Raw genomic sequence first — 70,811 nt, 5'->3', positions numbered from 1 at the left:
TGTTGAATATTAACTCTGATACTGTCCTAGATAGTGAGTTTCTCAACCTCAGCACTATTGACACTTAGGTTGGGTAATTCTTTGTTGTTAGGGGCTGTCCTGTGTGCTGTGGGATGCTTAGCAGCAATGATCGCTTCTGCCCACTGAATGCCAACCCAACCCTTCTCTCCCAGTGTGACAACCAAAAATGTTTCTGGACATGCCCAAATGTCTCTTGGGGGGCAAAACTGAATCCATTTGGGAACCACTACTCTGATCAAGGGGAAAATTCATTTATTAGATGTTTTTATTCCACTTAAAAGAGAGCTAGCACGAAGTCAGAATGCTTTTCTGAACATAGAGTAAAATAAATAAAATTAATGATGTATTTCCATCCACATGATGGAACATTAAACAATCACTTAAAAACATGTTTGTTAAGACACTATAGGCATGAGAAAAGAGCAGAACATGGAACTATATGTGCCCTATGTGTACGATATACAGATTTGAAGCTGTATAACGTATTTTAAAAGGAAAAACACAAAAATGAAAACCATAGCTCTCTGTGGGTGGTAGGACTATGCTGTCTATATTTTCTTATTTAAATTTTTCTGTTTCCCCTATCATCTACCACGAGCACGTATTTTTATAATCTCAAAATCAGAAACTGAAAAAGGACAAAGAATGTTGTGTTACACAGCACATGAACAAGAAAGCTGCAACACGCTGCTGCTATCCTCTGTTCCTGATTCAATTTCCTCCCACACCCTGAAGGAAGCAAAGCAATTCCTTTCCTACTCATCTGATCCTTTTCCCCATTAAACCCTCGCATCTGCTTCCCTCTGCAGTCTTCACTGTCTAAGGCCAGGATTCATGACATTGTTTATTTTATTTTATACCTTGCTTCTCAACCTGGGTGGACTCATGCATCCTTTCATTCATTCAGTTCTCTGGTACTGTACAAGGTACTGGGAATTCAGTGGGGGGAAGAAGGCAGGTTGAGCCCCTACTCCAATGGAAGACAGACAGTGAATTAGTACACTAACACACAGACGACATCATTCTAGTCATTTTAGAGAGTAGTAGGAGCTATGAAGGCAATAAAGAGACTGTGGGAGAAAAAAAGAGAGAGACTATGAGAGACAGCACTACTTTAGCCTGGGTGGTCAGGGAAGGCCCCTCTGAGGAGGTGACATTTGAGCTGAGAACTAAAGAACAAAAGGAAGCTGGGTGCAATGGCTCATGCCTGTAAATCCCACATCTGGGGGGCCGAGGCAGGCTGATAGCTTGAGCCCAGGAGTTGGAGACCAGCCTGGTGAAACTCCATCTCTACAGAAAATACAAAAATTAACCAGGGGTGATGGTGTGTGCCTGTAGTCCTACCTACTTGGGAGGCTGAGATATGAGGATCGCTTGAGCCTAGGAGGTTGAGGCTGGAGTGAGCCGAGCCGTCATTGCATCACTGTATGCAAGCCTGGATAACAGAACAAGACCTTATCTCAGAAAAGAGAGAGAGAGAGAGAGAGAGAGAGAGAGAGAGAGAGAGAGAGAGAGAGGAAATCATGAGGAAACTGAGAAGATCTGGGGGCAGTTTTCCACGTTTGATTTTTTTAAGTTCAAATGTACAGAACAAGCATGGCACAGTCAGCAAGGAGAAGAAAGGCCATCAAAGCTGGAGATTTGCAAGAAAAGCTGGGGGCATCTTCCCAGGTTGGGAAGATGCATGGTCCTGATGCCGCCAGGCTCAGGTCTACCCACATAGGGAGGTGGCAGCAGCGAATCAGAACCCTTAGGGCCGAGGCCCTGGAATTTGCATTTTACAACAAGCTTCCAAGGTAATATTGATGCACTGGAAATTTAGAGAACCATAGTTCCAGAGTATTCCCTTACTCCAACATTCTGGGGGTGGCTGGAACAGAGGTGATGGGTGAGCTAACTCTGTGGTCCACATATCAGCAGTGGCAGCGGCAGCAACAGCAGCACCCGGGAGCCTGTCAAAATGCAGAATCACAGGCCCCACCCCAGATCTACTGGATAAGAATCTGCATTTCGACAATAGCATTCTACATCATTTAAATACATGTGAAAATCTGACAAGCGTTGATTTAGACCAGCACGATTTATCATACTAAAGCTTTGACAGAGAAGAAAATGGAAGCTGTATGATTTTTTGTGATAAGTGATCAGAGAGTAACAAAATACCTGCTCATATTATGATTTTTGCTCTGTGATTAGGAGGCCACAGGTTATGCCTATGTTTAGCCTTTCTGGGTGAACTCTAGTGCCTGAATTGAAACCTTTTGGCTCTAGAAAGGTTTACTCAAGTGGGGAATAGATCCTGAAATTTATTTTACCATTTAGATTATTTTTAAAAGACAGGAAACGTTCTTTATTAATGCAACTAAACATACAAATTTACTATGTTGTATAGTATTTCATATTTAAAAAAAAAAAAAAAAAACAGAGAAATGCAAACACAGTGGAATCAGTAGAGACTTCTTTCACTAACCCTTAACAATCATGAATCTTGCCGGGCGTGGTGGCTCAAGCCTGTAATCCCAGCACTTTGGGAGGCCGAGGCGGGTGGATCACAAGGTCGAGAGATGGAGACCATCCTGGTCAACATGGTGAAACCCCGTCTCTACTAAAAATACAAAAAATTAGCTGGGCATGGTGGTGCGTGCCTGTAATCCCAGCTACTCAGGAGGCTGAGGCAGGAGAATTGCCTGAACCCAGGAGGTGGAGGTTGCGGTGAGCCGAGATCGTGCCATTGCACTCCAGCCTGTGTAACAAGAGCAAAACTCTGTCTCAAAAAAGAAAAAAAAAAAAAAAAAAAAATCATGAATCTTAATCATGGCCTTTTCCTTCTTCCCCATCATGCTCTGCAACACTTTACACATCTCCTTGGCGTGGTTGTATATGTGATCTTCCTTTACTCTGTAAAATGTCTCTCTTTCTCTAATTAACATGGTTTTGTTTTTTTTTTTCTCTCAGTGGTTGGAAAAAGACCACGTTTATCCAAGCCCTGTGCGTATTCTGTAGCTCTCTAATCAAGAAATGTTTCTTTCAACTGACCAAGGCTCCTAACTTTATCTCTCTGTCCTTTGAAGCCAATAGCTATTATTTCTAACGACCATCACTAATTCGAGAATAAACACTCTGTTTTCTCCCAAATTGCTACATTCTGTTAAAGAGAACTAGAATTAAAGTACCAATTTCTATCAGCACTCTGTTTTATGAAAGGGTACTAAAGTAGGATGCCACAGGGCTTCAGGGCAGAGGCAAGCGTGACTTCTTCTCCGTGCTCCCTGAGTGGCCCCTTTTCCCACGGTGACGGTCAAGTCCACCTACTGACGGGCGTTCTCTATCGGATGAATTTACTCTATGGGATGAATGAGGACTCATAGATAAGGACCGCTATCTTTCTTTGTTCTTTTTCTTTGTTTATTTAGGGGCATGGACTGCTACTGTTTTTTTTTATTATTATTATTATTATTCCCCTGTATCATCATAAAGACATTTATTGTGGAAAGGATTTGATCTTTGCCCCTTATCTGGTTGGAGGTAATTTAGACAAAAGGGGAACTTGCCTGGGGAGGACCAACCCTGGAACTGTGATGGGGGATGCTTTTTTCAGGTTTTGGATGCAGCCTGTGACTGTCTTGGTTATGCTCTTGTGAAAAGGATTCTTCCTGTGTCTAGAACTTCTACAGCAGTAGGGCTTTCTGGTCCTCCAGACTTCCAGAAGCAGTAGCCCCAGGAAATGAGATCACTTATTTAGCCTGCTCATGGCAATTGGTGGTTTGGTCTACATCTTACCACACCGGATGTTGGCTGGCTTTGTGCCCTAATAATCCGGAAGGTAAATATCTCTACAGCAGTTATTGCTGTTATGAGGATCTATTATTGCCCTTGGGCAATGCAACAGCTTTTAGAAAAGGATCTGCCTAAAGCCATGTGAAGTACTCTTACAGCCATTTTGCAAGAGCATAAGCAACGTGTGGGCAGATATTTATTTTCCTTTGGGCACCGATGAACCTCAGCACCTAGAACAATGCCCAGTGCAGAGTAGATGCTCACTAAGTGTTTGCTGAATGAATGAATGAATGCCAGTTGGCCAGCCAGGCATATTCCCAGGGCCCGAGAAGGTCTTCTTGGGCCCCTTTCCCTTTCTGTCACTTCGCTTTAGTGTTCTGTGTGTCTAGAACACTTTGGGGCACTCCGTAAGCTTGCATGGTGATCAGCACTGCTTTGTGGGCACCAGAGGGCAACCCTGGTGCTTACCAAACTGCCTGGCAGTTAGGAGGTGTTTAATAGTTTACTATTTGATGAAGGAAGGAAGCGGGAGAGGGCAGAGGGAAGGTGGGAGGGAGGGTTTGGGTAAGTGGTTAATTGAGATTGTTCTCTTTGGATAACTCAGTCTCTTCTGGGGGAAGCTAGCCTTTTTAGCTTTTGTTGTGACCAGGCCTGAATTGAACCTTTAAACACAAAGGAAGTAGAGCCTTGTGGCCAGAGAGCAAATACAACTTTCAAAATAGTGTTGGCCAGGTGCAGTGGCTCATGCTTGTAACCCCAGCAATTTGGGAGGCTGTGTGGGGAAGAGAGCTTGAGTCTAGGAGTTCCAGATCAGCCTGAGCAACATAGCTTGTCTCTACAAAAAAAAAAAAAAAAAAAAAAATTAAATTAACAGGGCCTAGTGGTGCATGCCTGTAGTCCTCACTGCTCAAGAGGCTGAGGTGAGAGGTTGGCTTAAGCCTGGAATTTGAAGTTGCGGTGAGCTATGACTGTGCCACTGTACTCCAGTCCAGCCTAGGCAACTGAGCAAGATCCTACCTCAAAAAAAAAATAAATAAATAAATAAAAAAAAGAAGGTGTTTCCTTGGAAAGAGCATGGGCTTACACCGAGACCTCCTGACTTTACTAGTTCCCTATCACATACTATCAAACCCCAGAGAGGTCACAGCAAATCCTCCAGACCCCTATTTCCTCACCTGTAAAGAAGGAATGGTGGTGCCATCTGCTCTGCACTGTACAGTCAATAAAAACAGAGAATGTGAAAGTCCCTCTAAAGCACAAAGCCTCAGCATGCAGAGGATCATCAGCAAAACTCCCTCTCCTCCCATCGGGCTCAGCTTCCAGCCCTTGTGTTCTTTCTCCCTTTCTCTGTCTGGCATCTCCTGCAAGAAATTCTGCAGGAAATCCAGGGTCCTGTCTGAACCCAAAGGTTGGCTTTCCTTCTCTTGAAAATACCTGTAGGCTGCGCATGACCTTCTTTAGTGTCTTTGTTCGTTTACCTTGAAGGTGTCTGAGTTGGGCCATTCCACCCCAGCCTGCCCCTGCTGGACTCATCTGTGATTGCACTCATCACAAAAGCAAGGACCTTCTATCTCTCGGTCTTCCTGTCCTCCCTTGCAAGAAGTCAAACCTGACAGAGGCCGGCAGGTGGGTAGATGAGTGAGCTAGCTGGGTGGGAGCGAAAAAAAGATGAAGAGCAGATTTATTCCCTCCAAAGGTGATAGCCACGCCTTTGTGCCAGCCCATTGTTGAAATGTGGAAAGTCAAGAACACTAGATCATCTGTCATTTGAAAAAAAAAAAATCTGGAAATTTGAACTTTTGTAGGAGACCTCCTGACTTTTAAATATTGGCAATGCTTTCAAATTTGTTAACTATACTGCCTGAGCCAACTAAAACACATCTGTGAGCCCAACTCAGTCTGTGAGTCTCCAATTTGTGACCTGAGGGCTACTGGCACCTTTTTAGCTCTGAGAGCCATGGCCTTTCTGAACTGTGAACTCAGCTACAAAAAAAAAAAAAAAAAAAAAAAAAAAAAAAAAGCTCCTTCCACACTTCCTTATCTTCTTAGATCCTCATGGTGTCTCACCTGAGCTATTAAGACAGCTTCTCTCTAACCTGGTAGGAATCGGATTTGGAAATAGGGTCTTTGCAGATGAAATCAAGATAAGATGAAGTCCGTGGAATGGACACTAATTAAGTACGGCTGATATCCTTCTAAGAAGAGAAGAGACACAGAGACAGGCATAGACACACAGGGAGATGATGTGGAGATTGTCATGCAATGGTGAGGACAGAGACTGAGGTGGCATGTCTACAAATCAAGGAGTACCAAGGACTGCCAGTGACACCAGAAACTAAAAGAAAGGCATCAGGCTTCAGAGAGAACACTGCTCTACCAGCACCTTAATTGCAGACTTCTCACTTCTCGACAGCGAGAGAATACATTTCTATTGCTTTACTGGTCACAGCAGCCCTAGGAAACTAACACATTGGCCAATCAGGCAATGAACATCTGGAGAAGAAGGAAGCTCACCCTACCCATCTTCCCACCCCTCTCACTTCTCCCACGGTACATTCAGACTATGAAAATCTGACCTTCCTCTCAAATTTCCTAAGTTTCCCCAAATTCTAACAACTTCTCTAAACATTTCCTTGATTTTCCAGGAATTTTCAAATCTAGCTTTGTGCAAACAAGAAAACATGAATTGCATTGATCGTCTTCATATGGAGACAAGAAGATGCCAGCTGCTCATGCCTGCCAACTATTTCTTCACAGCGATATTTTTCCTCCTTGGTTGGTGAAAGACAGCATGACTTGCAGTTTGTGAGAAGGAAAAGGAAAAACAGCTGATTCGTTTTCCCACGAGAGGAAAAAAGAAGAAGGGGATACAAGCCCACACACTATTAGGTGGGTGGATCATTTTCTCCATGGAAAAGATATGCAAATAATTGATCTGTAAGCATTAGCAAGGTCTTTGTAGGGTATGTAGGGATAATCACATGCATGGAGCTTCCACTGCTCGCTGAAGGAAGAAGATCTTGGAATGAGTGCATGGATCCACAGTTCGTGTAGATCCTGCTATTTCTGTCTACACCGCATGCTGAGCATGAGGGAGTCTGGGCAGGAGGGCTTCTCTTGCAGAAGGAGGGGTTTAGAGAGCAGATCTGTTGCCTGTGAATCCCTGAGGATTCTTCTTCTGGAGACCTACACATAAAGTAGAGAAAGTTAAGAAGTTGAGAGTGGGGAAGGTGTAGGGTAAGATATATTTCTTTTAGAATTCCAGACCTGAGGTTTAGTTAGGAAGGGAGTGTTAGCAGGTTTCTTGGGAAAACTTGGGATAGGGCAAAATAGTAGCATAGTGATGAAGAACCAGCATGTGTGCTCTGTAGCCAGGTGATCTGGGTTCACATTTCTGTTGCTTACCAGGTGTGTGACCTTAGACATTTCACTTAACCTCGCTGCGCCTTAGTTTTCTTATCCATAGAATGGGGTCAGTGATAACACCTACCTCTTGTGGTGGTTACAGGGATTAAATGAGCTAATTCAAATAAAGCATCTAAAACCATTTCTGACACTTTGTCATGGCTAAGTGCATCTTACTGAAATGGTTAACTGGCCCCATGATGCTAAATAAGGAATCACTCCCAAGCTGGTGGCTTAAAACAAACACCGTTTATTTCTTCAGAACTGTGGGTGGGCTCTGTGCAGCTGGGTTCACTCTGGTACATTTAGGTTGGGATTGGCTGGGGATGGCTCTGGTCCACAGGGCTTCTACTCTTTTCCTGAGACCAGCCAGCATGTGCTTCTCAGAGGTGCAAGGGCACAAGTAGAAACATGCAGGCTTCTTGAGGCGTAGCTCAGAGCCGGACACCATAGCATCGACCTCACTTTCCTGACCAATGCAAGTCACACAGTCAAACCCAAAGAGGCAGGGAAGTGTGGAAGGACTGTAAGTTGCCTGGCAAAGGGCACGGATCAAAGAAGCTGAAGAGACGATGCCAATAAAGGAACTACCAGGGTGGCTCTTTTTATTATCATTTAAACCGGAAGTACTGAACTGAGACGCAAGAATGAGATACTGCATCTTGATCTTCAACTCACAAGTTAAACTTGGGCAAGTCACTTCTGCTCCCAGATTGAGAGGGATAATTCTAAATAAGCCAGGCTTCAACTCAGACCAACCTCTATACATCCAAGGAAGTTTCTCCCTGGCCACTCCTAGCTCTGGACATTTAGGTAAATACGTGTGTGTGTGTGTGTGTGTGTGTGTGTGTGTGTGTGTGTGTGTGTGTAGAGGGAGAGAGAGAGAGAGAGTTGGAATCTTATCTTTGTTGAAGTTCTCAGACAGCCTCCCTATTAGAGCAGCATTTCTAAAAGGACTCTTTTAAGAATGATTTCTTAAGACTTTATACCATTAGGCTATTAAACCCCACAGTTATACAGTGACTAAGGATGCCTAGAAATGGCAGGATTTGGGAGGGATGTTATCTTAGTTACCCAAGAGCTGGGCCCAATTACCAGTGGGGGAGGGATCTTAAAGAGACAGTGCTGCTTGGGCAGTCATTAAGCTTTCCTGCTCGTGGTTTTTGTTTCCCCTTCTGCACTCATGTGTGTGTTTAAGGAGAAATCCCCTTGACGACGAAATGCTATTAAAATCCTCCATGTGGAAGCAGCCTATGAGGGGCAAACACACACAAGCCAGCACCAGGAGCCAGCGCTGGCCTCTCTTTTCTCGCAGAAGCAGCCGCTAGAAAACTCTGCATAGTAGATGAATGACGGCAAAGAGATTCGGGAATCTACTTCGTCTTCCTGTGCCTTCATCCCTTCTCTGTCCATCCTCAAAAACCTCAGTGCCAGCCCCCTCTCTGAGGATTCTGGTTCTGTGTTTCAGCTGAGAAACAGAGAAGATAATCATGTTTCAGAGTCTTTGTCAATAACTTTCAAACTTTTTTAAACCAAGAATTAATATTACGATAGCTTTTAGTCTTTAAATGATCAGTAATAATTGTATATATGGGGTATATAGTGATGTTTTGATACATACGATGATAGCAATCAGAAAGGGGTAATTAGCATAGCCATCATCTCAAACATGTCTCATTCTTTATGTTTCAAACTTTGGTTTTATTAAAATTTTTTTGAGACAGGGTCTTGCTCTGTCACGAAGGCTAGAGTGCAGTGGTGTGATCTCAGCCCACTGCAACTCCATCGCCTGGATTCTATGGATCCTCCCACCTCAGCCTCCTGAGTAGCTGGGACTACAGCACATGCCACCACACCTGGTTAATTTTTGTAATTTTTGTAGAGACAGGGTTTCGCCATGTTGTCCAGGCTTGTCTCAAACTCCTGGACCCAGGCAATCTGCCCACATTGGCTTCCCAAAGTGCTGGGATTACAGGCATAAGCCACTGCACTTCGTCCGTTTCAAACTTTTTTTTTTTTTTTTTTTTTTTTTTTTTTTTTTGTGATGGAGTCTTGCTCTTATCACCCAGGCTGGAGTGTAATGGCACGATCTTGGCTCACTGCAACCTCTCCCTTCTAGGTCCAAGTGATTCTCTTGTCTCAGCCTCTTGAGTAGCTGGGATTACAGGCATCCACCACCACACCCAGCTAACTTTTGTATTTTTAGAAGAGATAAGGTTTGACCACATTGGCCAGGCTGGTCTTGAACTCCTGACCTCAGGTGATCCACCAGCCTCAGCCTTCCAAAGTGCTGGGATTACAGGCCTCAACCACTGCACCCGGCCCAAACTTTTTTGATGGCAACTCATGCTAAAAATGACACCATGTCCAATGCACACATATATAAAACTGAAACAAACTTCACAAGATACCACTTACCCTTACTACATGTGATATACTCCGATATTTTCTGTTCTATTACGTTAAAAAAATAGTCCTAGTGATGATATATTCTACTGATTTCATAATGTACTATTGGGCCACATCCTGCAGTTTGGAAAACTTTGGGCCAGGTCAAAGATGTGTATTGACGGGTTAGGGCATGGGGAGATGGGGCTTAAATAAAACTCTTTAAGACCCACAGACCTCACACTTGTCTGAAATAAAAGATAGCTGGTTAGAAGAGAACCCAGAAAGGGTGTCATTGAGTGAAGCGGCAGGATTTGTTCAGATTACTTTGAATTTGGGTACATCACCAGTGGAAACCCATTCTGCCCTCTAAGGGTTTCTCTTGCACAGGATTAGAAAGACTACTGGAGATAAATGAATTTAGTATTTCCCATTCCTTTTAAGATAAATATACTTAAGTTTTAAAAAGGAAGTGTGCTTAAATTATTAAATAACTAAAAGTAAAGGTGGTATTCCACTAATGTGGTTATAAACATGACAAGAGTTTGAAGGAAGCTACTGGAGACTATTGATGGAAGTTTAACCTCTTGCGGCATAGTTTGGGGAATGGTACCATGGATCAGGCAATGATCACCAAATGACCAAAGTTGGCATTCAGGCTCCAGGTCTCCTGGTGTCCAAATGTTCCTTCTCTGCTCTCAGGGTCTTAGTTTTGTCATCTGTTAAATGGATTGTTATGAATCACAAGCAAGGTAAGACAGAGAGAATTCCAGCTTCTGAATACGGAAGCAGGTCTGCAGGCTGGTTAGTATACAGTTATGTTTTGTCTGCCTCTAACATCAGGAGTGGGGGTCTACCATGTTTACCCATCTTTCCAGGTGACTTCCAGGACTTCATCCTGAATGTCGCTGTGACAAGATGATGTGGCCTCCTGGTCTCCGGGCATCCATGACCTAACAGACTGCACCGTGTCAGGATTCAGCTGTGCCTGGTGCAGCTGGACTAGGTCCCACTCTGGGTCTTGTAAGGAAGGATCGACTTGTATGTGGCCACCAATGCAGTTTCACTTGTCTTCAAACCCTCCACAGAATGTAAGCAAAAAGCCTATCCTGGAATTGCCCTTGGCAAAGTGAACAGGCAGGGGCCACACACAGAAAATGGTCTGCTCCTGGCTGCCTTCAGAAAGGCCGATCACACTCCCCATCCCTGTCGTCATCGTCCCTGGCTTCCGAAAGCACTGGAGCCGGGTTGACACGCGGCCCACAAGTCTTTGTTCAACTTGAGCTCAAATGGACACAGAAACACAAGAGGAGCCAAGTCGTATGTTTAAACAGTTAAGAGGAAGCCAGGCTCAGTAAGGAACTACAACCCTGGGATTTAGCCTGGGCGAATTTTCCTTCTCTGGGATTTCCTGTCCGTTTTTGTAGATGTTTCTACCTATCGAATGTTCCCTGGCCGTTGGTTGAAGGCCATCAAGTTGGTGGTGAAAGAAAGCCTTACCAAGTACTTACACAGTCTTTCAGCTTAGCTGCGAAAATATCAACGAGCTGACGGATGGTGTGTACCCAAAGCTAGGCTGATGGGACATAGAAGCCAGGCCTCTGTTCATCTGCCCTTCACAGTGGAGAGCCCAAACTTTAAGACTGGGCTTAAACAAAGCATCCACACAAGAAAGTCCAGCCTGGGGGGCAGGCCACACTTGGGCTGGTGGAGGACAGAAAACGAGTAGGTCTTTAAGAAATGCAAAAGAAGTGAACCCCATAGGCCTCCTGCAATGTCCTCAGACTGCAGTTAAAATTTAACCAATTTTTAATGTAAATCATCTGGCATACTCAATTGCATGGGGTGCACAAGATGAGTGGGGGCGAGGGGTGGCGGCAGGGAGGGAACAATGGCTAGGATTAGATAATTTACTTAGTGCTAAAATTCCAGGAAGTTTGTGTTGATCTGGGCCTGGATCTTGTTACTTTTTAGCTCAAATCTAAATCTTTATCTTCCTCTAAGGGTTGAGAGGACATTTTTTACTTTGTCATTTTTACAGTTGTAATTTTTACCCCCTTTCACCAAATAAAGCTGGTGAGATTAGCAGCTCTTAGCACCGAGATGAAAATATTGGTAGGGCGCAATGGGTCCTGTTTTGTTTATTCTAACAGAGCAGGCTTTGATCTAGACATATTTCCTGGGGTCTGGACGAGATGACCTAATTCCTGTCTTATCCGTCTCTACTTTTCTGTGAATCTCAGATTGCGCTTTACTGTGGAGCCCTTTGAAATTCACTTTACGCTTTTTTCCACTTTGTTACCCCCTCTGACATTTGTTTCACTTGGGGTGGAGTGTGTAACTCGTAGTAAAGAATCCATTGCTTTATTTTTTTAACAGGACTGCTAAGTTTTAACAGAGTGGGAGATTTTCCTCCTTCTTCCTCTTCTTCTTCTTCTTCTTCTTCTTCTTCTTCTTCTTCTTCTTCTTCTTCTTCTTCTTCTTCTTTTTAAGTTCTCTCATTCTTGACATTCACGACATGCCAAAAACAATAAGCAAATAATCTACTGCTAGAAATTTATGTCAACTGCAAATTATTTAGAATTTTGTTTGAAGATTTTTTTTCTTCTAATTAAAAAAAAAGAAAAGAAAATTATCCTCCCTCCACTCCCTAAAAAGCCATTTGAATAGACCTAGCCTGTGAAGATTGGGATGTGAAAACTCTAAGCCTAAAGTCACCTTCAGGCATCTCCAGCTGATCTTCAGGAATCCTCCCCTGAGCTACCCACCCTTCCCCCACCCAGACCCCGCAGGGAGGATCCTCTCGGGCAGCTTGAGTCAGTATTGTTTCTCTCTCTCTCTCTCTCTCTCTCTCTCTCTCTCTCTCTCTCTCTCTCCTCTCTCTCTCTCTCCCTCCTCAGGTCCCTGTCAATTACCAAACTGCTCTTTCAAGTATATTTTCCAGAAAGAAGGAAGCCCATGAGGGTGGGTGGAAAAGGAGAAGTAGTGGAGTTGGAGGGGGAAGGAAAAAGAAAAAGCACGAAGGAACACAAGGAAGAAAAGACAGAGAAGAGAATGAGAGAATGATAGCTACCCAGGCAGAGAGGAAGAACAGGAAACGTAGCTCCTGGGGAGGGGTGGAGGAAAAAACAAACTCGAATAAACTACAAGTTCCTAACTTTTGTAAATTTTGAGTGATACGCACAAAGCGTTTCTTAAATTCTTCTCTGTGCTGTTCTGTATTTTTTAAATTCCCATTTAAAAAAAAAAAAGCTGGGGAAACTGTCACCAAACTGAGTATTTTTAGTTAAAAATTCTGTGAACTTAGTTGCAGCAACAATCCTTCCTTAATTCAGTGAACTCGGTTTTCCGCGATTCCAATATCACCAAGGGGCACCTCCAGTGGGGCGAGGGTGGGGGAGTAGGTGAGGAGGGGGTGCGTGCCCTTCGGCTGCCTTCACCTCAACCCTGTTGCTTTATAAATGTAAATCTACTTCTGTTTTGCGGGCCGAGTCCAAAGGCTGAGTGTGTTTTCCACACTGGGAGGAGAAGCAGGGCAGAGGGCGATTTCTTATTTTAGAAATGGATGGAAAGGGGAATGAATGGGCAGGTAATGATCAATAGATTAGAACGATAGTCAATCAATAAATGGATAGGCAGGGACAAAAGCGGGGAGGGAGGGAGGGACAGAGGGAGGGAGAGGGAGGGAGAGAGAGAGAGAGCCGGGGGAGAAAGAGACAGTGGGACCCTCAGACCTTTTCCTAAACGCTTTTGACACCTCGCGAAAGAAAAGTGACTTTTGCTCTCGCAACTCACTTTCAGAAACCACTGAAGGGTAGGAGGTTGGCGATGAGAGGAAGAGGGAACACGGTGCCCGGGCTCCCCTCTCTCCACCGCCTGCCTCTTGGAAATGGACGCGCAGCCCGAGGTGGTGCTGGGCGGTGACCTTCGCGCCAGGCCCTGCGTGCGGGAGCCCCGGGGACCCGGCGGCGGCGACCTTTGGAGAGAGGGATCCAGCTGCAGTCCGACGCTTGGTGGATGGCGTCGCGGGGCAGCCACCTGGGCCCTTTGGAGAGGGCGGGCGAGGAGCCTGGCGTGTGCGCCAGGGGGGCACTGTCGAAGCCTGCCCCTCTCGGTGGCCAGCAGACCCTCGGACCACTTTCCTCGGAGGTCCCCAGGCCCTGTCCCTCGGTGCACGGTCCGCCCACGGGACAAGGGCCTGGGTACAAAGTGCGTGCAGCCCGGGGCAGCCCCTCCTCGCCACGCCCAGCGATGAGAAGGTGTGGACTTGGTCTACGCAGCGGAAACCGCTCCATCTGGCCCGCGCAGAACAAGAGCTTCTGGCTGGAATTCCGGCCTTCAATCCGTGTCCCCACTCTTGAGGAAAATGTCACTCCTGGGGCGGAGGGGAGGGGACGGGAGAGGCGAGACCGAGAAATCTGTCCCTCTAAATATTCGGGTGCCGAGACTCCGGGGTGATTCTCAGCATCACTCATTACGTGGCGCACCCCCCACGCCCACCCCGCCGCCTCCCTCTCTGCCTCTGGGGCTCCCACCCCTTCCTCTGCACTGTCCCGGTCCAGGTCAGCGCCCACCTTCCCGAACGCGGGGCCTGGGCCGGGAGGCGGAGCACGGGCTGAGGGCGCCCGCTCCGCACCGAGGTCTAACGGCAGGGTCTAGGAGAGCGGCCCCGGGTGGCACGAGCCCTGGTGGAAACTTCTGCAGGAAGCGGCCCGAGACTTTCTACCTTACCTGGACACAACCGCCGGCTGCTGCGGTTCACCACCTCCCCGAAACATAAAAACAAAAAAATAAAAATAAAATCGGCGACCCCTCTGGACACAGCTTCCATTTAGTCAGTGATCAGGAGGAAGAAACCCTGTTTCCCCCTTCCGCCCCAGAATAGCAGGGAGAGGGGAAGAATCCCATTGAATTTGCATGATGAAGTATTCAAGCTGATTCTACATAACCTTTCCAATAGACTTTTTCTTTCAAATATGCATGTGCGTTTAAATGCCTGAAAGACCAATTAAATAAAGAACATGTTGACCTCTCTGGGTTGAGGCCCAGTTTGAGTTAGGTTATATAACCCCGCAGCATCAGGAACTCCCCAGCAATGTGGCTCTCAGCTGCCTGAAAAAAACGTGACTGTATTAAGAGAAATAAAACCAAAATAATAAAAGTGAAATCTAAATCGGCATAAATATCTGGCTTAAAAGAAACTTACCTGTTGGGATAAAACCTCCGACAACATCTTTTTATGTCATTTCATTTTTTCATTTTTCCTGGGGGTGGGGAGCAAGTGGAGTCTATAAAATTCATTCCTAAATGAGTCATGGATACTGGGAAAATATCTAGGGCCTCCTCCAAATTTAAAAATAAAAGAAAACGCAGGCCCATGCAAACTCGTTTCTGTTTTGCCTTTTACAATTCCTCATTTAAAGAGAGTTACACACTCACATACACAATTTACCGCTACCTGGGGAATAGTGAAAATGCATTTAGGGGCCTAGCTAAATAGAAATGCACTCTAAAAACACAGACACATTATTTTGTTTTATCTGTTCCAAAAAAAAAAATGTATTTGATTACTTGAGTAAAATTACAGTATCTCTGCTGTTAGTAAGTATTAAATGTTAAAGAAATTGGACCCCCCTCCCCCGCTTTCCTTTCAACTTTCCAAGAAAGTGCATGTAACAGTCCAATTTTTTTCTTCCATACCTAATACAAAATAAACAAACACTATACCTGCTCTCTTGATCAAGAAGAAGCATTTGCTCTTGTAAGGAACATATGTACATTTTAATGAAAGTGATATTTCTTATTGTATATACAAGAGCATCTACATTTTCTCCACTGAAGGTTGTTCAAGATGCTATACTTAGCAGCATTGTGAAATTCCAGCACACATTTTCTATTGTGAATATACCTACAAGGCAAAATGTTACGTCTCAGTTTCAACTACCAAAACAACACTTGTTTTCTTTTTCTCTAAAGAATTCTGCGTGCTTATTACTGTACAGAAACTTATTGACATTGAAGACGACTCAAGTAAAAAGCACAAGACAAATAGCAGTTCCAAATGGAAATGGTTAAATCTACAAAACAAAACAAAACAGGTTGAATTTTAGAATAAAAATTAAAAAACCAAACCTTTCAAAGAACCACACTGTTCAGTCTGTACTTTCAGTCCTTTCCTTAAATCTGTTTTGAAAGATTAGACAATGTGTTTGCTGATAAAATTTTCCAGCAGGATCAAAGTGTACGTGTATATACAGACTTTATTAGAGATCTAATGCATCACCGAGGCATTGCATCAACACCAGATTCATATTAAACTGGATATAGAAAATAAGTTAATGCCAGATTACAACTGCCTAGCAGGGCAACTTGCAATTGCCATAAATGTTACAGCAAGTTTACAGCACTCTAGTCAATTAGTATTTAGTCCAAAATACAGAAGACCAAAGTTAACGCTTGCATTCTGTTTGCAAAGCAAGGTTATATCACTAATAAATAAGCTTTCTTAGAACTCTAAAGTTGAACAAGGTACAAAAGAATGTCTTCATAATGTTGTAGTTCATAGATCTGGGGAACAGAAGGAAGGGACACGTTGGGGGGGGGGTGTTGGGCAAGGAGTAGGAGGCCACCATAGGTCGCATTCTGAACAGGAATGAATGCTATGTCTCCAGCCCAGCTGCTTTAACTTGTGACGATCTCTTTGCTGTCCTCCACGAAGCGGGTGAAGCGGAAGTTGGTTCCGTTCTCACTGCCTGCCATTTTCTCCAGGCCAGCCAGGGGAGCACTGGGCTCTGAGTTCTGGAGCCTCTCCAGGTTTCCTGTCAGCCCACTAATAGGTGAGCTGTTCCCACTGCCGAGGCTTCCAGGAATTGGAGGGATGCCACCGTTCTGAATGACGGAGATCTCGTTGGCCTTCATCGCCAGCCCGTTGGAGAGCGCTGCTGCATACTGATTCCAGAAGCTGGAAGGATCTCCACTTCCTGTTCTTGCCGCCAAATCCTTCTGGAACATTTCTGGGAACTTGACGGGATTGCCTCCTAGAAATGTCATGGGGCCATCCACAGAGAGCCGCCGACCCCGTCGTGCAGGGGTGCTATTCCACATGTGAGTGCCCATGTGTACCTGAGATACGGGGAGGGCAGGCAGAGGTGGGGAGGAAAAGAGGAGGGGGAGAGAAGCTTAATAGCTGAATCTGTCTCGATTCATATCCCAAATGTCCACAAAGCAAGTGGCCTAAATGTCTATTCTCATCATGTGACAGACAGGGAAGGCAACAGGAACCATCCATTCCTTCTGTCTAGTAATAACGTGTTCACTCTCTGCAGCCCTAGGCTGTCTCCCCTCTTCCTGGGCAAAGATGCCTTACTTACTTCTTTTTTATTACCCATATTTAGCTTATAATGGCCTCAAGCAAGCCAGGCAGTGGCGGATAGCTCCTTTCAAGGTTAGAATTGTTATGTCCACTCTCATTGCAATGGTAAGTATTGTATCTGACACCCTTTACCCTATAAATGTCCTTTTCAGATGGGAAGAAGGTATCCCTCCCTGATTGCCCATTGGAGGGCCTGCATATGGAGAGAAAAGCCAGAAAGTAATTATTCATCTCACATTACTGGGAGCAATCTCCAGAGAAATACTCTGTCAACAGAAAAATGTACACACTAAGAGCACTCAACTGTTGCTCTAGAACTTAAGTATATTTGCTTTATTTCCATATCAGTAGGAAATGCTGTATAATCAATTATCATAATACCCATTAGCAGAGCAGTGACGTTATTATTTTTAGACAAACAAACCATGCTGGACTGCAGTTATGAAAAATAGATGCATACGCTGAGAGCCATAATTATTAAGTGATACGGGCAGCACACAGGCCACATGGAGGTCTTTAATCAATACCCCATGGCAACACCAGGCTGTCTTCCTTGGTAGGTAAAGCAATTCATTTGGTGCACTTAGCGAGACAACAGAGAGAGGCCGCTGCTTCGCTTAGGTACCAAATTATTCAATCTGCACTGACATTCAGTGCGCCGCAGTCTGCCCTTGTCCCTGCCATGATCCTGACCCCCCCAGGCACCCTTGTTTCTCCCCCATCCACCATGTGCAGCAGGTTCCCTTGCAAGAGCTCTCGCCCTGAATATCTGGGCTGATGACTCTGGGGGCATGCATTATAAATAACCAATGACAGTAGGACAGGGTTGAGGGAGCGGGTGGGGTGCAGACAGCGCAAGGTACCTTAAGATTGCCTTTAGTCGTGAAAGCTCTTCCACAAATAGTGCAAGCAAAGGGTTTCTCTCCAGTGTGAGTTCTCTCGTGAATCTGCAGGGCACTCGACGAGGAAAAGGTTTTGCCACACGTGTTGCAGTAGTGCTGCTTGGGAGTTCTCCTGGGCAGAGCCGGGAGCAGAACTGGGGATGTGGCAGAGGAAGACAGAGGCCCAGAAGGGACATGACTGGTGGGGGTGTCCTTACTGTCCTGAGGAGAAACATGCACGAAGCCGTTGACCTCTGTTTTGATGAGAGATGACAACGAGCTGGCGGGAATCACCGCCGAGTTCTGATTGGGGCCAAGGTTGGAACTGGGCTCAAAGAGCTGGGATGGCAGATCTCGCATCTGATGTGTCAACATGTGCTGCTTCAAATTACCCTTTGTGGAAAAGCCACGATTGCAAACTGTGCAAATAAATGGTCTCTCTTTGGTATGACTTCTATAGTGAATGTCCAAGGCACTCTGACAAGCAAATGTTTTGCCACAAATGTCGCAAGCAGTGTTTTTAAATTTACCCCGGTCTCTGAAAGGGAAGAGGATCCCCAAAGAATCTTCTTTGATGATTTTCTCTGCGTGACTCGACGTCAAATCCAAAGCCCCACCATTCACTGGGGTGGGAGACAGACCATTGGCAAACTCACTTGGGACCGCTCTCTGTGGTTTCTCCTCAACGCTGGGTGACTTGTGGAACTCCTGGGTGCTGTTGGACGGGGACAGAGCCTGCATGGAAGAGGTAGACTCTGAGATGGCTGGGCTGCCGGCACTTTGGCTCTCCATGTCACCACCCACTGAGGATGAATCATTGGTCAGCACATCCCCCTCGACGGACCCATTCTCCACCGACTTCAGGCTGGCCTGCAGCTGCTCTGCCAGGCCGGCATTGATCATCTTCATCTGATTTTCCAAAGCAGCGATGCTCGACATCTCTAGGGGCAAAGGCGAAGAAGATAAGCTGTCTTGGGAGGCGTCTGCAGACTTGGGCGTATCGGGGATGCTGCCCTCAGGACAGTCTTCCATGTTTTCATCAGAGAAGTTGTCTAGGTCATCAAAATTTTTCTCATCGAAGGAGCCTGTGTCAGACTCCATGGACTCGGGGTAGCTGTCGGGGACTGGGGTGTTGGGGATCTGGCCTCCCATATGCATTCGGATGTGCTGCTGTAGGACCACAGCATTCGTGAACTTCTTCTGGCAGATGGGGCAGGAATGCTGGACTCTGAGTGGGGGCATAGCACGATGGACACTGTAGTGGGTTTTAAGATTCCCTTTCGTGGTGAAAGCCCGGCCACAGATCTTACACTTAAAGGGCCTCTCCCCAGTGTGTGTCCTGTAGTGCATTTTCAAGGCGCTCTGGCAGCTGAGAACCCGGTGGCAGATGATGCACTCATTGGGGTCAGTGGCCTTCTTGTCAATGTTTTCTACCAGTTGCTGAAGCTTGGATGTCTCTGATGCCTGGGCTGAGTCCAGGAGTCCCCCAAAAGGAAACTTGGCCTTGAACTGCTCGGACATGAGCGGCAACAAAGGGTTGGTGAAGGTGGTGGCACTGCCCACAGGGCCGCAGTCTGCCACTGGGGAGCTCAGGGTGCTACTGCTCGCTGTTGGGACTGAGTTGGTGACCATGCCACTCTCTTCGTTTTTGCCACCGGACGGTGGCAGAGTGGACCCTTCGGTTTCCTCTGGGAGCCCACCTAGGTTTCTCGTGGCCGGCTCAGGAACCCCAGAGTCACTTTTGACTGAGCCTGGGGGGCTGGTGGCAGAATGGCTGATGGGGATGGGGGCTGGCTCTTCCGTCTTGATGAAGGGTATGAGGCTTGGGAGGGTTGGGGGCAACGGCAGGCCGACTGAAGTGGTCAGAGTAGGCAGGACTGGTTTGGTGTCTAGCCAGCTGGTGACTGGCTTCTCTGGAGGGATGGACATGCCGTATGGAATGCCGGTACTCGTAGGAATATTGTCCAAATGCTCAGGCACAGGATAGGGGTTCATCTGGATGTGAGGGTATTTCTCTTTGTGGCGCTGAAAGTGGACTTTCAGATTCCCCTTGGTGGAGAACCTGTTACCGCAGATGTTGCACTTGAACGGCCTCTCTCCGGTGTGGGAACGCAAGTGGATCTGCAAGGCACTGTCACTCCCAAAGACCTTCGCGCAGAACCTGCACTTGTGTTTGAAGAATGCCTCATCGGAAGTACTTTTTGCTTCGAAGGCAGTGACATTTGGTGGCTTGCTTTTTCTTTGCTGGGCCAAGGCAGACAAGGAGTTTAAATCCTCTGCAGTTGTTCCGATGTTGGGCAAAGGGCTGGGGAAAACCGAGTTAGCGGGGGCTGGCTGAGGTAGAAGTGGATTAGACGCAGGACTTAATAAACTGCTTATTGCAAAAGCTGGTGAGGACGAAGATGAGACCGCTGGGTTGCTGACGTGGGAGGCCCCAGCACTCGAAGCCACTTTTTCTGAGGACGGGGTGGTAACTGCCGCTGCCAATATGTTCATATTGGGAGAAGAGCCGCTGTTGGATGGAATGATGGTGTTGCCAGAACTGCTGTGAGGTAGCTGGATTGGGGGTAGCTGTTTCACACCACTAATGCTGGCAGATTGGCTGGCAAGGCTCTGTGCCAATCCAGCTGCTGCTGCCAGCTGCTGAGATAAATGGGAACTTAGCGTGGACAAGGGGTTAGCAGATGTTCGTAAAGTACCTTGAGAAGGACTAGAAGATGTTGGCAAGTCTGCGTTCTGAGAAGCCAACAGCAATATTTGGTGACGAATCTGTTCGATCAATTGCAGCTGGTGGATCTGCTGCTGCTGCAGAGCTAGGAGCTGTTCCATGAGGGCTGGGACTGCCAGCTTGCCCCCGGAGGCCCCGCCGCACCTCGCTTCTTGGGAGAACTGGGCTACCGCCACCTTGGTGCTCTGGAGGTTCTCGATGATGACATTGCTGTTGATCACGGAGAAGTTGCCCAGTGTTGTCAGGTCCCCGAGTTGAGGTAGAGAGGTTGTGATCGCTGAGGTACCTGTGGAGGAGCCGCTGCTGCTGCTGCTGCTGCTGCTGCTGCTGCTGCTGCTGCTGCTGCTGCTGCTGGTTGGGGCGGTACTGCTGTGGCTGCCGCTGGAAGTGCCGTTGCTGCTTTTGTTAGCAACTGGGGCCTCCACCTCCATGGACTCTTCCCTGTCAAGTCCGTTGTGTTCTGAAAGGTCGCTGCAGTCCACTTGATCTGTTTTGTTCACTGTGTCATTCATTTGTTCATCAGGATTATTGGGAGGGGGACTGGGGGAGAAGGTTTCGGGTGGGGAGGCTGGATTTTCATTTACAATTAAAACTAATTGATTTTTAGTACAGTTCTTCTTGTGGAGCAGAAGATCTGATAATTCAAAGAACTCGGCACAGCACCGGCCACAGACGTGGGCATCCTTGCTCTTAGTGGGGCGACTCGGTTGAACCTTTTCTGTGTCTCCTACAAACATCAAAAAGGTGCAGGGTTAGAAAAGGGGCCAGGACACACAATCACCTATGACTTAAAAAAAAAAAAAAAAAAAAGGCTAATCAATGGTTTTCTACCTGCAAACTGCAAAACTCAAAACGGTAGCCCTTGAAAACCAATCAATATTACCTAAGAACACCCATAATTAATTTTTGAGGGTATGGAGGAATTCCTATCCATCTGGTATCTCAGAGAGTCATGGACTTCAGATATTCCATCAAAATATAAAATACTAAAAATGGGAGACAGTGGTGCATGATGAAATTCCATAGCAAAATATTGATTTCCAATCTTTTATACACCTTATTGTCTACTCGTCCGGAGAGGGTCCACAAACCAATCTGAGGACTTATTAGGCTCTTGAGTTTCTGTCAACCTTATTCATTTTCAACCGACTCAAAGATATCTGTGACAGTTTGTTCTGTCACTAAACTAATTTGTAGTCATTCAGGTTCCAATCAGTTGTTGACAAGGGTTGGGGGGGAATGCATATCACCAAGCTGTAGACTGACAACTTGAAAATCACCTCAAGCCCCTACCTCGAACCTGCACTAAGTCTGATCCGTGACAAACACACTTTAGTCACATCAGTAACAAATCCTCCAGACGGCTCCTCAAAACTCACTTGAACACAAAAGGAAGGCAACACACACAGTGAAGAGAAACACAATGATCATAATCCGTTACAAGGCCTGCCTGGCACCTATATATCACCCGATGGCATGTTTATTTTTAAAATTAAAGATGCAACTCTGGCTACCATCCCACTAATCAAAGGCTATATGCCACTATGCTTCGAATGGCAACATTACGCCTCTAAATATTTCATCAAAAATACTCTCCTATGTCTATAAAAACTGGCACAAGATTTACATTTCTGATTAAACATCAACTTCAAGAAGGATGTGCAGTTGCGAAGTGCTCCCATCTCCTAAGAAATAATTCTTGGTTTAGAGTTTGGAAATGTTTTGCAGCTCTCCTTGTCTGAAAGTCTTTAAAAACAGTTTGCTCTTAACTGTTATCAATTGTTTAACAGATTGTCCTGAACCTTTTATTATAAAAATCCCTTTATTTCATGTTTGTTTCCACTGGTTGCTCAGATGTCTTCTCACTAAGATCCATTTGTAAATTAAACAGAAAAATCTCTAACTCCAAGCTAACATCCTATTCAAAGACAGGATGGCTTCCCATTGTTTGCCCAGCATGGGGAACACCAACTTCTGTTGTACAAATGGTGTGTGGTCATCTACGAAGGCTGTGAAAAAAAAAAAAAAAAAAAAAAAAAAAAAAACTGTTTAATTCAGGATTACCTCCCTGCATGCTTTTCTGCAGAACTGAATCAGATAATAGGTAGTTTCCATGACTTCCAAACTGAATCTCTCAGAAAACTTGCAGAAAACAAAGTAATTGCAGATATGGATAAATGTAAAATCAAAATGCTGCTTTTTTCGGTAAACTTAAAGTCCACTCGAAAGGGTCAGCTCTTTGCCTTTTTGTGGTAAACATTTTAAAAAGCCTGACTAGTTTGGCATTCCAGAAAATAAAATTAATACCTAAATACTAACTTCTGGAAATTCCTTAACTCTATTTGCCTTGAGTGATGCCGAAGTTGATTAGAACCCCTGGTGAAGTATGCCAAATGTACGCACACTTTATTCGCTGGGAGTGTTATTTGAGTAGCTAAGTTATACTTAACAAGCCAGCTCTCCTAATACCCATCTTTTAATCTCCACAAGGGTATAGTGCAAAATACATTAACACCACCAAACAAATCTTACTTGTAGCAGAAAATACCAGTAATGATTTGGTTCTAATTTAATGTTTAATCATCCTAATTGGCACTGGATTCCTATGCATATGGAAGGTGCTGTTTTAAGCACTTTCTGCCTCTCCCCCTGCCTTAAAATCATATAAACAAAATATTAGATGAAATTTACTAAAGTTATGTTGCTTAACTTGGGACAAAAATAATGTGACAAAAATTCCGTTTAAAGCTTCTTATTTTGACAACCAATTTTAAATGATGCATCCATTTCAGATGCTTATTTTAAACTAGGAAATGCAATTCCTAATATATTCAACAGAAATGTTATTTCTTTCTCTTTGCACATTTCCATATGTAATGGTTATGTTTCCATCTACTTTTACAGCCAATTATGAAGGAACAAAAGCTATTCTGTTTGTTCACACATTTTCAACAAAATGCATTAAAACTATTATGTCAGCATGTTCTATTAAGCTCTGCATTCAGTGGAAAATACTTTTCAACCAGCTCACATTTATCAAAACATAAAGCCACTTTAAAACACAGTTTTGCTTGGTCAGCTGGGCTTAGACAAATAATGACAGATTCAGAACTAAATAACTAGCAAGGGAAATCAGAAAACTGACTTCATCAATTGTACACATTACAATGTAGTTGCTTCAAATATTTAGCACATCTGTGCTCACGATTAAAAGACACTTTAATTCTTTATAACTTGCAAACATCTGATATTCTCATAATATAGAGAGAAAATAAAAGGAAGGTTACTTTACAGGGTTTAGCTGATGATTCCTTTCCTGCACTCGAATTCTGCATTTGTGCTGCCTCAAGACTCACTTGAGAATTTTCAAGTTTTTCAACCTGAACATTTTTATATTTAGGATTGTGCTAACTGGATGGAAAATATAGATGTTTAAAAATAAATGTCTGCTTGCTTTTAAGAGACTGTGTTAAAAACTTGCCCGTATTTTAGCTTAGGTTTTCACAACATTTTTAATAAGCTGACATTTGATCTCACTGTAGAGTCAACTAATTTAATTTCCTGATGTTTATGAACACCCCCACTCCCCCCAAAATACTGGTATCTATTTTGATTTATTTCAAAAGCAGGTGTCACTACCCTGTAATAATTCTTAACTTTAAATCTATCTGCATTTGGAACAAAATTCCAAGGAAACCACCTTTTATTATTTAAAAAAAAAAAAAAAAAGACAAAACATGAGGACTAGTTGGACTTTTTACCAAAGGGAGTATTTTAAGTTGTAGTAAGATTCTCTCTCTTTCTCTCTCTCTCTCTCTCTCTCTCTCTCTCTCTCTTCTCTCTCTCTCTCTCTCTCTCTCTCTCTCACACACACACACACACACACAGAGGAACATGTTCTAATTCATTTTTCTGATTGTCTGCTATCTTGTATCTCTCTCAGTAATCTGTTACACAGGATTGCAACTGGTGACCCCATTATAGTAAATACAGTTGCCTTGTTCCTTGTACTATGGTGAAAATAGCATTCCTGTTCCTTTTCTATGGATTTTGCATACAGATTAATTTTGTAATCAACCCTAGTCAGATAGGAAAATTTAAAAAGCAGTGGTTTTCTAAGTATGTACACACAAACAGATATTTGGAATTTTCTGGGCCTTCTTTTAGTGGGAGGGGAAGAGTGATCTTATATCTCCACCAAATTTATACTAAAATCCAAAATGTTTTAGTTTCTGATGTACTATTTAAGTACTTAATGCCTAATTCAAATTTGTCAGTTTTTCATCATCTGAACCAAACTGCAGAATTGGAAGGAGAAAATTGAAGTGTTCTAGGATATCTGTCTACTGAGAAAATAAAAATAAAACTATGCCCCACACAGAAAGGTTTAGCCAGCCAGGAAAGGAAAACCAAACAGAAAACAAACGCAACCACCTTACTCTACCAGATTGTTTTCTTTGTTGGAGCTCTTCAGAAAGACACCTCACTGTACTTCCCAGTATCTTAAGATTGCATTTACATTTCTTAATAGAACTTCTCAGGATAGTGGTTTTGGACTCCTTAATTTTAACAGCCTGTTCCTTTTCCTATCACAAACATATTTGATTGATTGATCTCTTATCTTTTTTTTTTTAATACCGACCTACGAAAAGTCTGAATCCAAATGTCCAACTTAAGACTCCAAAGAAATTTTAAACACTACAACATATGCTGTGCATATTTTCTGTGATGTCTAAAGTTTCCTCTATGTGACACACAACCAAATGACAAATTTCCTGGTACCCTTGAAGTTTACTCACTGTTCTGACTGGGATTAGCGTATTCTCTCATGGAAGAATACAAGTGAAATCTCTGATAAAATAACAACATGGACGAGACACTGCTTTTAAAATAGTGATCCAAGCCCACCTAATAGACACAATAAATGAAAGGGGAAAATGGCTTTCCCATGGATGAATCAAACTGAACACTAGATGGGGTTCCAGTTGCAAGGGTTTGTTCAAAAACTTCTTTGTGGCTTTCCTATTGCAGTGACGCGTAAAAAAGAGACTCCTTAAGGCGAGATCTAAACTTTGACTACATAAACATTGGCAAAGGCACAAGAAACTAAATCCCTGTTGTTTGAGGGTAAAACTGAGCTATGGGAACTACCTGTCAATCTTCCCCTTTGGGGGTCTGGCATCTGAGGGTGACAGGGGAATAAGGTTAGGAAAAGAAGCCAAGCTGATAAGGTGAAACTAAAATAAACTACTAACTTCCTGCTAAGTGACTAGCAGGATTCAATTTGGGGGTCACTGGGAAGATACTGAAGGACATATTATGATCTGGACCTTGTCACCTTTGCATGGGAGGAGGCTAGCAAAGGTTAAAACAGCTTGACACATCTAGGTTTTCTAAAGCCTGGCACACAAAGTTTTTTCTTTTTTGGGGGAGGGGTGTTAGTTCTTCGGTTAACTTTCCACCTCTTTCGCCAAACTACTTCAGTTTTAATAATCTAAGAATAGTTTTGGAATATTCTGGTGCTATCTGCACCAAGAAGTGTCTCAGAAAAACCTAGTTGAGGTTGTAGAAGGAATTTGTTCTGGTTCCTACAGAGAGCTCGGCTTTTAACGATTTCAGAAACGTAACCAGTCTGCCTATTTCTGTTCCTGTAAGACCTTCACCATAAAAATGTAGAGTTCTTCTATCTTCTAACAGGCTCTGTTGGTAAAGACAACTTGCTACCTCCAAAAGTATAAAGAAAAGGAATAAAGCCTCCAAAGAATCACCTATGCATTAGTACTTGTGCCAATGAACTCTAGGGGAAACTTGATGTAAAATAAACCACAAAACATTCAGTATCACATATTCACTTTCACACATACTACCCCATGCCCAACGACTTTGCTCGTGTGTGTGTGTGTGTGTGTGTGTGTGTGTGTGTGTTTGTTAACATTTTAGAAAGTATGTGTGGCCTGAAGCAAATCCACAAAAACAGTTTGCATTTTCTCATCCAGAATCTTCCATTATGACAAACTTAAAACGTCTATGATTAAACACGAATTCCTTCCAACTGCCTTATCTTGCAGGTGTTGGTTTTTCTTTTAAAAAAGCAAGCAATTATTTACAGTTCTCTCTAACCTTTTGGGCCCAGGGATCAATGTGTTGCTATTAAACTGCTCAAAATGAGCAAATTACTTTGGTATAGGATAGAATTTCATTATTAATATAAATAAGAGAAATTTTTATGATCCTTCATATGACTGTTAGTGTTTTATCTGCAATTCATGGTGTTTTATTTTTCTAATGTTATCTTTTTCTTGAAACAGCTGAGCATCAAAATTCTTTTTAAATAAATGAATGGAGTCTAAATGGGCCATCCACGTAGTAGTTTCAGGAATCTTAAAAACACCACTAAAGGAAGAAGAACCCCACACATACACATACACACGCACACACAATACATAAATGAAATCTCAATTTAGAGTAAAGAACTCACAAATAAAATCATTAGATTCTAATATTCCCTTTCCTCAGAATTATTTATCTTGGTAAACAATCTTTCCAGTAGCAGTCATCTTTCTGCAAGTAATTCGAGACTTGTTGAATATCATTTAAGAGACAAGTCATATTTGCCATAATCTTGGTTTCATAAAAAGCAGGAAAATCACCAAGTTTAGAGTGTTTCTGGCATTGCAGCTGCAGTAAAGTAGAATAAAATGTCAGCATCCTGAAATCGACCAAATACTCGGTTATTATTATTATTAATAGTTGCACTTGCTCCAGATGAAGCTATCTGTGCGGCTCCTTAGCATGGCCTGGGTTTTCTTTGTAAGCACACACACACTCAAACACACACAGGCAGTACACACAACAACACTAAGTAGCCCTAGCTGCTTTCAGCTTCGGGAGCCGCTTCTTCAGGGCTCTTGTAACTTGGGTCTACAAACTTTTCTAGGTCTCTGGGTAGAAGTCAGACCATTTGAGGTGCTGGTAAACAAGAAATGCATGAACTAGATTTAATTTGGTATGTTTCATATCTCATTTGTCATATTTTAAAGACTATCTCAGGACATAAGAAAAAGTAATCAGAATCCTTAAAAAGGGGCTTGCCTTCTAAAACTGTACCAACCTTTCTTTCTATGTGTAAATAACAAAACAAAACAGAAAATCCAGCTACTCCTACAAGTATGGGTTATATGTTGGGAGAAGAATGAGATTGCTGAATTCACTGCAGAAAAGGTGACTTTTAAAAGGTAACCTTGAGTTATGTCATGAACTTTCAATTCTATTTATCTCACAACTACTCCCAAATAAAAAGAACTGGAGTATACTATGCCTCCATTGGGGTGGATTACTTGTGTACTAATATTACAACACACTAAATCCTGAAACCCTATTACAAAATCTACCCTCTAGGCAACTTCTCCCAAACTTATTGTTCAACCATGTAAAAACAGTCATAACCTAAAACCATTACTACTGAAGAAAAAGAGGAGGGGGTGGGGAGAGGTGAGGAAAGACGGCTGGGAGGGGGTGTTTCCTAGGGAGCCCCTAACAGTTTACTGCTTCTTTTGGACAATGTACTAGCTTTGGGGAAGAAAAAAGAAAGGAAGGAAGAGAAAGAAATCAAAAGAAGGAGAGAAAAGAGAAAGGAAACTTGATTCAGTTAATTAACTAACTTACCTCAAAGCTCAAATAAACTAAAAAAAAAAAAAAAAAAAAAAAGTACTAATAAAGAATAATGGTTAAGAAGCAGTGAACTCCTTTAATACTATTGCTTTATGAGAAGACTTAACTATTAAAAATTCCTGATCCAGAAGGCTGAAGGCAAAGATCTAGCACGCATCATTTCTCCTCGAAGGCCGAGACTTTTTTGTTTTAATGTAGAAAATCAGTACAAATTTACAAACACACTAGAAAACGCTCTCTTATCTCTAGTTTGCTTTTTTGTGTACAAACTGTTAACTTGTGCAGTTTTCCGGGGCAAAAGGTCTCACCAGAAACTTTAGGAAAGATGGGTGTGGGTGCGGGAAGCAGAAGAAACTAAACTGAGAAAACCCGGAAAAATACTCGGCAGCTGCTGCGGCCTTGGGTCATCTCACCTCGATCTACCCTGCGTGCTCGCTTTCGCTTGGGGTGGAAAGCGGGGTTCAGGGGTTCTTTACAGCGTACTGAGAAATCGCAGAGGCCCTGGGTAAGGATTCAAGCTTGAGGAAATACTGGGGGCCGGGAAGAGGGTTACTGTAAACCATTTTCTTAATTGATTTCAAGTCCCCCATTTTCTTACAGGGACCCCAAGTCAGGACTCCCTTTACCCGACAGCAGGAGTAAAGGGAGCGGGGGTCCCTTGGCTTCACTGCTTCTCGGTTCTACCCAGAGGCAGGCCGCTGGGAAAAAAGCCGGGGACCGTGGGGCCCGGGCGGCCACTGCTTACTGGACTGAAGTGCTGATCAGGGGCACGCTTCGGAGCTCTGTCCGGGCCCAGCTCCCTCCTTCACATCCCAAAATGCCGCCAAGGACGCGGGCATCCCGAGCGGCATCCTGAGCCGCTGAGACCCCGCCGAGGCTGCTCCTTGTCTGTCCTCCCGCAGCCGAGGCCAGCTTCGTGCCGGGACGACCCGGGGACCCGAGCCCGAGTGCCGCTGCAGCGCCTCGGGCTCTAGGCCTGGGAGCTCTGAGGCCGGCACAGTCAAACACCTTTAGGAGCAAGTAGGGATTCCAGGTGTCCTCCCTCGATACCCCAACTCCCTGCCGCCGGGATCTCTTGCACTGTCTGCCCTAGCTCCCGCACACAAACTTTGTTCTGGACTTGTTCAGCCCCTTCGGGACCCACAGTTGTTGCCCCCATAGGAGAAAGCGAGTGCTCCTGTTTCAAGGGGTTCCACTCTGGCCACCCCCAAACCTGAAAAACTATCCTACGACTTCTTCCCCGACTCTCCTGGAAGTAGGGAGCACTACAATCCGCAGAGAGGGCATACGGACCATAAAGATTTTGGGGGACAGAGGGTACAAGTGTTGGAGGAAGAGATGCCGGGGTAAACTTTGGGAGCCAGACGCGACACTTCCCCGGTCCGTTTGCACAGTCTCCGGAACAACTGGCGGCAAGCGGCACTCTCCACTCCGGCCGCGATCCCAGCGAGTCAGGAGCCGGCGCCCCGACACCAATCCCCACCTTTTTGCAGCTCGGAACCTCCAAAGGCATCCCCGTTCTGCCACGAGGGCCGAGGAGGAGTGTGTGCGTGGGGCGGGGGGCGCAGCAAGCTCCCCCCACACTCGGAGTTCAGCCGGGCGACCGAAGTAAACTTCCTTCCCGCTGGCAGCAGGGCCGGGCGGCAGAGGCCGGGCCGGGGGCCCCCCATCGCGACGCGGGGAGCGCGAGGGACCCCGCGCCGTCAGGCGGGGACTACCTCCGCCTGCACCCACGCCTTATGGGGCTCCCCGGTCCTGGCCGCCGCTGGGATCCCCGGAAAAACCAGGATGGAGGAGCCAGGCCGGCTTGCCCGCCCTCCTTCTCCCGGGAGGACCCAGCAACTCCGGAAAGATCCTGCAGGGAGATGAGCTCTCTTTCCCCGGGGCAGCGGGGGGAAGCCCAGCAAACGCACATTGAAAATTAAAAAGGGAAAAAAAAAATCACGCCAAGTGGAAGAGCCGATCGGGGCCGCGGTGGGGTAGGGGGCGCGAGGGCCAGCCGCGTGTGCGTGGGTCCGAGTGTTGAGTGAGTGTGAGTGCGTGTGTGTGTGTCCACGGCGCGGGCCGGAGCACTCACCATCTCGCCGGGGGAGCGAGGCCACTTCGGGGTCGGATTGGAAATGTTGAGGCTTCGCTTGCTTCCTCCGCGACATGCTGGCTCAAACATCAGCTGGGGCAGAATAAAAAATTACTAAAAAAAAATCTTCTCAAAATTACGGAAATCGAGCGGCGGCGGCGGCGGCGGCTCCCCCCGCCCGCCGGCCCGCCCGCCCCCTCCCCGGCTCCCCGGCCCCGGGCGCAGCGCGCATGTGTCCTTCTATAATTATGATTATCAATAATGCATTGCGATTAATCATAGAGGGGCTCTTTGAAAGGCGATTGGCACCGGGCCAGCGCTATTCAAACCCGCTCGCCTTAATCAATTAGTTCGTGATTTGCTGCAGACCCCTGTCTCTCCGCGCGCTGGCCCAATAAGCCGGCCGCGGGGCTGGCTCTGCGCTCCGCGCCGCCCGACACTGGGTTAACCCTCTTTGCGACCGCCCGGGACTCCGCGGCCCGGCCACAGGGGCCCGGCCTCCTCTCCACTGCGGGCCCGGCGCCCCGGCCGGCGCCCCCCGCTCCCTCCCTCTCCCCTCCCTCCTTCGCCCCCCCATCCCGGGCTGGGCCGACCCAAATTAGCATGCCCTCCCCGGAATTGAGCCGCCCCGGGTTGGGGGCGGGGGGTGGGGCCGGGCGGCGGGGGCTGGGGACCGGGGCTGCAGGCGCCCTGCGAACTTCCCAACTCGGGCGCGAGGCGCGCTGGCCTGCGGGGGGAGGGAGTCCCGCGGCGGGATTTGGGGGGAGGGCGTCCCGTTTCGTGAGTGTTTCTTCGTTTCTTTAAGAGCTACCAGAAAGCAGCCCACCCCCACCCCCATAAAAAAAAAAGCGAGTGGGGAAGAGCCAGCCCCACGCCGGTCAGCCTCCCGCCCACGGTTCGGCCTCCCTCCCGCCTGGCTCGGCGCTCCTCCGCCCGAGTTCTCCATCCCCTGGATCCCGGGCTCGCGGGGGCGCGGAGAAGAGGATCCAGGAAAGGTTTGGGAACCTGATGGGTTTGTCGTGGGGGGAGGGGCAGCTCTCCCGCCACCCCATCCTCTCCCCGCCAGGGGCCCTGATCCTCCAGCCTCTGGCTTGCTCCCTCGATCCCTTTCTCTACCTTGGACATTCCCAGGACAATTAGGGCTGAAGTTTTCGGGAGAAGCGGCCCCGAGCCCGTGGGATAAGGGGGCGGCCCGGCTCCGCCCAGGACCCCTCCTGGACCTCCCCCCCGGCTGCCCGGGTTGGCTGCAGGGCGCGTCACTCCGCGGGGAGGCGGCGGCAGCGGTGGCGCCGCAGAGCCCCGGGCGGGCTGAGAGCCGGGACCGGCTAGGGCTCCGAGTTCAGCTTCGGCCGGGGGGAGGGGAGGGGCTGCCGCACACCCTGAGCGCGGCAGCCGGCCCTGGCCTGGGGAGGCACGGCCCGGCCCGACCGGGCCCTGGATTGGACCAGTCCCCGGGACCCCTGGGCACCCCGCCCTGGGAGGGGGCCGCGCCCCAGCTTTCGGGGACGAGGTGGCGGCGCCGAGCCGGGAAGCGGCGGCTGGGGGCGGGGAGGAGGAGGCTCTGTACGCTGCTGCCTGGAGGCGCGGAAGCTCGCCTCCACTTTTCGGGCACTTGCCGAGAGCGGCGCCCAAACTTTTTGCTCTATCACTATCTCCCCACGCTGAGATTCAGCCTCCCTACCCGCACCCCAGAGCCCAGAGCCCAGAGCCGGGAGCCCTATCCCTCAGGCGCCCGCGAACCTGAGATTCGGTCCGCGGCTCAGCCTAGCTCTTTCCCCTGGCGCCTCGGGGTCTCCTCTCTCCAAGGTTCCCGAAGTCCTGCGCCCGAAGGACTAAACTAAACTAAACTTCGGCTGAGTAATGGGGGAGGAGGGGGGTGCAGATACACAATCCCTGCCCTATCTCGCGATCAGGAAAGGAGAGGGCTCATAAGGACGCCCCAATTCGCGAGCGCCCGTGAGTCTGGTCGGTTCGCGCGAAGTGGGCACCAGTCTCCCGAGCCAGACTTCGGGTACTCTGGATCCGTACTGCGCTCCTCTAAAGGACCCTTCCCTTTCTCTTAGCTTTTAAAATCTTTTATTTTCTTTCTTTCTCCTTCTTTTTCTTTCTTTCTTTCTTTCTTTCTTTCTTTCTTTCTTTCTTTTCTTTCTTTTCTTTCTCTCTCTTTCTTTTCTTTCTTTCTTTCTTTCTTTCTTTCTTTCTTTCTTTCTTTCTTTCTTTTTGCTTCTTTCCTTTCTTGGTAAATATGGGTGTTTTGTTTTGTTTTTGCGCGGGTGAATGTTTTTGTTTTTCATCTGCTGACTGTATTATTTTTTCTTGGTGTAACTTCTTCTTTCTCCCTGCTTGTCCGTTTTCCACCTTTTCTCTTATTTTCTTCTCCTCTGCCCTCGATCTCTCCCTCACACACACGCTCTCTCCGCCTCGTTCTCCCTTTCTCCCCAGGTCCTAATGGGTACAGTAGATTTTGATAAAAAGACAAACGAAGCTATCAGTGGGGCTGATGTTGAAGAATGAAGATAATAATGTTTCCATAGGTGGTGCTTCAAATGCCATTATTTCTCACTGAATATTTAAAGAGATCCCTCGGCAAAGATGGATCTGCGCGCTCCTGGGGTGCGAGCGGCTCGCTTCTCCCAGGCCCCCGGGAATGTGTACCCGAGCACATGCAAATCCCGCAACCCCCTCCCCCCCCATCCCACAAACAGGGATCCTCGCACACCCACCAACCCACACTCTCTCAGGTACACAAACGCGTCTGTGCACTTGCACATTGCTTTCCCGGAATGTGCCCGTGTTCGGAGCCGCCCGCATCCTTCTCTAACAAACTTGACTTCTTGAAAGTAGGGGCCTCCCGGACACCGCATGCGGCCCGGAACCTAGCGGAGCGAGCGGTCCCGCACAGCTTTTCTCCCGGTGTGCGTCGCGTGCGCAGCAGAAGCTCCCGGGAATAGCTTCACACGAGTTTGTTACTTGCTCCACTTGTGATTTAAGACTAACGGGAGGGGGGCAACTTTCCCTGCCCCGCAAAACACCGCAACAAATAACGAAACCAAATGAACACGTAAAAAGCAGCTTCGCGGTGTTTAATAAAAAATGGGCGAGCAGAGACGAATACATTTGGGAGATCCAAACTTTAATAACTTTTTTCGTTCTTTTGCGTCCTCGACGGCGTAGAGGCGGGCGTTTCTCTCCGCGCTCGGCGCCCCCCGCTAATTTCTTGTTTGTTTTCTTTCCCTCTATGGCCCCGGGTGAGGAGATGGGAGGTGGGGGAGGGGGGATGGGAGGAGGGGGATGGTCGGAATGGCGGGGAGAGGAGAATTGGTCTTTATTGTTGATGGCAATACATCAATTACTGGCCATTGTCTCGGTCCCAAGTTCCGTGGTTCGCTGGTGTTAGGGCGCTGGCGAGGCTCCGCGTGCCGCGATGCAAAGAAATACTTAAATCAATAAAAACGGAGATAGAGTGGGGGTTAATTTTTATTTTTCTGCAGGTCGAAAGTAGGCAGCGAGCGGGAGTGAGGTGCCACTACCGGAGTCCCTCCATACGCCCTGCTCACCCCAGAGACCTGCGCGGTTTACGTGCGGTCGCGCCTTCCCAGCCCTGGGTGTGGGGGAGGACGACAACTGGGGGAATCCGGATGGCGAAATTCAGACTTGCAGGTTCCTCGAGAGGGCCTGGTACTTAGGGGCTGATCAGCAATAGCGAATGGGGATAGCCCGAAGAGAGGCGGCAGCTGCGCGGGGGTCGCGACCTCTTAGGCGGAGAGGAACCGCACCCGGGGGAGGCTCTTAACGTGTTTTGCAAACTCTCATCTTGGGGGAATTGATGCTCTTTCCTACTAATCCGTCCCCTCAGTTTTCCCAAGTCCCTTAGTGTCCTTGGTGAGTTGGCGGGCCCGAAGGTCTGTGCCCCAAGGCCGCAGGCCACAACTGGGGTCCCAACCACGGGGTTTCCAGGCTTCTTCGCTCAACCGCTGGTCCTACGAAGGGGAACGGGACGGGGGTGGGGGAAGTCGAGGCTCTCCACACTGAGGCCTGGTTCTTCTACCCGCAAAAGTATCTTATTCTGGCCGGATCTGACCTCAGGTCTGGGATGGGGCCTGGGATGAGGCCTTGCCTGGGCTTCAGACCCTCTTATCCGTTCCGCTAGTGTTGCTTGGACACCCTACCCCAGACGAGGAGGACGCCCCACAGCGCGATGCCTGCACCCCAGCTTCTTCAATTCCCCGCTCAAGGCACCGCTGGCCCCCGGCCGAGGCTAGGAGGGCAGTAGTGGAGGTTTCGTTTTCTTAAGCCAAGCAAAAAGCGGCGAAAAGGCGGCAGCGGCGCCCCGGGGGCGGGGGAGGAGGCGCATCCATGGTATCAACATTATTGATGGGGAAACGTTCGGGGCAGGAGCCCGGAGATCAGGTTCCCAGTCCCTCCCCTGCCTGGAGGTGGGTGGGACAGAGCGGGTGGTGAGCTGTGTGTGTGCGTGCATGTGTCTGTGTGTGTGTGTGTGGGGGGGGTCCTGAATACACCCGCATTAGCCACCTGGGGTTTATTTGTATTTTCCTTGTCTGAAAGTTTGCGGGGCAGAGGAAAGAGGAAGGGTTGAGGTTGCTAGTACCCTCTAGCCCTTAGGGCTCTTTCCTAGGATTGGGATTGGGGTTGGGGTTAGGTCTGGAAGGGGTGCAGAGAGAGAGGGAAAAATGACATAAAGCAAATATCAAGTTTGGAAAGCTCTCCATAGATGCGGTTATTTTTCCAAACCCCGGGACTTCGCTTCCCCAGGAGTTTCAGAGACTCCTTTCTTACTGAACTGCTGTCACTCAAATCCTAACCTCTCTTCGGACGGTGGAGCAGCTTCGAACCCCAGGTCTGGAGCAGGCTCCAGTGAGTACCCGCCCCTTGCCGAGTCTATGCTGTGCACCGTCGGCGCACTCCCTTTCCAGCAGTTCAGTCCCAGCGTCAAAATGCGCGTTTTGCGGGGGGACTTTCGCCGCCCACCACCAAGGGCTATCTCCAGACGGGCGCCGGGTGCAGCCCAGTGACCCGGCGCCCTGGCGCCGGCTCCAGCAGAAAACTCAGGAGTGGCAAGCGGAGGGCGGGCTTGGTAACCACCGCACGCGCCCCAGCCAAGAGTCCGGTACTGTCTGCCAGCGGCAAAATTAGTCTTTCTTTGCTTGAAGGGCGGTTACTACACCGGTATACAGAAACCGACTTCACTAGCGACTGCAAGTGCTTGCGATTTTTGACTTTTTGTCCACCTTTGAGCGTCATGCACTTAAATTCACTGCGACCCTCATGCAACAGTGCCTCGCCAAAGGGGCCTCTGGGTATGAAATTCCTCCCAGTGGAAAGGTCCCTACGTAGAGAAAGTGGGAAAGGCTAATCGAATTTATAAAAGGAAAACCTTTCCTTCCCTTTGGTTAAATCCCTTTGCGGTTTTCTGAGCGTGAAAAAAAAAAAAAAAATCATCACCATGCAATAGAGTGTAGCTAATTCTTGGAACCTAGTAGTGGGATGTTCAGGAAGCCCAGCAGAGCGCACAGATTCCCATCTGCCAGCTCAAATAGAACCTTAGTTAAGATCCAGCGAATAGTGGTTAGTTCCTGTGTCTTCTGTTGGGAATAGGTGTGAGATCTGTGAAGTCCTGTTCTGAGAAAGCATGGATTTGAAAGAGACTGGTAGTCTGCCAGGAAACTCATTTCATTCGTAAACGAGATCCCCCCAAACGACCTCCTTATGGCACTCCTGGATGAACTAACTTAGCGTATCTCTTGTAACAAAGTTTTGTTTAAAAAAAAAAATTACACTGCCACTTTTTCAGCACAACTTTCATTGTTAAAGAACAGATTAAAAAAAATCTCAGAGATGTGCATCTTGGTTTTGCAAAAAAGTTGTGTGCAGTGAACCCTTGCTGGTGAATGGCTTCTCTTCCTCAGTTTTCATGGAGGAAAAAGCACCTTTTGGTTTCTGTTTGGTGGAAATGAAATGGCAAGGTCTGGTTTCAGAACTGTGCTGGGGTACTGACACTTGGCTGTGAGCAAGAGCTGCCTGTCCCTCACATTATTTGTAATTTACAAACCCCACAAGTCTCGGTTGAGCTATGACTTTAATAGGGAATATTTCTCAGGGTTTCTTGCTACTGACTTTTGAGCAAAGATATTTTTTGGTTTTTCCCTGATGCAGACAGGTGTTTCTTGGGGCTGCAGTTTGAATCACAGTTGTAACTTTACTCTGTCCACACAATGAACTCAAATTCATCAATCCTGTGCAACCTTTACAGTGCAAACCCACCTTCTTTTCATCTCCATAAGTGTAGTCAGTAATTCAGGGGTTAAAAAAAAAGGTAGGGGGATACTCACTTTTCTCTCTCTTCCCCCTTTCCCAGATTGACTAAACTTTCTTAGTTATTACACTATAATTTATTTCTTTCAATTTTTATCTTTGTCTCTAGCCACATTAATAATACTGTGCTCTCCAACCCAACATCCGGTTTAACATGGAGTTTTACACTTAAGAGACCAACATTTCCCAACTCCAAACCCGTGTCTCCCTGTTTCCTTACACCTTCTCAAAACAGAAGCAATTATTCCTGAAGCCATGATCCCAAACCCACACATTAATGTTAGCAACTAGCTCCAATCTTTTCTTCCTCTTCATGTTTATAAATTCTACTTCTGTCCTGGTTTCCCCTCTTTCATCCTGGGTTTCCCCACGTCCCCGAGACCCTTTGAGCATGTTTTGTAGTAATGCCAATCCTCGAGGCTGTAATGCAGGGAACTTTTGTGGAGAACCGGGCCCAGGTCTTGCTACAAAGCCCTTTGCTCAGGCTGTAATGGATGCCTGGGAACTAAACAGGGAAGATACCAGCACGTTTCTCTTTCCCCAACCAAAGCAAAATGATTTCAAGGGAACCAGGCTGCGGCCCACATTTTCCAGGTTTGTTTCTGTTTTCCTGTTTCTTTCCTGGGCCCCACAGCACCTCCATTTTGGGAAAACGGTGCTACACAACCCAGTGCCTATTGTCCCCACCCCCGGACAATCTCTCTTCTATGGATCTCACATATTTGCAGTGAACTCGCTTCAGTCACAGGTGGTACTTGAGAGTTGAGTGTGCAGACTCACGGTCAGGTTATTTCAGTGCACATCGTGGCACTACCATTTAACACTGGCCAGGGAACAGCCCTACGCTTGCCTTTGAGGAGCAGGGAGCCTTGATCAAATTAAGATTGCCGCTTTGGGAGGCCAAGGCGGGCAGATCACGAGGTCAGGAGATCAAGACCATCCTGGCTAACATGGTGAAACTCTGTCTCTACTAAAAATACAAAAAATTAGCCGAGTGTGGTGGTGGCATGTGTCTGTAGTTTGGCTACTCGGGAGGCTGAGGCAGGAGAATCACTTGAATCCAGGAAGTGGAGGTTGCAGTGAGCCGAGATCATACCACTGCACTTCAGCCTAAGGGACAGAGCAAGACTCTGTCTCAAAAAAAAAAAAAAAAAAAAAAGATCACTACCCTCCTCTTTCTGCTTCATAAAATGTAGCCAAGGGAGAAGAAGCATACCTCCTCCCAGCAGTGTGACCTCTATATGGCTCCAACAGCTTCTTGGTCTGTTAAATGACGGTAATAATCATATGTATTTTATAGAGTTCTGGAGGGTTAAAAGAGTTAATATGTATGAAGAAGTTAGAATTGTGGCTGGCATATAATTAGCACACTATAGGTGTGAACTATTAGTGTTATTACTTCTCAAGGTGGTTGTGAGAATCAAATGATATTCTATGGTTAAAATATCATTTTGTATTCACCCGTCCATTGATCCATCCATTTATTCATTCACTTCTCAGAGGTGCATGCTAGGCATGGGAAATCTTTTCCTAGCTTACAGGCAATTAATCAATCGTTATTTCCTGAGAGTGTGTTATTGCCTGGCTCAGTGTTGGGGGTGAAGGGAACATTGTAGTGGAAAGATAAAAGCACTGCTTGATCTCAGGTAATTTCTAAGATTCAAACGGGCGTTTCTAGCTAATAAAGAAATTTGAGACTAGATCAAGTTGTGCATGAGCCAAAGCCTCACTGTGCCTGTGGGCTGCTTGGGTCAGGGACAGACCATCTTCATGCTTCTAGAAGGTTTAGAAGCACTGTAAGTGGCCTTTTCCTCAGATGCCAGCCGATAGTCACTTTGTTGTTGTATTTGGTTCACTTTTTAAAAAAAGGTGTAGCTCTCTGAATTGTGCAGAAAACAATGCAAAAAACAGGTGCCATTTTTTTTGTGTGTGGGGGCCTATAAGGTATAAATCACTTATGGTCCCATAGGCCTCACTTTTCTGGCAATTTTACTTCCTGTTTTGTCAGATTGTAAAAATTAGTCATGTTTATTACAATAGCGCAATCTGTAGCCAAATCTAAGAGTTGGGATGGAAACTCCTCCCACCAGCCTGTCCTGCCCTTAAAGGTGTGTGTCTCCTGGGTCTGCATTCAGACCCTGCAATAGCTGCTGCATGAACCAACTCGTTATTGGCATGATTACCATGTTGTGACCAAATGTGATTTAACATTTGCAGGCAAAAGGCACAGTGCTCTCGTGAAACCCCTCTCTCATGCTTTCAGATTAAAACACGCTTTATGGTTACAATCTGGAAAAGGAATGAAAATCTGAGCAAAAATACCTGTTACCAGTGGAGTTGTGTAAAACGAGAGAGACAGTAGCATTTATCTCGTTTTTGATGTAATCATAGCTTCCCCAGGAAGCATCTGACAGCGAAGGTAGTTCAGCAAGTGGACTGTGAGGTTTCTTTTCTTCCTGATGTTGGGGTAGCAGACTCGATGTAATCTGCCTCTTCACGTCCTTCTCCTCAAAAGTAGTGCTTGGGAGCCCTCGGGGCTTTATTTAGAGGCTCCTAAGAGCTTGGTGGTATGTAAATTATGCATGAGTGTCCTTCAGAGTCCCCGGTGGTCACACTCAGAGGGATTTAAACATGATTTAGCATTTCAGATGATTTGTAGACACGTGGGAGCCAGCCACTCTGGTGGGGGTCACCAAGGCTGACTTGCTCACCATCACATTAAATAGGTTTTTATGTCATGGCTGCTCGGTTTGGTCCAGGCCCCTGCACCAATCCATGAGGAAGCCCATGTTGGTGGGTGGCCTTCCAGAGGTCTTCACTCTATTAGGGAGTTCTGAGATTTTACAAAAGAAACTATTTTATAATTTTAAAAACTCTAGTTCAATCTAAATGTTCTTTCACCTTTTCATGCATTCATTCATTTATTCTCTTATACTTTCATGTAACCAATATTTATTGAGCACCTACTATATAGCAGCCCATATTGCAGGCATCTAGGATATAATGGTGATCTTGGAAGGCCTCTGAAAAAGTGACCAGAGCATTGATTTGTGAATGATGAGAAGGTATGAACTATGCTAAGATTTGGGAAACATTCCAGACTGAGAATAGAGCAAGTGCAAAGATCCTGAGGTAGGAATGAGGGCAGAGAAGGGAACTTTTTTGTTTTCCTTCTTTCTCCTTCTTCCTTGTTATTATACTTTCAGGAGGATTAAAAACGTTGAATTTTCTTTTTCAAAACTGGCTTCTCCAATTGCATGGAAAACAGTTCCATGTAGCGGAATACTACTCAGCCTTATAAAAGAAATGAAGTACCGATATTTGCAATGATGTTGATAAATCTCAAAAGTATTGTGCTTAGTAACAAAGGCCAGTAGCAAAAGAGTACACATAGTGTAATTCCATTTATGTAAAATTCCTAGAAAATGCAAACCGAGTGGAGGGGGAGGCAGGGAGAGATTGTCAAGGGGCACAGGGAAATTTTGCAGGGTAATAGAAATGGTTGTTATCTTGATGGTACTCATGATTTTACAGCTATATACCTATTTCAGAACTGATCAAGCCTGGTGTGGCAGCTCATGCCTATAAACCCGGCACTTTGGGAAGCCAAGGCAGGCAGATTGCTTGAGCCCAGGAGTTTGAGACCAGCCTGGGCAACATAGTGAGACCCTGTCTCTACAAAAAAAATTTAAAAATTAGCCAAGCAGGGTAGCATGACACTTTAGTCCCAGCTACTTGGGAGCCTGAGGTGAGAGGATTGCCTGAGTTCAGGAGGCAGAGGAACAGATCAAATCGTACATTTGACGTATGTGCTGTTCAACGTATTTCTACTATATCTTGATAAAATTGAGAAGTTAATTTTCTCATTTCCCAAACTGTTTGGAAATGATTGTTGTACATAAAGAATTTAAAGAGAAAAGGAAAATTGCCACTGTCATATTTAAGTGTTTGAACCCCAAAAGTTCTCTGGGGCCTGATTGTGTTTCATCTGGGAACAAGGCTAGGGTGGGGACAGGATGGGGCTGGCACTGAGATACCTACATTGATTCTGGAGAGAGCATAAGGTTTTCCTTGTCTTTCTGAGTAGTAGTCACTCTATTCTGCCTGGAGGAGAAAAGACCTTTGGTTGTCGGGTACTAATCTAATCTCACAATTAGATGCCCTGTGTGTGGTGAGAGTGAAGGCCATAGCCCCCAGTGGCAGACACATCCAGGGGAAATTCAAGGTCTGAAACTGAACCGGAGTGACTCAGAACCCCCAAACTGACATAACTCACCATTGAATGATTCTTTTGGTGGTGCTATGGACCAGTTGGTTTTCTTTTTTTTTTTTACCAAATTTATCATGGACCAATATTTTCGGGACTACATTAGAAATATGTTACTAGGAAAAAAAAAAATGAAATAGAAAACAGGGCCACAGAAAACGTGAGTCCAAAATTGTGTGATGGATCTTAGCAACCACGGAATTGTTCTGGCAAGGTGCCAAGGTAAGTTTTCAATCCTTAGTTTCAGTTTCTGTCGTTATGGTGTTGCAGATGGATTACAAATTCATGGATCACACTGGTCCGTGGACCAGAGTTTGAGTAGTCCTGCAATAGTCCAGAACCTCACAGCCATTGTACCCACCAGGTGGCTGGTTAGATAATGTTTCCTCTTAATGTTCAGGGTGGCTGAGTACGACCTGGGGCAGCCAGAGTCCCCCAGGGCCGATTGCTTTGGGTGACAGGAGCTTCTAGTTTCATCACAGTGAACCACACAAATGTTAACACTTGTCCATGTAGAAAAGGGTTAGAAAGCGGGTTTTACATTTGAGTGAGCAGAACAATTAGAAAGATGGGTAGGGGGAACTTGGTTAAAAAAAAAAAAATGCATGTTTCTGAACTGCAGCCTCCAAGAGTCTAATCCAGGAATCTGCATTTTCATCAATACCCTAGTTCAGGCGTCCCCAAACTATGGCCCGCGGGCCGCATGCAGTCCCCTGAGGTCATTTATCCGGTCCCCTGCCGCACTTCAGGAAGGGGCACCTCTTTCGTTGGTGGTCAGTGAGAGGGGCACAGTATGTGGCGGCCCTCCAATGGTCTGAGGGACAGTGAACTGGCCCCCTGTGTAAAAAGTCTGGGACGCCTGCCCTAGTTAAACCACAGTTGACTCCAATGGGTGTGTTTTAAGGGCTTTATTTTCAGAAGAACTTATGTAGGTATAGTGGAGATAGGTCAGTGGTGGGGATTTTCTAAGCGTATACATTTATTTCTCTCTATAAGTTACATTTAAGACCAGGAATTAAGCCGAGGATTGCTTCTGTCAGGGTTCTTAGCTTCAGCAACAGAAACTGGTTAATTTAAACAGAGAGAGGCCGGATGCATTGGCTCTTGCTGGTAATCCCAGCACTTTAAGAGGGCAAGGTGGGAGGATTGCTTGAGGCCGGGAGTTCAAGACTGGCCTGGGCAAGATAGTGAAACTGCGTCTGTACAAAAATAAAAATAAAAATAAAAATAAAAAAGTAGCTGGGTGTGGTGGTGCATTTGAATGAGGCTCCTTCACACTCCCTGCTCATCTCAGCCACATGTGTTGGAGAGTTGCTAGGGAGACTCATCAGGTGCCGTCTGCCCTCAGCAGACCCCTGGGATGTTTTCAGAAAAAAGGAAGGGAGAAGGCATTGGCCTTCTATTGCACACTTTCCAGGACTCCAGCTGAGCATGCTATATCCATTAGCTCAACATATTCCCCCAAGAACTCTGTCAAATGTTTCTGTTTTTCCCATTTTACAGACGAGAAAACTGAGACTCATGAGCAATTTCCCGGAAATCATAAAGCCGTGGAGTTGCTTGATGCGTAAAACCAGGACTCATGACATTTTTATTAATAAACAAAACTACATGATAACAAAAAAGGCTTCAAGTTTTAGGAAACCCAAGTGCAGAAAGATTTGGGGCAAGACTTTGGAGTTCCCAGCAGCAACCTGATCTGGGTCCCTGTTTTGATTTAAGACGTTAAGAAGATACGGTATGAGGGTGCGGACTCATTACAATCTCAGGAGCTGCAGTTACTTTGTATTTTTTTATGGGTGGTCTTTAAAAGCCTTTGATTTAGAACTGATGAAACTGATGGAGAGCTTAGAGCAAAGCTAACCCTACCCCAGTGAATTAAACGATCTTCGAACCTCTGATTCTGGATGAATTCATGACTGATGCCAGCCGCCAGTCTGTGTGACCGCTATCCCTCAATTCTGCTTTCAGTATGATTCAGTAGTTAGGATATGTGGGAACCTCTGTATCTTCTTTTTACCCCAGTGAGCGTGGTTGAAATGTAGTATGAATGTAGGGGAAAGAGGCAAAATTTGGGAAAAGAATGCTCATTTAAAACTCGGATTCTGCTTATTAACGGCAAGATGTGGCCAAGTTTCTTAATAGGGTAGAGTTTCATTTTCTTCCTATGTTGTAAACCGAGTGACTTTATCTGAGTAGTCACCAGCTTGGGGGGTGGCCAGGGGCCACCAGATTGTCAGCCCACATGGGCAGGGCACGTGGTAGGCATTCAAGAAATATTTATTGACTGGGTGAATCCAGAGAGTGAAGGGATGCTACAGTCCCTCTGTTCACAGTCTAACATGCTGACAGATACTAGCAGCCTTGAACTCTTACCACAGAGCAGCATCTCAGACGTAAATGCATTCACAGATTACCAGGGAACTTGTTAGAATGATGATTCTGAATTGGAAGGTCCAGCGTGGGGCCCGAGATTCTGAATTCCTTAATGAGTTCCGGGGTGCTGCTGCAGCTGTGGGTCACGGACCACTCTTTGTGTAGTGAGGGTACAAATGAGTGGCCAGTGGGTCCACAAGTCATGTGCGGTTGATTGGGGTAGGGTGGGGGTCACTTCGACTAGGGGTCTTCCGATAGGAGCATGACTCAGTTTTCTAGCTCACCCTGTATTGAGAAACATGCCCAATCCGACAACACAGGACCGTGAGCAAAGAAAGAGTACACCCTGTTTTCCCCTGCAGCAGTGAGGGCAGCCTGGCCATGCTACTTCTTGTTTGCCATATTTGGTGAGCATGATGGCTCTGGCTGTCTCTTACTGTGAGTCACCAGCCTGTGGTACCAGTACTAATTGCCATGAATACTTGTTAGAGATGGTGGGTGTCCAGTGCCAGGCACATGCTTGGTACGTGATAGGCACTCAAGAAACAATAGCTGCTGTGATGAGGATGATGATGGTGATGATGATTATTTTATGAAGTCCTTTTGCATCTCTTTTAGGGTTCTCAATGACGTGGGTAATAATTGTGCAGTGTTTATCTCTAGATCCTGGATGTATCAGGCTTGTTCCCACCTCCACACCTTTTCTGGGAGCAATGGTCTTCAGATGGGAGCAAATTCCACCCCCGGGGACATTTGGCACTGTCTGGAGACACTTTGGGCAGTCATGACTGAAGGGTGCTACTGGCACCTAGTGGGTAGAGAGACCAGGGAGGCTGCTGAACACCCTACATTGCACAGGACAGCCACCCCCCACCCCGACAAAGCAAAGAATTAGGCCACAAATGTTAACAGTGCAGAGAGTGAGAAACCCTGGCTTAGATGCTCTTTCTATAGAGATCACTTCCCCAGTTCTACCGTGGAATAGTCTATAAGCTTGCTAGGCAGACTTTGGAGAGAAAATGTGTTAGGATGCTATTGTCCTAATTTTTAAGGCCTAGAGTCCCTTAGTGGTGTAAGTTTAAACCAGAAGCCTGCACAGGTTTCTTCACTGTCCCCTCACCTATTCCTCCCACCCCCACCTTTTGCAGTAGGGACGTGGGAGGGGCAATTTTATATTCCCATTTGATATGTGAGTGGAGGGTGGGAGAAAGGAGCCCCAGTGGGTGTATGCTTGTGTCGTCTGTTTCAGAACCACAGCACAGTTCTTTGGTCACTATCTACCCTCCCTAACCAAGACCAGCGAGGAGGCAGAATACTTAGGCCCGCCTTGGCTGTAACATCCACAGTAGTTTCTGTGTTTTCCAAGTACAGCAAAAGGGACCAAAAAAGAAAAATTAACACTGTAAGGAACTAGTTTAGCAAAATAATGACTTTTCCTTTCCAAAATATAAGGCAGGACTAATGAGGTGTGGCCTTCCTCTAGTAATTTAATTTGAAATGGATCTTGACATCATGTGCGTGTTTTTTGTCTTTTGTTTTGTTTTTAATGGACTCTTGCTCTGTCACCAAGCTACAGTGCAGTGGTGTGATTCCGGCGCACTGCAACCTCCACCTCTCGGGTTCAAGCGATTCTCCTGCCTCAGCCTCCTGAGTAGCTGGGACTATAGGTGTGCACCACTACACTCAGGTAATTTTTGTATTTTTTGTAGAGAGGGTGTTTTACCATATTGGCCAAGATGGTTTCGATCTCTTGACCAGGTGATCTGCCTGCCTCAGCCTCCCAAAATGAATATGTGGGTTTTTGCAACACCTTCCTGAGAGCCAGGAGCTGCTACAAAACCTCCAGCAGCATTCCCCATTCCATACAATGCACAGGAATAAAATGCAATGATCCTTATGGCCTGGTTAGTACTGGTGAACCTGGGAATTTTTTTTTTTTTTTTTTTTTTTTTGAGACTGAGTCTTACTCTGCCTCCCAGGCTGGATGCCAATGGTGCAGTAAGCCGAGATCGCGCGATCTTGGCTTACTGCAACCTCTGCCTCCCGGGTTCAAGCAATTGTCCTGTCTTTGCCTCTGAGCAGCTGGAATTACAGGCACGTGCCACCACACCCGACTGATTTTTGTATTTTAAGTAGAGATGGGGTTTCATGATGTTGGGCAGGCTGGTCTCAAACTCCTGACCTCAGGTGATCCACCTGCCTTGGCCTCCCAAAGTGCTGGGATAACAGGCAGGAGCCACCGTGCCCTGCTGGGAAAGTCTTTTGAACAACACAAGGAAATGTCTATGGGGAAGCGGAGGGCAGGTGGCAGGGAGGCAGCACGTTGCCTCCTGGAAATGGTTCTTTTGCTGTGAGCTCATGCAGGAGATGTTTATCAGAGATGGGTAGACAGGCCTGCAAAGAGAAGAGCCTCCATTCTGTCTCCAGCAGCCTTTTATTGCTAGTGATAGGTGCCATCAGTGTCTGGCCTGAGGAATGGCCGTGCTGACAGGCACCTCTGTCAAACATCTTATTGATCTGTGCTTCCTCTTCCTGGAACAAGGGAAGAGTAGTAAAACAGTCACTGCTGGCTGGGGTGGGTGGTGGTGTGGGCTCCCTGGGGTAAGCCTCTGTTTGGCCGTCCTCACAGCTGCCCTCGCTCCAGAACTGCAGATTCTCACCATACTGGTCCCTGCAGACATGAGCCCCGCTCACCGTGCCCTCTCAGGAAGATGCATGCCTTTTCTGATTTTTCTTCCTTATTGAAGTAGTGGCGGTGATTCATTTTCCTTCCATTGACACATTAGATGTCTGTTAAATAGGATTGAAAGCAATTAATCCAGAGCAGAACATCAGAATGTCTCATTCATAAATAATTGTTTTTCTTGGTGCCCCAGCATCAGTGTGTAGGGGAGGATTTACAAGCCTAAACCCTATAGAACAAACTCACAGAGGCCGGGCGCGGTGGCTCAAGCCTGTAATCCCAGCACTTTGGGAGGCCGAGGCGGGTGGATCACGAGGTCAAGAGATCGAGACCATCCTGGTCAACATGGTGAAACCCCGTCTCTACTAAAAATACAAAAAACTAGCTGGGCATGGTGGTGCGTGCCTGTAATCCCAGCTACTCAGGAGGCTGAGGCAGGAGAATTGCTTGAACCTAGGAGGCGGAGGTTGCGGTGAGCCGAGATCGTGCCATTGCACTCCAGCCTGGGTAACAAGAGCCAAACTCTGTCTCAAAAAAATAGAACAAACTCACAGAAAAAAGCGTGGGCTCAATCCTCTGCCTACACATGTGAGATTAAATGACCATGGTTCATATATTGCCATGAGCACCCAGGGGATATTTTTATGGCATGTTCATGAGAGTTTATGATGTAGAAGAGACAGGATCTGCCACCAGCCCCACCCAGGACATAAAACCCATCTTCCAAATAAAAACACAAAGGCAGTTCAGCAAAAGTTCTGTTGTGTGGCTGTTAAAGTGGCAGAGAAAAGTCTGTTGAGGCTGAGTGCAGTGGCTCATGCCTGTAATCCCAGCACGTTGGGAGGCCAACGCAGGCGGATCATGAGGTCAGGAGTTTGAGACCAGCCTAGGCAATATGGTGAAACCCTGTCTCTACTAAAAAATATAAAAATTAGCAGGATGTGGTGGCACGCACCGTAGTCCCAGCTACTTGGGAGACTGAGGCAGGAGAATTGCTGGAACCTGGCAGGCAGAGGTTGCAGTGAGCTGAGATCGGGCCACTGCATTCCATCCAGCTTGGGAGACAGAGGGAGACTCTGTCTCAAAAAAAAAAAAAAAAAAGAAAGAAAAGAAAAAAAGAAAGAAAGAAAGAAAGAAAGAAAGAAAGAAAGAAAGAAAGAAAGAAAGAAAGAAAGAAAGAAAGAAAGAAAGAAAGAAAGAAAAAGTCTGTTGAGCATAGGGCAGGCTGAAATTAGAGTCCAAATGTGCAGCTGTGTGTCTGGAAGGAAAGGCATCTCTGGAGTAACATCTCTGGGTTATTGCTGCTTGGTTAAGGACCTTGCCAAACCTGAGGGTGAATCATGGCTCTGTCACGTGCTGGCTTTGTGATCTTGAGCAGGTCACTCAAGTACTCTAAGCATCAGTTTGTTAATGAATAGAATAGTACCCGACCTCCTAATGTTCTTGCAAGGATTCTATGAACTCGTGTTTACAAAATGTCAAACCTGTCCCTGGAGCATAATAATTTTTCAATAAATGTTAGAGAGGAGAAGGAGATGGTGTTGATGATGACGGTGGTGGTAAAGTTGGTGGCAATGATCCTAGTGTTTGGAATGTACCAACATTACAGCTACATGCCTTACTCATCTGACTCATTCCTTGTCAGGTAAGGGGCAGGTTCAACCACTTCGAAGCATGCTTGATGGTGCAAAGAGGCCAGGTAGAACAGTTGTGGAATATGTCCCTGGGATGGTCGCTTGTCCTCCAGAGCTAGTCTAGGAACTCTGCCTTCGAGCCCATGTTCCCTCAGTGCCCTGACTCCCTCGTGCTGCCCATTGGCTGTGTGTCCTGAGACTGGAAAGTGATTTTAACATCAGGACTAGCAAACTGTGGTTAAGAAGGAGAAATTGTTGCCAGCATTGCCACTCAACATTTTTGTTTGTATTTGGCTTTTGGAGGGTCTGTGCCTCCACGCTGTTATGTTCATCACATGTTGCCAATTCGTGGTGAATGTGGCAAGCGTGACACTCCAAGCAGCCTAAGTTAAGTGCAGAGGGGAAATTTGCCAATTCAGCAACTAGGATACTATGTACCCTTTTGGTCAATCCAAACTTTGTGTTGAATTCAGATCAACCCTTCATGGGGGCCATCTGAGTCTGTGCTGATCTCAATAGCTAATATGTATGGAGCCTGGCTTTACAAGAGCAATTTCAGAGAAGCTTCCCTACACCCTTACAAAGAAGACCCTTTCATCTGCCAGCATTCTTGGCTGCAAGCAACAGAAGCTAACTTGCTTTCTCAGAACAAGGGTTTATTGCAAGGAGGTTGTCAGAAGCTGGAGCACAAGGCTGTGAAAAGAAAGGGGGATTCCAGTAACCCCGGAGAATCAGGAAGGCTATTCCATGTGACACCTCTGCTACTACAATCAACAAAACCTCCAGTCATCTTCACGCCCTGGAGTCCCTCAATTGGGATTTGTTGAGCTTAGTTCAAGATCTGCCATTTGGTTGCGCCAGGACAGGAAAAAGAGATCTTGTCTGTTAAGCAACACGAGTACTTAGCAGGCTCTATCTTTCTCTAAGACGATATATCACTGGGGGACCTCCACCAAAGAGTTTTGAAGGTGGGGGACTGGATTCTAGGTAGTCCAAATTGATCAGTCACCACCAGAGTAACATTAATATTCCTATTATACAGATTAATACATTGATGCTCAGAAGAGTTGGGTAAATTGTTCAATTTCATACAAGCAGCAAGTGGCAGAGTTGAGATTTGCACTCAAAATTGTTGCTCTTCCTTTTCCCCCGCCCCCACCCCCCCAAGAGACAGTCTTGCTCCATTGTCCAGGCTGGAGCGCAATGGCATGAACATAGCTCACGGCAGACTTGAACTCCCAGGCTCAGGCAATCCTCTCCTGCCTTGGTCGCCCAAAGTGCTGAGATCATAGACATAAGCCCCTGTACCTCGCCACTGCTCTTCCTTTGATTAGGGAATGCATTGGTTAGGATGCGTTCAGCTAACAGTAATAGGATACACTACTCAAAGGGACCTAACAGCATGGAAATTTACTAGCTCCAACACTCAGGCTAATCCAGGGCCTTTACCGTGACATCAGAGACTTGTGCCTGCTTCATCCGAAGAGTGGGTCCCCTCATGGATTCAGGGTGGCAATCACAGGCATCAGAGCTTTTTGCTTCCTTGTTCACACCACGTTGTGGGGAGTGAGAGTGGACTTTCATACTCTTTCTCTCTCTCAAGCGCATGAAATACCTTTCTCAGAAGCCTCAGCAAACTTCTCTTTAAATCATATTGGCTGGAATTGGATCACATGACCACTACTAAACCACTTGCTGGAAGTGATTAATCTCAGACCTACCACTGGAGCTGGATTCAAACCCCAAACTGCATGGCCTTTGCAAGATGACGGAGGGTGGTTTAGCTGTTGTGGAGTTGACCGTGGTCCACTGTGAGGAATAACAATGTATACGTTTGATTCATCTTTTACATAGAACAAGGACCCAGGCCAGTCAATATATTTTCCATACAGATACCTGTGGTCAAGTCTAACTGTTTAGCTAATAAATGCTTTACTACATAGTAGTAGTATAAACAGAATGAAGATAAATTATTTCTTCATTGTTCTTCCCAGCCTGGACTTTAACATCTCACTGATCTACGGCTAAAAGACACCTTGCCCTGGAGCATGGCTAACCACCTTTCATTATCATTAGAGGCTCATAAACATAGCTTGTGACTTCCTTTCCTACTAATATAATTATAGCATCATCTATAGGTGACTGTCCGTTTGAGGTAGGGGCGAGGTTTGGATAGCGAAGGAATTCCCCCAAAGGCATGACATTCTGCAAGCATAGCGACTTCTCAGAGCAGTATTGCACCATTCAGAGGCCATGGGTTGCAAGCAACAGAAACTCAAGTTGAACCAGTTTATGGAAGAGGGAGACTAAAGAGGAAGACTGTTCTGGAGTATCTCAGAAAAGATGCAACAGGACCTAATAAAATGAGGGGTTCAAATGGGATCAGGACATGTGCTCTTTTCTTCTGCTTCCTACTGAGCATCTGCTCATCCTATCCTCTTGCACACCAGCTTCTTCCACTTCTGACACCCTCATGAAAGGAAATGGGGCTACCTAGAACACTTCATACCTTGCCTGAAAATACTGGAGGCTCTTTTTGATTTTAATTTCAAGGATTTCTGAAAGATCTCTTTTTGGCTCGATGTGACAGATGCCAACCCCTGAGGCTATGGTCAGGAGTCAGGTTGGACTTACAGGGCAATTCCCTTGATGGCCATGTAGAAGATGGGAGAGGGGGAGTGATGGGGCAGTTCCTAGAAAAGGAGTCCTGGGAGGACAGTCCCACAGGCTTCATTACAATCATATAGTGCCACTGAGGGGGACAGGTGGCAGGAGAAAAAGAAGGGAATTCCCCTTGTGATTGTGTGGACTTGGTTCTGGCTGGAGTTTCCCAAGGAGACTAGAGATCACTGTCTTCTCACCACTTCTTCTGGAGGACTCCCCGAGGAACCTGCTGGATCTTTCAGGAGATAATGGTGAATAGAGCTGGGTGAATGGGCATGGCACAGTTTGTGCCCTTATGAAGACCAAAGTCTGGCTGGGGAGAGAGATGTGTGCTCAACTCAGGGCCTTCACTGTTGTTTCAGGGGTCCTCTGCTAACACACTTACTGTATATGGTGACAGCTGTCTATGGGTGGACTTCTTTTTTTTTTTTTTTTTTTTTTTTGAGACCAAGTCTTACCCTGTTGCCAGGCTGGAGTGCAGTGGCACAATCTCGTCTCACCGCAACCTCTGTCCCCCAGGTTCAAGTGATTCTCATGCCTCAGCATCCCAAGTTGCTGGGATTGCAGACACTTGCCACCACACCCAGCTAATTTTTGTATTTTTAGTAGAGACAATTCGCCATGTTGGCCAGGCTGGCCTCAAACTCCTGACCTCAAGTGACCTACCTACCTCAGCCTCTCAAAGTGCTGGGATTGCATGTGTAAGCCACTGCGCCTGGCCAATGGGTGGACTCCTTGAGGGCAAAGGCTGTGTCTGGATCTCCTTCTTGCTCCAGATCTTAGTTATTTTCCTGGCACTGCACAGGTATCTCAGGTGAGTGATGGAATACATTCTTTCCCATGCAAGGCAGAATGAGAGAAATGCTAAAGAGAGACACAGCTGGTGGCTTTGAGGAAGAGAGGTTGGTTCTTTCAAACTGGTACACTGGGGCAGGTATCACGGATGTGGCACCCACTGAACTGTGCATGAGTGATCAGCAGAAATGCAGTAGATGGGAAGGGAAGTGGTGGTGATGTAGGAAAGACAAGTCCCAAATTGGGGCTTAGCCTGAAAGGGTTCTTGGCTTTGCCTAGGAAAGAATTCAAGGGTGAGCTGGTGGTAAGGTAGAAGAAAACAGCTTTACCAAAGTATTAGTGCTGCAATTCTGACTGTGAAGCAGCTCCGTGACTGCTCCTGCAGAGCAAGCTACCCCTTAGGCAGTGTGCTGACATCAGCAGCTCAGGGCAGGTTTGCAGTCATATTTATACCTACTTTTAATTGCATGAAGATTAAGGGGTGGTTTTTGCAGGCATTTCTAGGAAAGGGATAGTAACTTCTGGGTCATCAGGTCATTTCCGTGGAGAGGAGCAGTAACCCCTGCATGTTGCCATGCAGAGGTAAACTGATGTGGCACACAAGTGGGCATGTCTTATGGAAAACTGCTTCTGCCTAGTCCCTATTTTAGCTAGCCCTCAATTGGGTCCAGTATCTGAGCCCCATCTCTGGTATTGAGTCCCACCTCCTACCTCAGTGGTGGGGTTTGGTTCTGCCTGGATGGGTTCAGAGCCTCCTTGCTGCTTCTGTCCCTGGCCTGAGCTTTGGCAGCCCATATACTCTCTAGAACACCATCTAGGTCACAGCAGTTAAGCCTGAGGTGTTCCAAAAAATCAGCAACTGCCTGATGTCCACTCTACCTTTCTGGAGTTCTGTGTATTTCCAACTAGATAGACTTTTCCATTTTCATAATAGGAGAGAAGGAGGGGCTTGGGAGGGGCCATGGGGAGGAACATCAGGAAGCTACATGGAGGCAGCCTCTGAAGTTTCAGCCACCTTCCACACAGTGCTGCCATGTGATCCTGTGCAAGTCCCTTTCCTTTACCGTAGCCCTAGTTTCCATCATAAAATGAGATGGGATTCAGTCACTCTTGTGGTACTTCACAGCTCTAATGTCTCATGCTCCTTTCTGTGCCCTACTGGTCATACCAAGTGTCTAAGGAGGGCAGTGGTAGGCCTAAGTCATCTAGCAAGTTGGCGAAGGAGGCAGAAAGTGCACCCATTATGAGCAGCAGGAGGGCATGTTCTGTACACTGCTGGGATAGACCACAGTACCTTGCTAATGCCTTGCACACAGTAGGCACTTGGTAGATTTACTGGATGAATGCATGCATGTTTCTAGACTCCTGAGTTGGTGTAGATTCCGGAAGCTACTGCCTTTCTATTCAGAAAGAAGCCCTGAACTTCTCCACCAGGATGGTTTGTTACCAAATGGGGATCCAACACTTTTTTGTAACTGAGGTCAGAACTGGCCAGAAATGGAGAAGCTGGGTTTTATCCCTAATTTCCCATGGGGATCCAGAACCAGTGCCACTCGTGGGAGAAGCAGAGCTAAACTGCAGAGACCAGTCAACAGGTATGTGTGGCAAACCGGGTACATGGGCTTGCATCTGAAAAACTAAATGCAGCTGAGTCCACTGGAGGATGCCCGCACCGTGGAGATGCAACCAGGACCTGAAAGCATTGTCAGAGTGGCTGGAGTGCTCCCTAGCACCGCACAGGGAAGCAGGCAGCTTAGAGAAGGAGGCAGGCAGCTTAGAGTAGGATCCTAGGCTCTATGCCAAAGTGCCACACAGTGTTTTTGGAGATTCAGTAGGATAGTAAATTAAGGCCCAGATGTTTAGTATTCCAGCTAAATATTATGTGTGTGTGTGTGTGTGTGTGTGTGTGTGTATATATATATATATATATGGAGAGAGAGAGAGAGAGAGAGAGAGAGAGAGAGAAATTGCCCATTGCCCAGGTTGGAGTGCAGTGCCAAGATCATAGTTTGCTGTAGCCTTGAACTCCTGGGCTCAAGCAATCTTGCTGCCTCAGTCTCCCAAGTAGTTGGGACTACAGGTGTCCGACGCCAAGCCCAGATAATTGACTTTTTATTGTAAAGATGGGGTCTTGCTGTGTTTCCCAGGCTGTTCTTGAACTCAGGGCTTTGAGTGATCTTCCTGCCTCAGCCTCCTAAAGTACTGATTCAGGCATGAGCCGCCATACCTGGCCCATTCATATATTTACTGGTTTATTTATGGTTCTGGAAGTCACAATATTCTCAGCTGTTAATTAAAGTATTCAAGAATGATTTCTCTTCTAAAGAAGGAGCCTAAGTCTTTCAAACTTTTTGAATCCATCCTTAAAAATACCTTTTCCATCAGGATTCAGTACACCTGAACAGATATATTACTGGAACAAGAGTTTCAAAAAACAAAACTTGATGGTAACATATGTGATGCATTCGTAATATAGTGGTTCTCAAAACAGTCTGGGACCAGAAGCCTCAACATCACCTGAGAACTCATTAGAAATGCAGTCTTGGGCCGGGCGCGGTGGCTCAAGCCTGTAATCCCAGCACTTTGGGAGGCCGAGGCGGGTGGATCATGAGGTCGAGAGATCGAGACCATCTTGGTCAACATGGTGAAACCCCGTCTCTACTAAAAATACAAAAAACTAGCTGGGTGTGGTGGCGTGTTCCTGTAATCCCAGCTACTTAGGAGGCTGAGGCAGGAGAATTGCCTGAGCCCAGGAGGCGGAGGTTGCGGTGAGCCGAGATCGTGCCATTGCACTCCAGCCTGGGTAACAAGAGCGAAACTCCGTCTCAAAAAAAAAAAAAAAAAAAAAGAAAGAAAAGAAAAGAAATGCAGTCTTGGGCTCTACCCCAGATAAGCTGCATCAGTTGTTTTGCGAGCTTTACCAAGCCTTCTAAGTGATTCCAATACATGCTGAGGTTGAAGAACCACTACATATTATAGTATAGACTATTATTATAATCTATTTAATTAAAAAGCCCAGCTGTCAATTATAAGCCACTATGTTTGGGGTTAGCTTAAAGCCACCTAAAAAACCTCTGAGATCCTGCTTTTTCTAGCCTCCTTTTCCAGACTCATCTCAGACCATCTGCCCTTTGCAATCTTGCTCTAGCCAGCTTCAGCCAGACCCACTGCTTTTCTGGTTCTTAAGCCTTCAGCCCTCTCTGCTCCTGAATCTCTGCCTGTGGTGCCCTGTCTGGAGAACTCTTCTCCCAGCTGTTGGGTGGGTGGCTCTAGCTCAGTGAGGAGTCTTAGCTCAGATGCTTTTCTTCAGAGAGACTGCCCTGGCTGAATTGGTCTCAGCTGGTATATTTTATTTTCATCATAGCCCTTGGCACCATTGATAATTTTCTGCCTCCAGTTGAATCTCATTTGCATAGAACAATGCCTGTCATATAGTAGGTACTCAGTAAATACAGTCACACACCACTTAATGATGAATCACATATATGACAGTGGTCCCATATGATTATAATACTACATTTTTACTGTACTTTTTCCAATTTAGATTCGTTTAGATACTTAAGTATTTACCATTGTGATACAATTCACTACAGTATTCATCACAGTAACTTGCTGTACAGGTTTGTAGCCTAAGAACAATAGGCTACATTATAAAGCATAGCTGTGTAGTAGGCTGTACCATCTAAGTTTGGGTAAGTAGACTCTGTGATGCATTTCTTAGAATGTATCTCCGTCATTAAGTGATGTATGACACGACTATATTGTCAAAGGAAAAAAATGAATGAATGAGTAATTCTCAACCCAGGGCTACCCAGAAATAGTCCCCTGATGAGTATTTTCCATCCACAAATCCTTGGTGACCTCTCCTGGTGACGTGGTCTTTCCTCCCTCTAGTGAGAAACCCCACCAGTGGAGGGTTTTTCTTCCCTCCAGAAGACAGAAAAAAATATATATTGAGAATTCCTTCTCCCGGATGTTTCTTACCTTTCTATCCTCCACCATTCCCTGTGTGCAATATTTAAATCAGGGAAATCTAGAGTAAATAGCAACAGACTTGAAGTTAGAGCAGCTGGGTTCAAGCGGGGATTCAACTGCAGCCCGGCTGTTTGGCCTTAGGTAAGTAAGTGCCTTTAGGCCCAGCACAGTAGGGGTCATAAAACCTACTCAGGCTCCCTTATCGAGTTATCAAGGATCACATAGGATAGGGCAGGCATCCCCAAACTATGGCCTGCGGGCCACACGCAGCCCCCTGAGGCCATTTATCTGGCCCCTTGCCGCACTTCAGGAAAGGGCACCTCTTTCATTGGTGGTCAGTGAGAGGAGCACAGTATGTGGTGGCCCTCCAACGGTCTGAGGGACAGTGAACTGGCCCCCTGTGTAAAAAGTTTGGGGACGCCTGGGATAGAGCTTCTGAAAATGCCATGCATTACAAAGAGTGCACCAACTTAACACCTAAAGTATTGACCCGTAGACCACATTCACAGCACAGGGGCACAACCTTCCTGATATGCTTTGGTTGTTTGTCCCCTCCAAATCTCATGCTGAAATGTGATCCCCAATGTTGGAAGTGGGTCCTTGTGCGAGGTGTTTGGGTCTTGTGGGCAGATCCATCATGAATGGTTTGGTACCATAATGAGTGAGTTCTCACTATGTTAGTTCATGGGAGGGCTGGTTGTTTAAAAGAGCCTGGCGCCCTTCCTCTCTCACCATGTGATGCCAGCACCCATTCCCTTCCCCTTCTGCCATGAGTGGAAATTTCCTGAGGACTTACTGGGAGCAGATGCCAGTGCCATGTTTCTTATACAGCCTGCAGAACCATGAGCCAAATAAACCTCTTCTTTTATAAATTACCCAGCTTCTGCTATTCCTTTCTAGCAATGCAAATGGACTAATACACCTCCCAAGGAATTTGAGAGAGCTTGGGCATGCAAGTCCACAATAGAGCAGGCAATCATGAAAATACCTGCATGACTTTTAAAAGGGGCCCCCGGGGCCACAGGGTATAAAAGACGGCCTTTGGTGACTTGCATAAGGATTTGCATATTGTTTGCAAGTCATTGAAGGCAGGTGGGCATATATCATGATCCATAATACTCTTGTACTCCTTCCTTCAGCCTTCCTTGGCCTCTTCACCTGCATGTCCTCCTTGCTGGAACCCAGCCTGGAAAACTTGTGAGTTGAACTCCCACTGGGGGGCTCCCATGGCTGTCAGCTCCTTCCAGAGGCATGTATGGGGGTGAATGTGGGCCTGAAGAGATCCTGGAACATCGTACTGTCTGATGGATGGCAGGCCTTCAGCATCACTGAGTTTTCACACCTGAAAACTATTAAAGGTTATTCTTCTTTTAATTCTTCATGGTCGTTCGCACTCCTTCCTTAGAGAAACCTCTGATTTTCACTTGCGAGACGCTCAGCAGAGCTTGTCATACCCTAAAAGGTGATTTCAGTTCTCCGATGCCAAAGAACCTCTTCCACTAATCAAAACACAGCTGCAGAGGCCTATGTGATCTGCTAATGGGTACCCCAACTCTGGGGTATGTCTGTCTGTACCTGGGAAAATAGATATAATTAGGATAACAGATATCATATGTATACGCAAATGCAGCAGGTAAAAATGACTAGAAATGAGACAGGGCTGGAGTTTGCCAAATCCCATCAGACCAGCTATGCAGCTTAACCAGACGCTAACACCATTACCACCAGGCCTTCCCCAGTACCAGCTCTGGTGCCCTCACTTCATCTTATTTTTGCCAACATGCTGGAATCCTCATGCAAATTATTTTTAATTTTATTTTTTTAGAGATAGGGTGTCACTCTGTTGCCCAGACTGAAGTGCAGTGGCACCATCACAGTTCACTGCAGCCTCAAACTCCTTGTTTCAAATGATCCTCCCACCTCAGCCTCCTGAGTAGCTGAGACTACAGGCCTTCACCGCCATGCTCAGCTAATCTTTGAATTTTTCTGTAGACATGAGATCTTGCCTTACCTTCCTTTGTAATAGGTACGTGGGCAGTTGAAGAGAGTCAAACATCAGGCCCAGGGTTCTCACTCCACTGTATCACTCCATCTACCTACCCATGGATAAATCACTTCACCTCTCTGAGCCTCAGTTTCTTCATCCATGAAGTGGGCTAATAATGGACGGATGTCATAGTGCTGTGTAACAGTAAACAACAGCCTGTGTTGCCCAGGCTGGTCTTGAACCCCTGGCCTCAAGCAATGCTTGCACCTCAGCCTCTCAAACTGCTGGGATTACAGCTGTGAGCTACCACGTCCAGTCTATTTTTATTTTTTACTATAACAATAGGTCCTCTCCTGAAGAGGCTCTTTCAAGAGCTTCAGATCTTATGAAGCTGCAGGGGTCCTAGGATCTGAGAAGCTAGTGGGGGAAAGATGGAGAAAAGAGAGGGCCTCTTTGGTGTTTTTCTTTTCTCTTTTTTTTTTTTTTTTTTTTTTTTTTTTTGAGACGGAGTTTTGCTCTTGTTGCCCAGGCTGGAGTGCAATGGCGCGATCTCGGCTCACCGCAACCTCCGCCTCCTGGGTTCGGGCAATTCTCCTGCCTCAGCCTCCTGGGTAGCTGGGATTACAGGCACACGCCACCATGCCCAGCTAATTTTTTAGTATTTTTAGTAGAGACGGGGTTTCACCATGTTGACCAGGATGGTCTCGATCTCTTGACCTCGTGATCCACCCGCCTTGGCCTCCCAAAGTGCTGGGATTACAGGCTTGAGCCACCGCGCCCGGCTGGTGTTTTTCTTTTAATGAGGATTTGGTCCCCACAATGGCAGCATCAGGACTGGAGAGGACCCGGTGCGTCATTACCAAGCTCGAGTTGCCTTTTTCAAAGAGACCTATCCCATACGGATGGCCAGGAAGCTTCTTGTTTGGAGTCAGAGTCTCAGTCTAAAGTTCTTCTTCTGCCTTTTCCTGGTGATGTGCACTTAGGCAAGGGACTGGCCTCTCTGTGTCTTGTGTTCTTCATGCTAGAATGGGCATTATAACAGCAGCTGCCTCAAAGGCCTGGCAAGACGTCAGCTCTCAGATGACGTTTTCCTTTGTAATAGGTACGCGGGCAGTTGAAGAGAGTCAAACATCAGGCCCAGGGTTCTCACTCCACTGTATCACTCCATCTACCTACCCATGGATAAATCACTTCACCTCTCTAAGCCTCAGTTTCTTCATCCATGAAGTGGGCTAATAATGGACGGATGTCATAGTGCTGTGTAACAGTAAACAACAACAGACCACTGAACAGAAGCTAGTGATGCATGTGGAATAATGATGCCTGCATTTTGGGGCGGTGCTAAGTCTGATAAGATTGAAGAGCAACTCATTTGTGATGCTCTGTGTCTGATATGGGGTAAGGAAGTCCTCACCTCTATCTGGTCTATCAAAAAGGACTGCAAAACTATGCAGGCAAACGATCTAGGTACTGGCTTTACCAAGCTGCACAGCCATTGAACAAGGGCATCTAACTTCACCAAACTAGGAGGGCCTGCACATGCAGATCCATCTCTGGTGTTCGGATTGGGGCCCATGCCTTGTTCCATTCTGTAAACTCTCACTGTGCTTGACACAGTGCCTAGTGTATTATAGATGCGCAGTAAATACATACTGATTGATGGATGAATAAATGAAATCATCTGCATCCATGAATGAATAGATGGTCAATTACATTGTCAATTTTCTACCCTGTGGGTAGAGTAGAAAAAGCAGTCAGAATCTTGGTCCTTTTGCTAATGGTGGAAGAGGGCAATTCTTGCAGAGTGTGTACCGTCAGAGCCATGTTCAAGTCTCAGTATACCTTAGCAGTGAATTTGTTCAAATTTCAGTTTGGAAAAACATGCTGACCTTCAGTTTCCTCATCTGTAAAATGAGGATAAAATTATCACCTTTGTTATAAGGTTATGGTGCAGATGCTATAAATTTGTACACGCCAGGGCCTGACATGCTGCTAAGTGGAAAATGTGGGAGAATGAGAGTGAATCCCCTTCTTTCTTTCCCTCTTCACTACGCAGATTCCAAGGATATTGTTTTATACCCAGCCAAGTCCTAAGCACCAGAAGTGGATCTGATCTTTTACCTAATTCTAGCATTGATGTTTTTTATTCTGTTGAAGGCATCAATATTCGTTCAATAGTGTAAGTCTTAAATAAGCATCTAAATGACATATTACAGATGATGAAAGTCATTTCCGTGCAGAAGATTATCTCACACGATCATGTTTCCTTCGTTATCTGGGGCCTCTGTAGTTGGCAAATCTCTGCAGCTACTTAAATGATAACATTAGTCCTAATGCCATGTAAAATGACTAGTTCCTCAGGGTAGGTTTATTTTTAATAGTGTATGTCAGCAGCAAATAGCTTGGAAGACCCCAGAGGAAAAAGCACAGCCCAGGCTCTCACTGAAGCAATGATATAGATATATTTAATATCTATATTAAAACCCTTTTAGGCACCATGGTGATATTGAACTGGATAGTTAGGCGAGCGTAGGGAAAATCCTGGGCTGTTTATAGAGCGTGATGCAGTGTGCATTCTAGAAATCTTTTGAGGTTCTTCAAAGTCAAATTTGGGCCTCAAAAATCTTTGACAGACATTTGACCCCAGTAGTAAAATACTCTGAAATACAAGCTGGGAGAATAAAACCACTTCCTTTTCTCTTTTTTGGTAAGCCTGTTGATAAGTTTGCTGCGCTATTAAAATGTTTAATCACTTGCCTCCAGCAACAGCAAGCTTCTGTCTGAAGTTGCAATTTATTCGAGTGCCCAGATCATGCTTGCTGTTTACCCAAAACATGGCCAGGGGATTCTTACAGAGAAAACAAACCACAATTTGAAATCAAGCATAGAGTGGCAGATGAATGGATTGAAGGCAAGAATTATTTTGGAGTTGATTTCAGGGGAGAGATGATAAAACCTGTACTGATTTTCTATCCCAAAGGCACAGGGTTAGATTTACAGCAGCCACAATTCTGGCCTGTGAGATATCCCAGGGTCAGTTGGTGAAAGTGATGCCAGGCCTGTCCCAGGGAGGTCTCTGGAGAAGAGGCAGCAGAGGAAGGGGCTACTCTAGGAACAAATTTTCCAAGAAGAGGCATTTCTCTCTGCTTTAGGATTTGATCAGAGAAGCTCATCGTGGAAGGGCAATGAACAGATAGATGTCTGGTTTCAGCAGAATGCTAAGCCCAAACCCCCCTCCCTCCTCTTCTGTGGACCTCACTCTGGCCTTTCAGACTCATCCCAAGGCAAACTGAATTGTGGGGCAGGAAAATGCCTTTAAGATGGTGAGCATCATTTAGTTATGGTACCTGAAGCCCTCCTGATAGTGGCACAACACCATGGGCCTAGCCCTTGGAGTGGAGAGCCCCTTAGGACTCCTTCCAGAAACTGGTATCCAGGACTATGCCTTGGAGGGCACCTACAGATAATGAGCCTACCATCAGGCCACACATTTCTAAAAACAGATATGTAAAGATCTAAGGAATTTCCTGTTTATCATCCTGTCTTTGCCTATAAAAAATTCTTTTTAAATCTGGATTATTGTATCCCAAACTGGTTTATAAAGAATAACAGATATTCTGGCAGAAAAGAATACTACGGCTTAATAAATTTGGGAACAACTGCATCTCTTGAATCACCAGATACGACGGCATATTAACAGCTCTCCTGTGCCCTGAACTGAAAAACTAGCAAACAAAACTGGTTTCTCTCTGTTTCCCCCAGTGTTTCTCCAAATTGTTCAACTATGAACTGTTTTCTTCACAGAACATCCATCACCATCTTACCTTTGTGGAAGGCAGTTGAAGAATTGTTATGATAGGCAGAATTCTAAAAACACCCTTGTTCCCCACCAAGATTCTCCTCTTCTGTTCATTCAATCGAACATTAACACAAATGCTGTTGAGAGGGAATTTTGCAGATGCAAGAAAAGCCCTAAGTAAATCGACTTTAAAATATGCAGAGTATCTGGGCAAACCTGACCCAATCGGGTGACTTCTTAATTGAAAGGGTGAGGATTTGCTGTTCCTTCTGTGGCTTTGAAGATGGAAGGAACCTCATGAGAAGGAATGTGGGCAGCCTAAAGGCAGAGACTAACCCCAATCCCCAGTTGACAGTGACAAAATGGGGACATCAGACCTGAAGCCACAGGAACCGGATTCTGTCAACAACCATAAAAAATTGGAAGCAGAATCTTTCCCAAAGCACCCAGATAAGAATCCAGTTGGCTGACACCTTGATGTTGGCCTTATGAGACTCTGAGGAGAGTCCAGGTGAGCCTACCTGCACTTCTGACCTACAGAATTGTGGGATATTAAATGGGTGATATTTTAAGTTGCTAAATTTGTGGTAATTCATTTAACAACAACAGAAAACTACTATATACTGATTCAGAGAAATCAAAACAGAAGTGGTATCCTTTACATTCACAAGGTGATTCAAATGTAGCACTCAGATATGGACAGAGCAGGTGTCTCTGTTTTTACAGGTGAGGATATATAGACTCAGAGAGATTAAGTTACTTACCCAGGACACTCAGCCAGGAAATGAGGAAAAGGGGACTTGAATGAGCTTTTTTGTGTGTGTGAGTTAGGATGGGGTGGGGGCACGTTTCCTTTACTGTCTTTTACATTCAAATAGGAAAAGGCATTTGGAGAGACTGCAATTGGGAACTTGCAAAGGAGGATGAAAAAAAATTCAGGGAAGTACGCATCAAGCAACGGGTTCAACTGCTTCATCAGAGAAGTCCTTTCTTTCATCTCTTGTGTCTGAACAGAAAAGCTTGCTAGATAAAGGACCCACAGCTGTGAGCCAGTGACAATGTGTGGGGCCAGGGTCTGATGAGGCCACCGGAAGTGGGCTGCTGGGATGCTTTATATGTACAACTAAGGGCGAAGACATGCAGGCCTGTAATATCAAGAGAAACAATGTCTGCAGGCTGACCTCCCAGATGGGTGGTTTGCAGAGGTGGGGCTGCCTGCATAATTAATCAGCCCTGGCTTTCTTTGCCACAACTGGCATTCCTACCTGTACCCACAGCCCTTAAGGGGCCCCTCACTCAATGTCACGGAGCAGACAAGTCATCTGGGAGCATCCCCCCACCCAGCCTCCATGGACAGAAGTGGAGACTGAAGCCCAGAAAAGGAACAGGACTTCTCAAGGTCACAGTCAAGGATCCCCTAACATAGAACAATTGTCTTGGTTAGTGATGACTTCCTGATGAGCCAGTATTCCTTACTGAGCAAATATCGCATGTGTGTGCCTGTGTGTGTGTGTGTGTGTGTGTGTGTGTGTGTGTGTGTTGTGTACAGTATGAGAGTCAGAAGTTTGTGTTACCTTTGCCCTAATAATAATAGAAGCCAATACCCACAGAGTACAGATCCAGTGCTTGATGCTGTCTTGAAAGTGCTACATGTTAACTTTATTCTCACAGCAAGCCCATGAGGTAGTTGAAAAAACATTAGGGTTCTTCACAAATGTTTCTGGCCAGAAGTGGATCCAGGTATTGCAGGGCTTAAAGCATATCCAATTTGGGGGAACTTCTTGAAGGAAAGAAATACCAATTTATAAATATAAATTAGGCACAGGGCCCCATGAAAGAGAAGGGCTTGGAAGCATTACAGTAAGTCTGTTAGTTGCATGTTAATGCTCTCTGTCCCTTGTGAAGTTAGGCGAGAGCATATGACTTGCTTTGGCCAATGGGATATGAATGAAATTGATGTGTGTCACCTCTGGGTGAAGTCTTAAGAGTCAGTGAGTGATTCTCCACTTTCCTTCCCAACCCTGACTCCCACGGTCCCTGGATTGACAGTGGAAGAGTGTGCCAAGATGGAACCTCCTTTGCCCTGGAACTCTGAGCCTGTGATATCTAGAGCAACCTCTCTCTTCATCCAGCCCTGTGTCAACCAGTATGAGACATGGAGTGTAAGGAAGAAATAAACTTTTGTCATGGCAATTCACTAAAATTTTGGATTTTTTTTTTTTTTTTTAACCACAGTGAACCTTGCTTAACCTAATTGATACAGGCAGGGTATTATTGTTGTTTCCATTTTTCAGATAAGAAAATTGTGGCATAGAGAGATTTAGTTACTTGCCTGACATTACACAGCTAGTTAATGGTAAAACTGGGATAAATGGCTCAGTGTCTTTGTTTCTAAGTGACATTAGGGAAAGGTGGGGACTTCAGCAAACTAAGGTATTTGTTCCATCAGAAGACTGCATCTGACTTCCTACTGTTGGTCGTAAAAGAAGAATGTAGTCCTTCATTGCCAGATCCTCTGATTTTTTTTTTTAAGCAGAAGCCATAAATCCAGCGTTTTAATGTAAAACCAATTGATTGAAATATTTTTCTTTTTCTTTTGTTAAACAACATGAAGCTAAGATGTTAGTGAGCTACGTTTGGTTCATCAGTTTGAGATCTTACAACATTGACGTTTTTATTAAAAATAAAACAAAACACTAAAAATTCAAGCCAGTAACATCGTGTGCTAGTGATACAGCCATGGTAGTCTGAGAAGGCTTTGGTGGAAAGGTTAGACTGCAGTAAGGTGTCCAGGCCCCAGAGAGGTTCCCTGCAGTAAGATGATAGGGGCCAGGGATGTTCCCAGGCTGGAGATGGAAAGAGAATAGTCACAAACATCTTCAAGGACTCTGTCACATCAGAAGTGTTTTGTGCCAGGCACAGTGGCTCACACCTGTAATCCCAGCACATTGGGAGGCTGAGGTGAGCAGACTGCTTGAGCCTGGGGTTCAAGACCAGCCTGTGCAACATGGTCAAACTCCATCTCTACAGAAAAAAAAATTTAAAAATTAACCAGGCATCATGATGGGAACCTGTAGTCCAGCTACTTGGGAGGCTGAGGAGAGAGGACTGCCTGAGCCTGGGAGTTGAAGCTGCAGTAAACTGTGAATGAGCCACCATCTCAACAAAAAAAAAAAATGTTTTGCTAGGGTTATTCAAATTTTTGCATGAGACTTTTATACTCACACACAAACACTACTTGAGGAAACACTAAGTTTCATATGATGCATTTCCAGAAGCTTTCCTATCACCATGCCCTGTGGGATTGAGCAGGATCTAGCTGAATGTCACTGAGCCAGAGAGAAGAGGCAGTCACTGAACAAGCCTTCCTGGAAATAGAGATATCCCTAGATCCAAAGATGGCAATTCCCTGATAACTCCCCAATGAGGCCAAGGTATTTCCATCTACCTAATCTCGTCAGCTGTCTTGTGAGGCTCAGCTCATTCTTGGGGATTGGAGACAATAAATGGTAAAGGTTATGTTTAAGAGGCCCTAACATGAAAACTGAAAAAGAAAGTCAAGTTCGGATGACACCAGTGAGCATTCAGCACAAGACCTCACGCATTAATCCAGAGGTTCCCAAAGCATCAAAGGAGACTTGAAATGTCATAAGAAGAAACGAACCATTTGTGGAAATAGAATCTTGTGGGCAATACATTTGGAAAACTCATGCAATGAAACAAGGTCCTTTGCTGCAGGACTTATCAGAAACTTTAAAAAGCCACATGCACAGTGTGTGTGTCTCTAAGAGGGCAACCCTGCTTGGTTGTGGAATCCCTCTCTCTATCTTTTCTTTTTTTGCTGGAGCTTTTGGTAAAAAATGTGGTAGCGAACTTTCTTTGAGACGTGCTATCTAATCTTTCCTTTGGGACATCTCACTTCTGAATATCTTGGTCACTTTCTCTCTAGATTTCTTTTAGAACTGTGGTTTTCTCTTTTCAAAAAAGGAGGCATTTCTAGTTATTCATTAGTTTTAAAAAGTTGGTGGCCAGTGGAGATCAGATTGCATGCCTGGCACTGTACCCCACATGTCCTTGAGCTCTCTGAGCTAGACACAAGCATCTACCTTTTCGTCAACTCAGTCATGACTTCAGCAGTTGGAATTTCCAGCTCAAAGGATGTTCTTTAAGGCAAAGGGACAATGACATTTGGGAGGTAGCAGCCTCAAGGAAACACTCTCTCTGCCTAGGGACACGTACTTGGGAGGAGGAAAAGGAAGAGGAGGAGGAGAGAGAAGCCCCTGAGTGGTTGACCAAAAGGGGCCCCTTTTATGGCCTTCCTGTTTATGGCTGGGAAGTAAACAGCTTGGGAGCCAGGCTGTCTCCCTTCGCAGCTGGGGCACTGGTTCAGGCTGGCCGGGGACCCTCTCTTTCTGGGTGGCAGTGGGTGGGGAACCTGCCAGTCACGCTCATCTCAGAGTGCATTTTTTAAAAGCCAGCATCTTGGGGAGTTTTCCTTCACCCCGCACCATCTGCTTGGTCCTCACCTCAGTGGTCTTGCTCCTTCCTTTCAGGTGACAATTGGAGATCTGTGTGTGCAAGCTTGGGGGTCAGATCCTAGCTGCAGCACACAGAAGCTGTGTGACTTTAGGGGAGCCCTGCACCTCCCTGATTCTCATTCACAGTGATGAGTAGTAGCCCCTTCCCCCAGGGATTTGGGAGGATGTGCAGACTGTGCCTGCGAACTTGCCTGGCATGTGGTAAGTGAAAATACATGTTTACTTCTATGACTATTATTTCAGTTGCCTTCTGGGCTCAGCCTCAGCTTTCAGGGGGTGGAGGGCTGGGGTCCCGGTGGGGGGCAGGGATTCAGGCTCACCTCCCAGAGGGACTCCTGGAACCTTGGTCAAGGCAACATCTTTCTCCGGATTAGCACTGGGAGTGCTTTTCCTCCTGAGTAATGCAGGCTGTGATGGAGCTGGGAGGGTGCCCCAGCTAACATAAGGAAGACGGCCGGGGGCAGCCAACACCAGGAGAATCAATAAACTATAATTATCAAGAATGGTGTCTGTGGGGGTTGGGGAGTCATGGGGACAGAGGGAGACAGAGGAGGGGGTGGGACAATGCCAGAGAGAAGAGACAGCAAGAACAAGATACACACACACACACACACACACACACACACACACACACACTCTGAACAGATGCAGAAAAAGTGTGTGAACATGGAAAGAGACACGTGTGTGCGGCACTCAGCCTTCCTGTCCTGTCCCTCAGGGTGGGTTTGCTTTCCTGGACAAGACAGAGGGAGTAAGAGCCAGACATCTATTAGCTCTTTACATTTCCCAAGTCCTTGCCCACATCAGTCCTTTAACTCTTGGATGCAAGGCAGAAATGTTCTGATGTCTGCTTACAATGTCTAATCTACTAACAGTTATGTTCAGATATTAAAACAATACAGATTTTTACATTGAGTGTAGTCTGTTAGGCTAGAAATAGTATTTAACATTACCAGGGCCTTCATTATTCCTGGATCGAATGCTGCTTTTCAGGTTCACTGCTCCAGCACGGTTTTTTAAATTTTAATTTTCTTTTCTTTTCTTTTTTTTTTTTTTAGAGACAGAGTCTTACTCTGTCACCCATCCTAGAGTCCAATGGCACAATCACGGCTCACTGCAACAGCAACATAGAACCTCCAGGGAATAAGGGATCCTCCTGCCTTGATAGTGAGTAGCTCTGATTATAGGCACCCCCTTACCTCCGCCCCAGGCCTGGCTAATTTCTTTTCTTATTAAAAAAATAATAAATTTTAGGGACAGGGTCCCACTATGTTGCCCAGTCTGGTTTCAAACTCCTGGGCTCAAGAGATCTTCCCACCTTGGCCTCCCTCCCAAAGTGCTGGGATTACAGGGGCGAATCACCATGACTCATGCTCTGTGGTTTTTTGATACAGCACTTTTGGAATCCATTGTGATGGGGTTACCTGGACTTGTAGCCCAAGCCCCACAAACCCACTGGCTGTTCATGAGCTCTATCAAGTTACCACTTATTGTTTTTTCCAAAAAAGACTCTAGAGAGCAGTTTTAGGTTCACAGCAAAATTGAAAGGAAGGTACAGAGGTTTCCCAGACATAACCCAACCTCCCATATAACCTATTGCTTTTAAAAGCCAACTTAAAAAATTTTCTTTTCTCGGATCCCCACAACCCTTGTCATTTTGAGGTCTCACCCCCAGAAGGGATTGTTAAATCTGGTGCATGTTTTCTTGGCTTTCCTTCCCTCCGATGTGATGTGGGAGGCTTCACAAGCACGGGACAGGCATTGATGGAGACCGTTGAACACGAGTGGGTATAAAGGTGTTGGAAGACCCTCAGAGGAGGAAGGCTTTTGTAACACTCAGGTACACTGAGTCTCTGTTTTTGACGGGTACTGTTTTGGAAAATGAGCAAATATGCAAACAAACTTGTGTTACATTTGGGCTTTATTATGTGCCGGACCACTAGGCTGTGTGTGTGTGTGTGTGTGTGTGTGTGTGTGTGTGTGTGTGTGTGTGTAACCAGCATTATCTCAGCCAGTCTAATCTCAGTAGTAGTCACAGGAGGGATTTCCACCCTTTCTCATGGGGCTGCTGGCCAGGAGGTATCCCTCCCTGTCACAAAACTTGCAGGTGCCCGAGTCTCCCAGGTGCCTGAGCCTCTGAGGTGCCCAGGTCGGCCACCAGCACTGCCTTTCCCCAGTGAGGAAACTGAGGCTCTGTCAGTTTAACTCTTCATGGCATCCAAGACTCACTATAGCAGTGACCGGCCTAGGTTAGATCAGGTGTCCTGACTCTCAGCCCCTCTGATATCCCATGGGGAGAAGTTGGTGAAGACAAGATGAGACAATGTATCCTGCCTGGGAGGGGCTCTCCTGGGGCAGCTGTCTCACACATGCTCTCTGCCTCCTGCCCTCCGCCCGCTGCCTTGAAGCATGTGAACCTCCCTTCCCTAGCCCTGGGTGGCACATTTCACAAGGAGCCCAGCCTCCTGGCCCTTGGCTTTCACATAGCTTGGCACGTTCCTGGGAGGCCAAGGGCAGGAGACAGCCCAGGGCCTGGTACTGGACCAGCCGGGACTTCTCAGTCTGTGTCTGCTCCCCCACATCCTCTCTATCTGCCTCCTTTCTCCTGCTAGGGACAACCAGAAAACTCCCTCTTGCCTGGAAGCAGAAAGAAGATTCCTCTGTGCGCCCACTCAGCCGGGTCAGTGGGATCCCCTTGGTGAGAAGATTCTTACTGGGTTTGGGCACAGTTTGTTCTGCCCACAGGTGGGCAGATGCTCCAAAGCCTTTCACCTTGTGCTGGACAGGGAGCAGCAGGAGTTTGGGTTTCTCACTCATCACTGAGCCTAGCATTTTTTTTTTTTTTTTCTTTCCGGGAGGATGTGATTGCTACTTTGTTTCTCTTTTTTTGTTACTTCAAATTGACATTCTGACCTTGGGCAGAGTGTAGCAGGGAGCTTGCTTTTATTCTTATCTTTTCCTTTTGTGTTTTTCTTGTAAACTGTCTAAAAGTGTTGGAGAGTTTTATTTGGATACAATGAAGCCAGATATCAGAACACAAATTTACCCTCAAGACTCTGAGCTTTTAAAATGCATAGGAAAGTCCTTTTTCTCCTCCTTTCTAAACGCAATGCAAATTTTTCTTCAGTAACTTGTTTTCCTAGCTTGATAAGGTATCATTAGAGAATGGATGGTTCAAAAAAGAAGTGGTCTGAGGTGGGAGGATCGCTTGAACCCAGGAATTGGAGGCTGCAGTGAACTATGATTGCACCACTGCACACGAGCCTGGATGACAGAATGAGATATCATCTCTTAGAAAAGAAAAAAGAAGAAGTGGTGTGCGCTTTTTCCAGTTTGATTAAAAGAAAAAGCATGGCATGGGTGTCTGCTAAGAAACATGTTTTCTGCTTTGCCAGTGCTGCCAGTTATTTGCAAGTGTCAGGGCTGAGTTTCTCTAGTTTCTTCAATTTCAGACCCAAATCATGCCCATTCTTTAATGACGTTCGAAAATACAAATGTGAAACTTTATAAAATACTCAAATGTGTGTTTGATTGTAATGAGTTTTTGTTTAAATTGAAGGGAAATTCAGTTGCATTAAGTGGAATAAATTTTTCTTGCACTTTCAGCCTGTTGGTTTCTGTTTTACTTGGGAAGAAGGGCTATCTGCATAGTCCCCAACAGGGGAATCATTTTCATTAGACATGTTCTTACTTGCTTTAGATTAAAGAAGAAGTCTTGAAGCTCTAGAAGAATAAAAATGTGTGTGTGTGTGTGTGTGTGTGTGTGTGTGTGTGTGTGTGTGTGTTTAGGGGGTGGCGGTTGTTGGGGAGAATGCAAATAATTACTTCTCTATGTTTTTTTCCAACCTGGATTTTCCCTCTTCTTTTGTAGATCCACACCAGCCATACTGGACCTTGCTCATCTATGTCGCAGCTCCACAGAGCAAGGCCAGATGCCTATTGGTTTAGATTCCCATAGGTGCATGGGGTGTTGTTGTTAAGGGTGAAAGGAAGTAGGGAGAAGAGCAGAACAGTTTCCATAAGCAGAATTTGGGCTGAGCTTAAGCCACCACACCAAGGGGTAGATGGACCTTAAGGTGCCAGACATTTTTCCCTCATATATTGAGTTGTGAAACCTTTCTATACCAGTGAAATCTGACACTCTGGACACCTCATGCAATTGTTACATAAAACTATGGCAATGGGTTCTGTGAATTAAAAAAAAAAATACCTGTTTTCTTAATAATAATTGTTATTACTATTATTATTTTGAGACAGAATCTCTGTCACCCAGGTTTGAGTGCATTGATACAATCTCAGTTCACTGCAACCTCTGCCTTCCGGATTCAAGCAATTCTCGTGCCTCAGCTTCTCAAGTAGCTGGGAATACAGACGCCCATTACCATGCTCAGTTAATTGTTTTGTATTTTTAGTAGAGATGAGGTTTCACCATGTTGAGCAGGCTGGTCTCAAACTCCAGCCTTGGGTGATCCGCCCACCTCAGCCTCCCTAAGTGCTGGAATTACAAGCTTGAGTCACCATGCCTGGCCAAATAATAATAATAATAATAATAATAATAATAATAATAATAATTTGATGTAAACCTTTAGTGGAGCCAGGCAGGAAAGACATAGAAGACAACATTGTAGCTACCGCCAAAAGTTATTTTGCAAACTGTGGTTTTCTGACTGAATTGCTTCCCTGCCCCCCCCCCCACTCTTCTTACTACTTTACTCTCGTTTCCAAATTGAAATATGTATATTAGAACAACTTTGCTGTCTATTTCGTACTTTTTCTCCTATCTGGAGATGTTGAATCTCTGCTTAAATGCTCAGAAATGGAAATATTTGCACCCATGTGGCCATCCTCTTGCCCTTTCTGCTGAGTGATCCTGCTGTCACTGTTCTTTTGTGACTTCCCCAAAAGCCCCTGCTGTAGTCTGTCCCTTGAAGGCTGCATCCGGGTGGCCCTGATACAAGCTAACGATTTCAGGCTCATTCCAAGTTCCAGAAATGTCTCCATCCCAAGGCACCCTGGGTTTCTCACTGTCCTCTTTATTAACATGGACAAAATGCCCTGCTTTGCGGGCTGATTTATGGTTGCATTAGGGAAAACTCCATGAAGGGCATAAAATACAGTGTCCCACACTGGGGCCTAATCTTACATGTTATCGGTGATTGCAAGTGCATTTTATAACACCGGTGCCAAATCGAAATCAAGGTGATTTGCGCATCAATCTCCCGGATAAAATCAGGGAACACTCTATTGCAGTTTGACCTTCCTGGTGCCTTTGGTCCAACTTGTTTAAGTCCCTGGGACAATTACCCAGGGACAGTTGGAAAATGCAGCGATACTGGCCAGAGCTGGATTAGCAGCTGTATCAAAAGGCTTAACTGTTCACCCCAGAGATTCCTGAGAACCAGGGGAAAAACCCTCAGAGGAGGCTCTGATGGTTTCTAAG

General features: G+C 46.0%; 2 protein-coding genes and 1 long non-coding RNA gene across 6 annotated transcripts; 1 reads left to right on the top strand and 2 right to left on the bottom strand.

Moving 5' to 3' along the window:
• Window positions 1–11,457: 11,457 nt before the first annotated feature.
• LOC104652811 (uncharacterized) lies at window positions 11,458–14,120 on the bottom strand. The gene is made up of 2 exons (XM_010347855.2): window positions 13,387–14,120; window positions 11,458–12,094 (listed from the first exon to the last, which is right to left on the bottom strand). Exon 1 carries the CDS (start codon window positions 14,064–14,066, stop codon window positions 13,389–13,391), a length of 678 nt encoding a protein of 225 aa, XP_010346157.2. The 5' UTR covers window positions 14,067–14,120; the 3' UTR covers window positions 11,458–12,094; window positions 13,387–13,388.
• A 122-nt stretch (window positions 14,121–14,242) lies between these two features.
• Window positions 14,243–31,576, bottom strand: SALL1 (spalt like transcription factor 1). Of its 3 annotated transcripts, XM_003937265.4 has the most exons (4): window positions 31,437–31,576; window positions 30,321–30,413; window positions 17,827–21,299; window positions 14,243–16,713 (listed from the first exon to the last, which is right to left on the bottom strand). In XM_003937265.4, exons 2-4 carry the CDS (start codon window positions 30,394–30,396, stop codon window positions 16,273–16,275), a joined length of 3,990 nt encoding a protein of 1,329 aa, XP_003937314.2. In that variant the 5' UTR covers window positions 30,397–30,413; window positions 31,437–31,576; the 3' UTR covers window positions 14,243–16,272. The 3 variants fall into 3 exon arrangements, with proteins under 3 accessions (XP_003937314.2, XP_039319394.1, XP_010346142.3); XM_039463460.2 differs by lacking the exon at window positions 31,437–31,576 and having other exon boundaries at window positions 30,321–30,524; XM_010347840.3 differs by lacking the exons at window positions 30,321–30,413; window positions 31,437–31,576 and adding an exon at window positions 29,727–30,312.
• On the top strand, window positions 31,040–67,253 carry LOC141585162 (uncharacterized). 2 transcript variants are annotated; one of them, XR_012518519.1, is made up of 3 exons: window positions 31,040–31,315; window positions 65,387–65,572; window positions 66,430–67,253. It is a non-coding gene; the product is annotated as an uncharacterized LOC141585162 (long non-coding RNA). The 2 variants fall into 2 exon arrangements; XR_012518517.1 differs by lacking the exon at window positions 31,040–31,315 and having other exon boundaries at window positions 57,513–65,572.
• The last annotated feature ends 3,558 nt before the right edge of the window (window positions 67,254–70,811 follow it).

This window comes from Saimiri boliviensis, chromosome 1, assembly GCF_048565385.1.
Source record: "Saimiri boliviensis isolate mSaiBol1 chromosome 1, mSaiBol1.pri, whole genome shotgun sequence".
Classification (NCBI taxonomy): Eukaryota; Metazoa; Chordata; class Mammalia; order Primates; family Cebidae; genus Saimiri; species Saimiri boliviensis.
Note: the sequence above shows the minus strand (reverse complement) of the source record. Positions and strands in the feature narration are given on the sequence as shown.

Coding starts and splice junctions, on each gene's coding strand:
- SALL1 (XM_010347840.3), bottom strand. CDS start 29,913: ATGGGGGGCCCCCGGCCCGGCCTCTGCCGCCCGGCCCTGCTGCCAGCG. Junction 21,300..29,726: donor AGGTTCCGAGCTGCAAAAAG/GTGGGGATTGGT, acceptor TGATGTTTGTAG/GAGACACAGAAAAGGTTCAA. Junction 16,714..17,826: donor CGACTAAAGGCAATCTTAAG/GTACCTTGCGCT, acceptor CCCGTATCTCAG/GTACACATGGGCACTCACAT.
- LOC104652811 (XM_010347855.2), bottom strand. CDS start 14,066: ATGAGTGATGCTGAGAATCACCCCGGAGTCTCGGCACCCGAATATTTA.